Below are 56,464 nucleotides of genomic sequence, written 5' to 3'. Positions count from 1 at the left end.
CATTAAACTTGTTTAAAATGATATATATTTTAATTTGTCTAAATCTATATAAAAATTCAAAACTTCAAGAATAAAAGCCTAATTCATGATTTTAAGTCTTTAAAACAAATTTAATTTTATGTTTGTACATTTTTATGACGTTTTTATAGCTTTAAAGACTTAATCATGATACTTTATGCAAGTTTAAAGGTGTTAATAAGACATCATGTAAGTTTAAAAGACCAACCAGACTTTTTGAACAGTTCAAAGTAGAATATAGGCTTAATACATCATTTGCCCCTGAACTTGTCCAAAAAGCTTGATTGACCTCATGAACTTTCAAAGTATCCCGGTAGCCCCCTCAACTTGCATAAAATATTTAGTTAAGCCACTAAACTTGCATAAAATGTAATAAATTAATACCCGATTGTAAAAAAAAGTAAGTTGCATGCGGAAGGTGTGTTGCACACGCCTTAAAATGTTATTACATAATTCACAAAATAGATTAAAAATGAGGTTTTTATTTGCTCAATTGTAAAACTTGATTTTTCTAATATTAGAACCGCATACCCCGACTTTGGTTGTTTTACTTTTTTTTAAGACACATACAATACATCTTGTCCATTTAGCTTATTTTTTTTTTTTACAATTGAGTGATTAATTAAGTGAATTGCTCAATACCGCTCCCAAATTACCTCTTACCGCCCCATTTGGACTTTTTTTGCTCTTCTCATAATTTTGATAAAAAACTAAAAATTCTTTCTCTAAAATCACAAACTCAAACAATAATAATTGAAATTATGAAAATAATTGATATACGACAATCTGAATCCCGAAAATGGATGACTATGAGTTGGAAACAATAAAATTTACATTTTTTTTTCTCAAAAAAACCATGAACATAATGAGTATTTTTTGTGACGATTAGCATTTTGTGTCACAAAAAATTGGAGAATTTTGTATTTTCCGTCGCTAAAAAGTCTACGATTGTGCCTAAGCCCAATTTTGGTCTAGGTGGATGCCAGATCCGCCCAGCCAATGGGCGGAGCGGATCCAGCACCCGTCCCATAACTGGGACGTGCGGATCTAGAATCCGCCCAGCCAATGGCTTGGGCGAATACACAACCCTCCTAAGCCATTGGCTGAGCGGATTCTGTATTCGCCCGATCCAGTGGTGGGACGGGTGCTGGATCCGCCCAGCCCATTGGCTAGGCGGATCTGGCACCCACCTAGACCAAAATTGGCGTTTTTTTTCTTCAAAAGGGTAAAATTGTCCAAATGGAGGCAGTAAGAGATAATTTGAGGGCGGTAAGTAGCAACACCCTTAATTAATCACATTTTACTAGAGGCGCTCAAAAAAATCTAGAAAACCGAAAAACCAAACTGAAAGTAAGGTTAAACGAAAGCGGTTGACTAGTGTACAATTTTTAATTTTAAAAATAGTGGTTAATGGTTACAGTTACGGTTTTCGTATTCCAAAAACCGCGATTAACCGAAACCGACCGAATGTCAATAAATATTATATATAATCCAACTATACTAATTAGTTACTCTACTTAGTTACACTTGTCTAATTAAGTAGTTATTTAACTATATGCTAAATTTTTTTGAAGTAAGATATAGACAATACATACCTCATGTATCTTTTATTTTGTATATATAAAAGATTATAAAATTTGACTGCAAAGGAGAATTTTTTTTGCTTTTTTTTTCACTCTTGGCTCTCGAAAGACAGAATATTCATTGATTAAATAAAAATAAAATTTAGTTTATATTAAAATTTGTCTATACGAAAAATATAAGTTAGAATATCCGATATTATCCTTATAAATAAAAATAAATACTTTTTATTTATACAATTCATCCACAGATTAATTTTTTATTTCTTTGTTTTGAATTCTTTTATCATTTTTATTTACTAATGGTTAAAAATCGAAATAAAAGGTTAACTGACTGAAAGAATTGGTTAACCGAATTTAGTAGACTAGTGTATGGTTAATGTTTTTAAAAAACCGATCAATAGTTAACCGACCAAATTAATCTTAATGGACTGGTTAGCCGACCATATACACCGCTACATTTTACACAAGTTCAAATGGCCTCACCCAACCTCATGTGATTCGAACTCATGACCTTCCCAATCATATGGAAGTTTTCAACTAACAGACTAAGAGCTTCAAGTTTTTTTTTGGACAAATTCATGGCAAATGATAAATTAAACCTAGAATATATTAAGTCGACTTAATGCATCATGCTCCTGAACTTGTCCAAGAAACTTGATTTACCCCTGAACTTTTAAAATGTCCCGATAGCCCCCTCAACTTACATAAAATGTTCAGTTAACCCTCCGAACTTGCATAAAATGTAATCAATTTATCACTCAGTTGTAAAAAAGTAAGTTAAACGCGGAAGATGTATTGCACACGTTTTAGAATATTAATACATAATTCACAGAATAGATTAAAAATGAAGTTCTTACTTGCTCAACTATAAAACGTGTCTTCTCTAATATTAGAAACGCATATCCTGAACTTAGTCGTTTTATTTTTTTAAGACATGTACGATATATCTTTTGTAACGACTCGGTCTGGAGTTGGTGACGTTGGAGTAGAAGGTTTGAGCAAGGAGCGGCCCTAAGGGATGACGCAGGAATGAACTGAATCCCACATCGGAAACGGAGAGAGAGTAATCTCTCCATTTCCGATGTGGGATTCAGTTCATTCCTACCCCATCGCCATCTTTTAGGGCCCCTCCTTGTGCAAACTTTCTACCCCGACTCTACCCACTTCGAACCGGATCATTACATCTTCTACATTTAATTTATTACAGTTGAATGATTACATAATTATATTTTATGCCAGTTGTAAAGACTATTAAGATACTTTAACAGTTTAGGAGGTCTATCAATCTTTTTTTTTTTTGGACAAGATGAGAAATGAAACAATGTAGCTAAGCCTAATTTTTAACATATTTGTAGGTACCGTACACATACATGGATGGATTGCCAATGAAAATTCCTATCCAAACTCTCATTTTTATAACCACAAAAATAAAATGAATATGAACACCACCACTCCACACCCAAGCTTTTCAAGAGCCTGTGAGTGAACTGAAAGTGTAGGCAAAGTCCATCAATCCACCGCTTCATTAAAAGATGGTATTCTCTGTCTCTCACTCCTTCCTTTCCAATCCCGGCTCTCTCAGTCTCACCTTTCCCTTTCTTCCTTCTCGCTTTCTCTCCTCATCCCCGACCTTAAGCTTTTCCTCCTGTTCCAGGTCCACCTACTTCTAACGTACGCTTTTGTTACATTCATTTCGTTTCTCTATATTTACTGCTACAACTTCCCTCTTTCTTAACCAACTATAATTCTCCATTATTGCAGAATTTTCAAGCTGGCAATGTCCTCCTCGGACTCAGATTCCCTTCCCCCTCTCCCGGAGAATCGCATAGTCGTGAGTTACTCAATTTCACTTCGAATTGCTTCATTCATCTCTTTTATGATTACTGTTGCTCGTCATTTCTGATTTTTTTTTGTTAATGCGAGCAGCTAGGTGTTGGAGGAGCTTCGGTGGATTTCTTGGCGGCGGTGGCGACTTATCCCAAGCCGGATGACAAGATCAGAAGTACAAGCTTAAAGGTTAACTTCTCTTTTCATTGTGATTTCGGATTTTGGTTTTCAAGTGTGCGAATTAGTATTGTAGTGAATTTTTCATTCCTTTGCTCAGGTTCAAGGGGGTGGAAATGCTGGGAATGCTATGACTTGCGTTGCTCGTTTGGGCTTAAACCCAAGGATTATTTCCAAGGTTTGCCTTTAATATTATAATGTACACATTCAGTTTCGTTTATGAAATAATATAATTTAGATGACTTGCCTCCTATTATTTCTTGTTGTAATGTCTTCCGTAAGATCATCACCAAGATAATTGCTAATAGGCTGAGCAGGGTGTTAGACAGACTGGTCAGCAATCAGCTTTTGTGCCTGGAAGGAGAATAGTAGATAATGTTCTACTTGCTCATGAGTTGGTTAGAAATTATCATGAGTTCATTTTCCTAGGAAGTTTATTTCCTAGATAATTGCTTGCATTAGATCTCCATCTTTTTCAGTTGTGGTAAATGGGAGTTTGGAGGGCTTCTTTCCTGGAGCTAAACTTCTGAGACAGGGGATTCCATGTATCCCTTGATTTTTGTTGAGGTTTGAGATAACCTCTGATTTGAATTTCAGAAAAAAAATTGTGGTTCTATGTCCTTGAACCATGTTGCTGATGACCTTTTCCTTTTCTGTAAAGGAAAGGTTGATTTATCTTGGTCTTGGTTGAATGTTTGAAGAGGTTTGAAGGAGTGTCTGGTCTTCAAGTTAATGATAGGAAGAGCAACATCTTTAGGAGTGGGGTGTCTTTAAGTCAAAAACAACTTATCCTTCAACTTGTTTCTTTCATTGAAGGGAGTTTGCCGATTGAGTACCTTGGGGTGCCTATAATCTCCACAAGATTGAAGAAAAGTGAGACTATGGGTTTAATAGAGAAGATTTCTGCTTGGGGAAGCAAGCTTTTATCCTATGCTGGAAGAGTGCAATTAATTGTTTCCATTCATAGGAGTATCCATCTATATTGGTCTTCCATTTTTGTTCTTCTTGTGGCTGTGACAAATGAAATTGATCGGAGATGCATGGATTTTTTTGGAGAGGCAATAGCTCTAGGGGTAAAGGAGTTGTTGTGGCCTGGGCTAAGATTTGTTCTCCTAAAAATGGAGGGTTGGGAATTAGGGATTTGAGCGTGTGGAAAAAAGCTGCTATTGGTAAGTACATTTGGGATTTACTACAGCAAAAGTAGATCCTTTGGGCGTTATGGGTGATTAAAAACAAGATGAAAAGGCTTAGTTTCTGGGGTCTAACTAAGCCTTTTGAGGCTAGTTGGTGTTGGAGGAATATGTAAGCAAAGCCTAACTCAAAGGGAGATGATTGTCTGCCCAAATCATTTGGGGCATGAAGCATATATCAAGGGCAAACCCAACATTGAATACCATGGCTCTGTTACCATGAAGGTGAATTAATTGGGTCAGATTGGTACAATTTGTATCAGAGCCAACTCTACATATGCTGTGTTGATTTGGTGACAAATCAAACAGAAGCTAGTAGGTCTGTAACGACCTGGTTCGGAGTGGGTCGCGCTGGGGTAGAAGGCCTGAGCAAGGAGCGTATGGAAAAAATGAACTGAATTCCACATTGGAAATTGTAATAGCATGGTTCAATACCATGTAGATATTGTCCACTTTGGCTCAAATCCAACACTTTGGGTCTCATGATTTTAAAACGCTTCTTCATGTATTAGAAATTCACCTTACTAATAAGCCTCAATCACCTTACTAATGAAGTGATGGGTTTAGCCTATTATTACCAAAATGGGAGTTCAGTGGGCTAGATGCATAGTTGTCAAATTGTGATTCGACTCTCGAAATTCTCATTTTGTGGCTCGTGAATCGAATCAAATCGTAAGATTCAGTTTAGATTCATAATATTAATATTATAAAAAAGAGCAAGGTATGTGAAAATATAAGGTATCAGAGTTTAAAGGAGATTGATAACAATGGCTTACCTATCTGACTTTAACATTGTATTCTATAGAACAATTAGTTATAGATGACGAATTCAATGAACCATTCAGTTTCTCTTCAAGTCCATAATTCTAATTTTTTATTCTTTCAAAACTCAAGCCTTATTGGTTCAATGGATATAATTTACAATCCGGGACGAAAATCTTCTGTCCCTAACTGCCAGTCCCCTTCCCGGTCCCTAACACAGAAAAGCCTCCATTTTTCTGTGTGGGTCCTCCTGGCCCACACAATATATTATTTTAAATAAATGGGGACCATTTTTTGTGTGAGGGACAGGGAAGGGGACATGTAGTTGGGGACAACAGATTTTCTTCCCCCAGAGTGTATTTGCCGAAGAAATATTAGTAGATGCACATTAAATGGATATAATTAATTCTTTAAATCGGTTTGTGCTTTTATGTAGTACTTTTGGCTTTCCCAAATGAATGAACCATTTAATTGGCAGACTTAACTATGAGTTGAACTTTATTGGTTCCCGAAATATGCATCTATATTGGACTTCTGGTTTTCCCCAAATTAATGAACCATTTAATTTTTTTTTCACCTTTTCCAAGTTTCAGCTTATTTCCAAGACTTGTCTGATTCAGATGACGTCCCTGATTCGTACGAGTCAACACTGATTTGGCCGATTTGGGATCGAGTCTTTACTGAGTTCGATTCTCCCTATAGAGTCGGCTCGAAATCTGGCTGATTCGACTTGTACAAGTTTGATAACAGTGGCTGGATGTGACTTTTAAGTGAGGAAATGGAGACAGAGTGACTGAGAGCCTCTTAGATCAAGTGGTTGAGGGTTGGAAACCCTATTTATTGAGAATTTTTACATATGGTAGGATATGCCTGTATTGTATGCTCTTCAAGCTCAGGGGGTTTGTTAGAGGTAATATTAATAATAAAAACTATTCTTGGGCCTGAACTATCAGCTTAAGCTTTTGGTTCAATTGGTTCCAAGACAAAATATAATTAAGCTCAGGAATGTTTTCATAGACCATTTCATTATGAACTTGGAGATGGTAGGGAGTTTTCTTTTTTGCTATGACCCTTGGTTGGATAGGGTGAGTTCACTGAACCCGTTTCTTTCCATTAATATTCTCGATACTGATGTTGGTAGGTCTGCTAAAGTGGCTGATCTATGGAAAAATGGGCATTGGTGCTTGCCTGATCCATTGAATGATTTTACTGAATCTGCTTGGTAGAAGGTAAGGCAATTTTGTATTGCCGAGAATAGCAGAGATGTTGTGACCCAGAGTGGTAAGACCAGTGGTGTATACACTGTAAGTTCTGTATATAAATCCCTTGGTAATGAAAATGTGATTTGTTGGACTAAGATGGTTTGGGGGAAGTGTTGTGTGCTATGTGGTATGTATGGCTGTATGGTTGATGAATCTATTGAACATCTTTTCTCCACTTGAAGACTTATTTCTGGCATCGCATTGTGAGCTGCTTTTGTAGACATGCAGGTTGCAAGTCTTTGTTGGCTTGTTTGAGAAGAGTAAATTTTGCTGCTACTGCCTATGTTAGTTGGCAGACCCGGAATCACAACCTCTTTCAGGGTTCTTTTGATGTTTCTGGTATAATTGGAGGATTTCCGTGTTTGTTAGGCTCAAATTATATAGTGAGGCTAACAGAAACAAGGTTCAATGGGATATTTGGGTTTAGAGTAGTTTCTCTTGGTTTGCAGAAATTCTTTGTTCTGTTTGTACTGTTGTAGTTTTCCGTGTGTTTTGAAGGTCTGTTTTACACCTTAGTGTTTTGATTGTTTTCTTTGTTTCTGCAGCAATAAAACTGTGATTTTGCTGATAAAAAATAAAATAATAAAATTTACAGCCTTTTAAAGCTTGATTGAGGAAATATTTTTAACTGATATTGTGGTTTTGACTAATTTTTCTTAGATTGCTGATGACGGCCAAGGCAAGAGTGTTTTGGAGGAGTTTCAGTCCGATGGTGTGGATACTTCTTTTCTTGTGGTGAGCTTCAAATGATTAACCTAATATTGTTATTCAAAAATGAATTTGCATGATCTTGGTGTTTTATTGGCATTTGAAAGACTACCTTTCAGTTAGCGGCATTCCAGGCTGCAAATCTTGATTACTTCATGCTTGGCTAGTTTAGTGAAAAAAAAAAAAACTGCGTCAAGCTGATCATCCTGTTTAGATATTGTAATTACGCCTGTATTGCTTACAAATTAATTTTGATTGAGCAAAATATGCAAGAATCTCCTTAGTTAATAAACAATTTTAAACCTTAAATGTAATGCATACATCAGTGATCAGTAGTGAAGTTTAAGACTTGCTCAAGAGTAATGAGCTTAACAAACTGTTATTTTAATTTTTGCCTGTTTAGCAAATGAGCCTCATAGTTATACTTGAGATCATTTGTTTAGATTTACTAATGAGATTAACGAACTCTCGCAGTTTCATGAATGACTATATTTCTTCACAGCCCTACGGCTGTCCTGTGGTCAAAGTGCATGCGTCGTATTTCGAAGGTCAAATGATCATAAATTTGGTGGTTTGCTATATAAAAATCTTACTTATCAAAGTTCTAATGAGAGTTTGGTAGTTTTGTACGCGAGTGTGTTATGAAAATACAATAAGTACTTAGTATTTTTGTGTCTCTATTCAGTGTTTGGTGCCTTTGCAATCTTTTTCTTGTTCATAGGCTCTTCTACTGTAGTTTGTTGATTTCTGGTATGACATTTTCTCCCATTATGGGCTGCAAGGAATGTGATAGCCTGACAAGAGACATCCTTCTCAAGATGCTTTTGTTCTTCTTGCCTCTTGGCCACTTTTACGTGGCCATGCTGACATCTTTTGAAGTCGAAGTGATATATGTGGATCTTTCATTTATCTACTCTGAGTAATCAAACATTGCATGTTTCCTCATTTACCTTGAGAATTCCCAGTAGATCTGTTTTTGTGTCATTAGTACTGTATCCTCGATCTTTATTTGCATTTAGAATGACAGATAGCATTGAATGACTCATGTCTTCCATTGTTTGTTGATAAATGCTGTTTCTTTTTCTAGGTTTCTAAAGATGGCAATTCACCATTCACCTATGTTATTGTTGATAACCAAACGTGAGGCCTCTTGCTTGAATCTCTCATTCTATTCACTTGTGGTGCAGACTTCTTCATTGTTTCAAATATCAAAGTGACATGTTATATATATAAAAAAAAGGGCAGCCCGGTGCACTACGCGTCCCCGCTGAGCGAGGGTCCGGGGAGGGGTCCCACCACAAAGGTGTACTGGGGGCAAGCCTTCCCCTTTCCACAAAGTGACATGTTATATGAATATAAAAATTGATTTACTAATATTTGTGTATTAAAGGTTCACACTCCATCAAGTTTCCTGTTCATTAGATATACATCAGGATTTTGAAGAAAAAGAGGAAAACCGCTTAGGTTTTACCAGTAATCATACTCAAATGTTAATGGAATTTGAATTTTGATTCAACAATTAATTGAGGTATATAACAAGTCAGTTTATAGTTTTTTCACAGAAAATAAGACGTGACAATTTGCTTGCTCCTAACAAGGAATTAAGGAAGTTCTATAAGTTTTGATTTGGGTGGGAATTCTAAATTTGGTTATCAAAAGAATCATACTGAGAGGTGGAAATAAGGATTGGTCACATGGAAGACATATTAATGCGTGCCCTTTATATTTTTAGGTTTCTGCAATCGTTTCCTGATATGAAGTTTATTTGTTCGCTATATTTAACCAGACAACTTTCTTTTTTCAGCAGCTTACTAATAGAGTCGAGTATTTAAATGTTCATGTGATATTTTCAGGAAAACTCGAACATGTATTCATACGCCAGGACATCCTCCCATGATAGTAGATGATTTGCCCCAACCAAGCTTGTTAGCTGCGTTGGATGGAGTAAGAGTTGTCTATTCTGATGGAAGATTACCTGACATCGCTCTAATTGTTGCACAGGAGGTAACAGTTTCATAGTTTCCAATTGGTTTGCTCTCTTATTGTTTGTAAGTTTCTATTCACCAGTACTTCTGGCAGGGATAATATTATGTTAGATGAAATTCCTCTCAATTGATCAGAGTAAATGCTTTGTAATTCTTTTACATTCTTGGAAACTGCATCAAGTTATACAGTTTCATATTTTTCTGGTTACATGTAAGGTATTCTTCTATGTTAGCTTCTGGTAAATAGTTTTACTACATGGTTAGCCGATGCTTAGGGCAAGCATGAAGTTGGTTCAAAAAATTTAAAATATGCAATTATATCCTAATAATTGAACTGAGCTGAATTCTACAAAAACCAAATTGAACTGAATCAAAACAAACTATTATGGCTTGGTTGGTTCTTTGGTTTGAGTTCCTGATTGTCGGCTTGAGAAGTAACTGGACCTTTTAAATTGGGCCATTTAAAATATAATATAAAATGATTAATTATAATATCGATATCAGCTTATGTGATTCTAAATCTAGAAAAATGGATTGAGTCAAGTATTTAATGTTATAACTGGACTATCAGTTCCATAATTCAGTTCAAATGGTATAATGCTCACCCCTAAGCCTTAAAAGCGTACTTTTATTGTTGCAGTTGTACGCTACAAATTGGTAATTTCCTGGGGTGGGATATAATCTAATTTTTCTTTCATGAACGACTAGGACATAACACCAGTACATTTGATTGTTCTCAGTGCAGGCAGCTCGCAAGAACATACCTATTTTGATTGATGCAGAAAGGAAGAGGGAAGGATTGGATGACCTTCTGCAGTTGGCTAATTATGTTGTATGTTCTGCAAAATTTCCGCAGGTAAGTTGTTTATTATTGGTGGTAAATATTTGTCTCTCTCTGCAAGGGATCATTTGAAATTTTAGTGCAGGCGTTCGGGTGGTCAACCCCCCTATTTTCCTGTCCTCATACCAAACTAAGTAATATTCTAGTGGGGGTTTCTGGAGCCATTATTTATCTGCAGTCTACCCCCGTCCCCCAGTATGCATCTGCTTGCTGCCGAAAAGAGCTAGTTTCTCTGATATTCTTTACTGAATAAGTCCTAACTTGGCAGGCTTGGACAGAAGCATCATCTATTCCCAGTGCACTTGTTTCTATGCTTTTGAGATTGCCCAAAATTGAATTTGTGATTGTCACCTTAGGCGAAGATGGATGTCTAATGCTTCAGAGAAGTACAAATGGTGAGTTTGTAGTTTACTACTTCATAATGCTGGGAGGATCTTATGCAGGCTCAATAATTCTCTCTTCTAGTTTGATATTTAAAGTACAGTTTTTTACTTATCAATATGTTTTTTCCCCTGGTAGAGGCTCCTTCATCGGAGGAAGCGGATGTAGATAATTTATTAGAATCGCTAAAGCAGAGAAAGGATGATGCAGTTGCCAGCCCGACATGTTTGTCATCGGTAATTTACTTCAGTTATTTCATCGGTAATGTATACCAAACTGCAGCCTAAATCTAATTCTTTGGCCATTCATTCGACTAATGAAAGCTGCTGAATAAGTTCCTGGCCTAGGAACTGACAGATATTATTATTGAAACAGCTCATAAATGTTGAGTTTTTACATAGGATAATTTAAAGTGAACAAGACAGTGAATTTTTTTCATTTGCTATGGCTATTATATGAGGGCGAGCCTTGGCGCAACGGTAAACGTTGTTGTCGTGTGACTGAGAGGTCACGGGTTCGAGTCTTAGGAGCGGCCTCTTGCCAAAAAAATTGGTAGGGGAAGGCTTGCCCCAGTACACCCTTGTGGTGGGACCCCTCCACGGACCCTCGCTTAAGCGGGGACGCATAGTGCACCGGGCCGCCCTTTTTTTATGGCAATTATATAGTTTTGAATCTTCTCTTTTCAGCCAATGACAAAATTACATGCAAACGGAATAGGAACAGTGAAGGGAAGGTTACATTTAGGAACAGCTGAGAAGATACCTCCGCAAGAACTTATTGATAGCACTGGTGCTGGAGATGCCTTCATTGGAGCAGTTCTCTATGGTATGTATTAACATCACATTGCATGTCATTGTGAGTGGATTTAGCATATTCCTGCATTCTCACATGCATTCCGCATTTATCTATGTTGCACGGAAACTCTTCATTAGCGATTCCGCATTTCATGTCCGTTCCGTTTTCTTTTCTGTTTCCTAGCTAATTTTTCATAGAAATAAGGTTTCACGGTATCCGTTTCATTTCCCGTTTCCATTTCCGTGCAACATAGCTTTTTATATATCTTATCTCCTCATATTAAGATTCCAGATGGCAATTGCTAGTAGCCTCGTATCATATAGTAATAAGGTACAAAATTAGCCCTATGATTATTGGGGGAGAACAGATTTAGAGTCCACATATAAAACTGTGTAATGTCAGCACTAACATTTTGTAGATGGAGTAATTTTAGACTCCCTTAACAAAAGATCTAACAGAAGTCCATTTCTTGTTAATTCGGTTCATGTTTGTTCCACCTAGGCTCCAGTAGCATCCACTTGTAACCAAAGTAGGTGCTAATATTGTACGGTTTTATACGTGAAGTCTAAATACGTTTTCCCTTCAATAAACTGTATGGTAAATTTGTACTTCGGATGGCGCGCGGATATAAAATCAAATTACCGGGAAATTAACCTTTTCTAGATTTGCCGTTAATGGAAGTCTGAAATTGCTTCATCTATAAAAAGTTAGTGCCAACATGACACGGTTCTATACATGGAGTCCAAGAGTCAAAATTTGTTCTCCCTAATAACCATATGGCTAAATTTGTACCTTTATCTCTATAATATATGACAAGAACTGTCTAGTTGCTCAGTAAATTTTTGATGACCCATTATCAGGTTTTGATAGGAGGCTGAAATTTTGAAAATGACTACGAGTTCATTCCCAAGTTTTCAGCTAGCCACAGAACAATATTTTTAAGTTGGTTACCTTGTTGACAGTTAATTCTAAGTGACCACTAGAAATTTGTCATAAGTTGAAATGGATATTTTATTTTCAAGGAGTCATTGGCACCATAGTTAAAAAAAGAGAGGCAGTGTCCTGGAGTCCAGGCGCACGCCTGAGGCGTGCCTTTGATAACCATGCCTGACACTTTCTCCATCATTTCCAAGACTTTTGGTTTGTCCCTTGGGCGAATATGTTTTCAACACTTCCTCTATTGTTAATCCACCTGACTGATAGGCTTTGAAGAGTTGAGAAATGAGAAGTAACTATTGTTAATTGGTGTAGGTATTTGTGCGAGCTTGCCCCCAGAGAAACTGTTGCCATTTGCAGCAAAAGTGGTAAGTTAAGCACATTCCCTTGTAGAGGCAGACTATGTTGCACGGACACTCCTCTTTAGTAGCATTTATGAGTTCGTGTCCATGTTCATTTGCTTTTGAAGGCTATTTTATGAAAGTTATGTGTTAGAAATAGCGTCTCCCGGTGTCCATGTCCGCCTCCGTGCAACATAGGAGGCAGATAATCCAAATCCTTTTGCCCTTGTTAATTTTGTTGGTTTTTACTTGGTTGCAGGCAGCTGCTTGCTGCAGAGCCTTGGGAGCTCGAACTGGTCTTCCACACCGTTCGGAGGTGGCTCCTTTTCTGCACTGAGCCCTATTTATACATTATGTACCATATATCTAGGCAAGAAATTAAAGTTGATTTTTGTTTCTAAGGTAACACTACTCCTACTCGTATTCTATGTGAGCCATATTTTTAGCATGCCTTTTTCCAACAAGTGCGAATAAGTTGGAGTACGGTAAGATTGATTCAATGAGTGTGTTTTAAAGTTCAAACTCAGTTTTATGCCAGCAACTTACACTGGTCTAAATATAATCCCATCAACCCCTTGTGTCGGTAATCAACCCTTTTAGCCCCGCCAGAAAATGGTCGAATTTAAGCTCAGAAACTAAGGGTCCATAAGTACTTACATGGATGTCAACTCTATAATTTCTGAAGGTACTAATGGTCACAAATATGAACTTGGATAAAATGTAAGGTGATTTAGACATAATTGAACTTGTGCGAACTCTCCCCCACATCTAGCTTAACTTATTTCCTTCTAGCTAGGCTAGTAAAGAGCATTTTCTTTGTTGGTTTAAGATCAAAACCTTCGTTATCGTCCCCGGTTCGTATCAGAAAGTGTAAATATCATGCTCATCCTTGTTGCAATGTGTTACAATGCTTGCCTTGGTAAACACCTCTTCTTTAAATCTCCACGAAATTTATTTCATGCATTAACAGTGCTAGTCAAGATCTCGAATATTATCATATTATGGATTTAAACCAGAAAGGAATTACATAAGTTGTTATTCTTCACATATTCTTTTTTGTGCAAAACTCCTTGCTTCACCGCATTTCCAAGTTACTTGAGGCCTTCTATAAGCGCTTCACTTAAAAATATATAAAAAAAACTCAACAATACTCATATTTCCTTCCAGAGATGATATGATGCACGGAAATGTGGAAACGGAAATTTTGAAAAATATAGGAAATGAAAACGTGTAAATATTAAAAATATAGGGCCATATTTATAAATATTAAAAAATATAATAAACATAAAAATAATAATAAATTATAAATACATACAATAATTATTGATAAAACATAAAAAAAAATGTAAAATTTATAATTCCATAATTATAATTAAAATAGTCTAAAATAATTAACATAGTTACTCCACCATTAAAGCTAAATTTTTTATGTTAAAAAAATAAAAGGGAAATATAGTGGAGACTTCTGAAATATTTTTATCTAAAAAAAATTACATTCGTAGCAATATAAAGAGTCCAACCAAACACATTCCAGAAGTCTCCATAGACACACAAAAAAAAAAAGAGAAAAAATTGAAACCGAGACCAGACTCTATTTGAAGAAGAAACGATACTGACTCGAAGAAGAAAAAGAAGAAATCAGAGTTTCATTTCAGTATTAAGAAGAAGATTAACAAATAAACAGAGAGCTTCCCTATACATGCGTTTTTTCTCAAGTCCGAAGATCGTTTTCAATCTCAAGAAAATTACTAATTGGAAAAATTATGTGTGGTAAGTATTCAAAATTTTGGAAACGTATTTCAATGTTTCTGTAATTACAGTAACGTGTCCGAAAACGTTTCCGTTTCCGGACGTTTCGTTTCCCACATCGATGTGGAAACGTTGGATGCTAAAGGTTTCCGTGCTTCATAGCTGAGATGAAACATAATGGGACCATTACTTTCTCCATATCTAATCGCTATTTCAGTCCACAAATTCACTTCTTATGGTTGAGTTTGTTTCAAAGCATAATTTGCCTTTCCTTTAGCATTTAAAGCCATCACCATTAATCTCTTCGAGGACATATAATGCTCTTTCAATTCAAAGGTTTACTTACAAGTGATAATCCTAGATTATCATTGATGGTGACTTTTGATCTCTTTGATTATCTCATTTGGATAAATCCTTCGGTTGTATTTCTTTGATTATGTTCAAGTTCTGCTTTGTTTCAGTATTCTTGCTTTTATGACTTTTGAGTCTGTATTTCTCGTCGATCATTAGATCCATCTAGATTTCCAGATCTAGGACTTTGGCTCCTCGTATGTATTCAAAGACTAAATGTAGCTTCTCCTTGACATTGTGGGTGTAAATAAGAAAAAGATAGGAAAAGAGCATATGAAAGAACAAAATACATAAATGTTTCAAAGAGAATAATTGACACCATGAAAACTCTGATAAATATATGAAAGTTTGGGGAATAATTTTTCCGTCCCTTATTCATTCAATATCGTCAACTATATATACAAACACAATCCTAAACCTAGACCAATTAGGAATACAATCCTAAACCTAGACCAATTAGGAATCCTAGCTTCCCCACACTTCTACACAAAATAGGAAAGCTCTTTAATATAAGTTTTACAAGGTTAACACCCCCCCTCAAGTTGGAGCATGGAAATCACAAATGCCCAACTTGCGCATTAAAAACTCAAACTTAGACTTGCCCAAGGCTTTAGTAAAGATATCTGCAAGTTGAACCTCCGTTGGCACATATGAAGGAGAAATGAGTCCGTCTTGAATAACATCACGAACGAAATGACAATCTGCCTCAATATGCTTTGTACGTTCATGAAACACAGGATTCTTGGCAATATACAAAGCAGACTGACTATCACACAACAACCGCATGCCTTTTGGATGATTAATCCCTAGTTCTCGCAAAAGTTGTTTTAACCACTTCAATTCACACGTAATTGCCGCCATGGATCTATATTCTGCCTCGGCAGAGGACCTTGAGACCGTATGTTGCTTCTTTGTTCTCCACGAAATAGGTGAGTAGCCAAGTAAGACTAACCATCTAGTCAGCGAACGACGAGTAAACGGACAGCTCGTCCAATCTGAATTGCACCATCCTTCCAATTGTAATGCACTATCAGAACGAAGCAAAATTCCCTGTCCAGGATTCTTTTTAAGATAGCGTACCACATGCAAAGCTGCTTCCCAATGCTCAATACGAGGCACTTGCATAAATTGCGACAGTATATGAACCGCATATGCCAAATCCGGTCTTGTGATGGACAAGTAGATGAGTCATCCAATCAAGCGGCGATACCGAGAGACATCTTTCAACAAAGCACCCTTGGCCAAAGCCAACTTGTGATTCTGGTCCATAGGTGATTCGGTCGGCTTCGCTCCAAGCAACCCGGTCTCAGAGATAATTTCAAGTGCGTATTTTCTCTGGCACAGAAAAAATCCCTCTTTACTTCGTGCTACCTCCAAACCCAGGAAGTACTTCAAAGCATCCAAGTCTTTCATGCGGAAACATGTCCCCAAATAGGCCTTAAATGCCTTCAATGCAACTTCATTATTTCCTGCAATAATCATGTCATCAACATAGATCAACACATTTATCCGAACTTCCCCACGAGCAAAAGTAAACAAGGAATAGTCCGAATAAGATTGTGAAAATCCAAATTTCTTCAGTGCCTCCACCAATTTTCCAAACCAGCATCTTGGAGCCTGTCTGAGTCCATACAAAGATTTGCGCAATCTGCACACTAAATTCTCCTTGTGTCCGGCGAATCCTGGCGGTACCCTCATATAAACTTCTTCTTGGAGATCACCATGAATAAAAGCATTATGGACGTCCATCTGATGGACCGACCATCCTTTGACTGTAGCTATAGACAGAAACGTGCGTATAGTCACCATTTTTGCCATCGGAGCAAAAGTTTCATTATAATCAATGCCAGCTTCCTGGTGATTTCCAAAACAAACCAAACGCACTTTATAGCACAAGAGATTGCCATGTTCATCCCGTTTCTCTGTGAACACCCATGTACTCCCAATAGCCTTCTTTCCTTCAGGAAGTTTGACCAACTCCCATGTCTACTGCTCTTCAAGGGCACGTATTTCTGTAGACATCGCATCTCGCCAACTTTGATGTTTCATTGCTTCTTTGAAGTTGCACGGAATTACTGTAGCATTGATTGCTGCAAGATATGCACGATGTTTCGCAGAAAAATTGTCACAATTAACAAAGTGAGTTATAGGATAAGGAGTACCTGAGGAAGATGTTGGAGTTGATGAAGCTTCGAGTGGACTATTTTTCCGAATTGTATGAGTAACAAAGTCACGAAGTTTGGTAGACGGAATTTTTGCTCGTTTCCCCCTCCCTAACTGTTCTTCTGTCGTTTCTGGTGAAGGCCGAACCTCCTCCACCATCGATTCTGCCTCCGGGACATCTGCTATTCCAGTAGGCGGTGGAGTCGAAGCTGCCGGAATTGCAGATGCGCCGGATTCTGGCGTTACAGACATTGGCAGCGTCTGTGCTGCTGCTGCTGCCTGTTCATCGTCAGAAGTCACAGGTTGCTCTAACGTGACTGTCATCGGGTCCGAGCCATCCTTGCCGTGGACAGATTCGGTAAACAAGTCATCTCGAGTTGACAGAGGGAGTATCTCAGGCGATGCTGCTTTCAAATCCGAGGTCCGATATGGAAAAACATCTTCAGAAAATTGCACATCCCGACTTACAAAAAATTCTTTAGTCTCTAAGTCGTACAACTTCCACCCCTTTTTTCCAAACGGATATCCGACAAACACACACTTTCGACTCCGTTTCTCAAACTTATCCCCATGTGCACGTTGATTATGAGCATAACACAAACACCCAAACACACGTAACAAGTGATACATGGGAATTTTATGAAATAGAACCTTATATGGCGTTTTTCCCTTCAAGACTGCTGACGGAGTCCTATTAATAAGATGGGGTAAATTTCATCCATGGTGTACAAACTTTACCCTAAATCACACTTTGGTGTACAGACTTCAATTTGTCACACTAATATATACGTACTTAGGGGTGACCTCCCACTATGGTATATGGCCGGTTAAAATGACCGTTCAAAGCTCAGTCAACGCGCCACCTCAGCTTTGACCGGTCAAAAAGTAAAAAAAATTCAACCACTAATATAAAATTACTATTATACCATTTTCTTCTTCCTTCCCCTTCCCCTTATCCTCTCCCTTTCTCTCACTAACTCTCTCCATCTTATTTCTTTTTTTAAGAAATCTGTAAAAAAACAATTAACATTGGAGCAGTATAAGTGAATCTGGGGCATGAGGTAATAGAAAGAAGAAGCAGAAATAATAATTCACTATTCAAATAATTTTCCTATATAATAATCTATACACAAAAAGAAGAAGAATGAAAAGGCTAATTAAGTTAAGATAGTAGCAATTTTTAATCATATGGAATCTCGTGATTTCCTCCATTAACAAAAAAAGAAGAAACATCAGAGAGAAAAGTAGTAGTGAATCAAAATAATTAGCAGATTCTGTAATACTAACAAGAACATCAACAAATGCTTCAACAATAAACCCATGATTTTTCTTCCCATTAAATACCACTCCAATAATTCCTCCAAACAATCCCAATCTTTAATCCTGTGGGACTCCACCATTTCCTCTATTCATCTTTTGAAATCTCCATAAGGATCCTCCGATTCCATTGACATTACCACACTCGCCTTTCCTACTATCGAACTCGTATCGTCAGGCTTGTAAAACAGACTCTCAGATCTAATGCTTCACACAACAACCTCTAATGGCGCACCCTCGAATTCTTCTGACTCGGTTGAGAAGCTAGTGGTTTCCGATGAGTTTGTGAAAAACGAGTTCGGAGTTTCGACACCGTCGATCAGAAAATGGAGTTTTCTTATCTTGAAAATTTCCTCGTCGGCGGAGGCTCGGAATGAACTAGTCTTGGGTAATTGCAGGAAGGCCATTTCTGCCATGGATGATGATATTTTTTTCAACCGTTCTCGTCGTCGTCTTCTTAGTCTTCCATCGGTCTCTTAGCCCCATGGCCAGACCTAGAGAAAAACCCAAGCCAGCCCAAGTCCCTTTCTTTCTTTTCTCTATCTGTTCTCTCACTCTCTTATACTGCTTTCAATTACTCTCTTAAGAAAAGAAATAAGATGGAGAGAGTTAGTGAGAGAAAGGGAGAGAGGAATGGGAAGGGAAAGGGAAAGGAAGAAGAAAGAAAAAGAGGGTATAATAGTAATTTTATATTAGTGGTTGAATTTTTTTATTTTTTGACCGGTCAAAGCTGAGGTGGCGCGTTGACTGAGCTTTGACCGGTCATTTTAACCGGCTATATACCATAGTGGGAGGTCACCCCTAAGTACGTATATATTAGTGTGACAAATTGAAGTCTGTACACCAAAGTGTGATTTAGGGTAAAGTTTGTACACCATGAGTGAAATTTACCCTAATAAGATGACATGCAACTAGCACACACTCACCCCAAAAATAAACAGGCAAATTTCCTTCAAAACGTAATGCATGTGCAACATTTAGGATATGTCTATGTTTTCTTTCTACCCTACCATTCTGCTGAGGTGTCCCTACACATGAGGTTTCAAACAAAATTCCCTGGGCACTAAAATACTTATTCAGACTAAGAAATTCAGTCCCATTATCACTTCTCACAATTTTAATCTTCTTACCAAACTGGCGATTCACCATGGCAACAAAGTTAAGAAAACAATTTTCAACCTCAAGTTTACTAGATAACAAATAAACCCATACTGCTCTTGAAAAATCATCTACCAGAGTCAAAAAATAAGATGCACCACAAGAGGAACGGGTACGATAAGGCCCCCACAAATCACAATGAACTAACTCAAAAATCGAACTAGTTTTATTCATACTTAAAGGAAAACTACTCCGAGTTTGTTTTGCATCAAAACACACATCACAGGGTTTATTATTATTGCTACTAGGTAAACTAAGATGAGGGAGGTGCTTCACTACTTCTTCCGCTGGATGCTCGAGTCTCTTGTGCCACAGCTCTATCGAATCACCTCTTGCAACTGTCAAAATCTGTGCATGTGGACCTCCACGGAAAAAATATAGTCCATCTCGAAGTTCACCGATTCCAATCACCTTCCTCGTCAGTCGGTCCTGTACAACACATAAATCACTTGTTAATTGTACAATGCAGTTGGAGTCATGAGTTAATTGACTCACAGAAATCAAGCTACAATTTAATTTAGGCACAAATAAAACATTATGTAGCAATAAACCCCCTTTCAATGTCACCACACCTTCTTGTGCAGCATTTGCAGTTTTTCCATCAGGTAGTCCAATTGGACACTTTTCAATTTTTCGGACATTACGTAACTCATCAAGGTTCCCAGTAACATGATGTGTCGCACCTGTGTCAATAATCCACTCAAAGTCATCATTCATACCTTGCAGATGTTCAGTAGTTTTGGCGTGATGCAATAGGTCAATTAATTGTGTCCACTGTGCCGGTGTAATGCTAGAAAGACCTGTTGCCTCGGCATCAGTACCATAATTACCCTGCGCGTTTGCGCCCCCTGGTGTCGCTGCTGCTCGATTCGCTCGGGCCTGCTGCCCATTGCACCCTCCCCTGCCGTGCGCGCTTGCACTGCCTCGCCCGCCTGTGCCTGTGCCACGGCCAGCTCCAGTGCCACGGGGTTTGTCACCCCACCACTCTGGGTATCTAACCAACTGAAAATAGCTTGCTTCATCATGTCAGTCACGATTACAATTTGAACAATGTTTATTAGAATTGTCAGTGGATTTGGATTTGGATTTGCCCCCACGTGCATCTTGCACTTTGAAAGCCATCACTTGCTCACGCTCTTCCTTCATCTCTCCGTTGATTAGTCGTTCTTCTTGAATGACTCGAGCATAGGCTTTATCAATGGCAGGCAAGGGATCAAGACTAAGGATATTCGATCGTACCGTTCCGTACAAAGCCGAATCTAAGCCAATAAGAAAATGGTGCTGCATATCTTCTTCTTGAACTGCAGCAACTTGCTTCTTCATGTCACAGCTACAACCATCACATTTACATACCGGCAATTTGACATAGGTGATCAAGTCATCCCATATCTTAGAAAATCGTCCAAAATAGGTTGCAACTTCTTCCGTTTTTCCTTGCTTACATTCTGCGAGCGAGGACTTCAATTGACAAATTTTTGTGCCATTAACCACACAAAATCTGTTCTTCAAGTACTTCCATAAAGCAATCTGCTTCTTCATAATTCGGCAGGATGGACCGAATTTTAGGTTCGATAGTATTGAGTAACCATGCCACCAACATCGAGTGCATGGACTCCCAATCCTCCAATTGATCCGCATCAGTAGGTTTCAGAATTTTTCCTTCCACAAAACCAAATTTGCGTTTCGCCTTCAACGATGTTTGGATTGCTCTAGCCCATTCATCGTAATTCTCGCCCCTTAATTGCACAGGTGTGATCAAATTTCCGGGATTATCATTAGAACCAAGATAGTATACATCAATCTTCTTGGTTCCGCTTCCTCCGCCACCGGTCTCGGTCTTCTTGCCGTCCGACATAGCGTCAATCAATAATCAAAAGAAAGAGAAAAAAATAGAAGGAAAGAAATCAATTGAAAAAGACAGATTTCAACTGAAGAAGGATCTGTAAGAATTCTGTTTCTTCTTCTTCTTCACTGTCGATTTCTGCCTTTTCCCTTTTTTTTTCTTTCTTCTTTCCGTCGATCGCGTCCTCTTGCGAAAATAATTTAACCCGCTCTTGATACCATGAAAGTTTGGGGAATAATTTTTCCGTCCCTTATCCATTCAATATCATCAACTATATATACAAACACAATCCTAAACCTAGACCAATTAGGAATCCTAGCTTCCCCACACTTCTACACAAAATAGGAAAGCTCTTTAATATAAGTTTTACAAGGTTAACAATATAAGAAAGCTTGAGTGAATATTTGAATTGAAAATTGTGTACACTGTATTTATACAAGCTTATAAAAGCTACCAGATCACAGAAAACATTTACTAAAAACTGCCACATCACTCTACAAAGTAACAAACTTTAACAACTATTAGAGCATTTCCAACAACCTCCTAAGTTAAAATTTGAGGAGGGAGAATAAAAAATCAGCTCCAACAACCTCTTAGTCGCTCCTCAAATCACTAAGAGCCTCTCCATCCTCTCTATTAGTAGAGAGCATCTCTCCACCTCTTAGTGCCTCCTAACTCATTTTTTATTAATAATTTATTATTAAAGATTCTCTGTCCTTTCACTATTGGTAAATATCACAACAATTAATAATTTTAATGATAAAATAATAAATGAGGAGTGAATATAAAAAGTATTGTTGGAGATGATATGTCTTAGTCTCTCTTAAATCACTAATTATTTATATTATTTTTAGGGAGTGCATTAAGAGTCTCTTGGAGATGCTCTTTTTTTTTTGGTAGGAACAGGAAAAGAAAACGAACAAACAAAGAAAACTAACTCGGGATCAGCCTAGGAAGGCTAACCCCAATTCTATCCTCTAAAAGAAGAGACGAAAGAAAGATGGGAGGATCAGAAAGGGTAGAAACACCTAACATTCCCTCATGCCCAGCTGCCGTCAAGCGATCCGCAACCCGGTTCTGTTCCCTGTAAATGTGGCTGAACTTTAAGAACTCAAAGGAAGGGCGAAGCCTTAAAATAGCTTTGATAAGATTTTGGCTGTTAAGACAAATAGCCTGGTTATCTGAAATCCTGTTGATTGCCTCCATGTTATCAGACTCCACAGATAACCTCTTTACACCCAGGCTAATGGCAAGCTTGATACCCGAAAGAATACCCCACAGTTCCGCCGAAAAGGAAGAATCCATCCCCAGGTTCTGGGTAAACCCAGACAGCCAGGCGCCACCCGCATCACGAAGAACTCCTCCGGCAGCAATCTTGTCATTGCTAAGGCAGGAGCCATCCGTATTCAGCTTCACCACCCCTTCTCCTGGCCTGCTCCATCCAACGAGGTGGACCTCTCTTTTCTGGGTAGACCTGGCAAGGGGATCCCCTTTGAAGCTCTCAGTAATAATAGAGAGTTTTTTCGAGAAGAAATCAAGTAAGTCAGGAATAAAGACAGTTTTATCAGCAAAAATCTCCTCGTTCCTCCACTTCCAAATTTGGTGACAGATGATAGCAAAGAAAATGTCACCATGCTCCATGTTAGCCAATAATTTCCCACTAACACCATCAGAGAACCAGTTATACTCAGAGTGGGCCATGAAGGAATGAAGAATGTGGTGAGGGATAATTTTCTTCCACACCTCTTTACTCTTAGAGCAATCCCTCAGAGCATGACACAAAGTTTCATCATGGCCTCTGCATCTACTGCAAGCTCCTGAATCCGCTAAGTGCCGTCTATTGATTAGTTAGAAAAACTCATAATGACTTTAATCCTCTGCTTGCTAATGTAATCATGCTATACGAATAAAAAAAAATATTTTTGAACGATTAAGAATTAAAAAAATCTATCTGTTAACCAAATTTTGTGTTCAAAGTTTGAGTTTTTTTAGCATCAAAAGCTTAATGTATGTAAATAATAATAGACTAGTGCCCCGGTCTAATTGAAATATTAAAGACTTAATTAATAAAAAGCAAAAAACTTATGGGCTTCAAAATGTTTTTTATTAATTTTGTGAAATGATAAGTTGAACTTTGATCCTTGTTTTTCATTTAAAAGGCTAAATACATCGGTTGAAATCTGAATTTGTCCAAAAAACTTGATTCACTCTTTAAATTTGTTTAAAGTATTATGATTAAGTTTCTAAATCTGTAAAAACGCTGTAAAAATGTATGAAATAGAAAGTTAATTTGTTTTAGAGACCTAGAATCAGGAATTAGGTCTTTATTTTTTAAGTTTTGATTTTTTTTTATATATATATATATTTGGATAAATTGAAATTTATACAATTTAAACAGGAATTAGGTCTTTATTTTTTAAGTTTTGATTTTTTTATATATATATATATATTTGGATAAATTGAAATTTATACAATTTAAAACAAGTTCATAGGGTTTAGGCCGCCAGTAGGTCACTTTAAACAAGTTGATGGAACTAACGAGACACTTGCGTAAATTTAGAGAGTCAATCAAACTTTTAAGCTTTTGGAACAAGTCGGATGTATTAAGCCCATTTAAAATGTTTTTGACTTTTTGGTAATGTTTAATGAGGATAATGAAGAGAATGAGAAGAACATAAAAAAAGTAAAGAAAGGTGAAGCAAAGCAAGCCATGCAGCAGCAACAGCAACAGAAACTTTCTTTTTATATGAGTTGTTTACATCATTAGTGTCAGCCTTTTAGGTGTTTTTTGCTGCATATAATTAATCTTATTTCCACAATATCATTTGCTTCAATCTCCATATCATACTCATATATAAAAAAGGAAAGATATAAAAATACTTTAGTGTAATAAAATAGTACACGGTCTAATTTGTACAAGCTGTATAAATCTCAGACCTCACTGAACACACATGTGTTGTTTGTGTATTTTAAATTTTTTTTTTTTCGATTTTAAAATATGTTTAGACCATGGTTATCAAAACCGAACTGGTCAAATAACCGAAAGAAGTAAAGGGTTGAGGGTTTAAGGTTCGATCGGGATTTAACCGGAGTTCGAAAAATCCTATAAAAATTAATATTTTTAGTTTCATTTAATTTCTTAATATAGTAAAATGTTAATAATATAAATAAAAATTATACTATTAATTATAATAATATTTTTAATACAAAAAACAAATTAAAATTAGTTCATAATATAAAAATATTACATTTAATTCAAAAAATGTGAATAGAATATAAATTTTCAAAAAATATTTATATTAAAAATTCTCTCTCAACAATTAAAAGAATATAATGTAAATAATTAATTAATACGGCCTATATGTAAAAAAATGCATAATTCTTTTTAAGATTCATTTTTATTATTCTGAAGAAAGAATCAAACTTTAATTTGTTTGATAAGAGTCCACCAATTAATTTAAGGTCATGCTTACTTTGTTTTTAACAAAGTAAGCATTACTTTGTTTTTACCACCATTGGATGAACTTATTTTGTTAAAGTCCATCATCATTCAATGGTGAAAAAAAAACAAAGTAAACTTTATTTTGTTAAAAACAAAGTAACCATAGAAGGCACCTTGTAATCTGTTGATTATCAAGTTGTAATTAATACAATTTAAATTAATTACTTATAGATTAGTAGTGTCCTCCTCAATTACCAACATTTTACCACCTAGAATGCACAAAAACAATTGATACTAGTAATTAAGTATGAATTAATAACTCTTATTCTGTATTTTTTTTTTTTTTTTGATAAAATATCAAAAGTTTTCCAATTTAGACCATAAAACCCCTGAAACCGTAACCGGGTTTACGGTTCAATGGTTGAACCGTACGGGTCAACGGTTTTTAGGCAGGTTTTAATAGTTATTTTTTTCATACATCTCCGGACCGGTTAGCCTATCGGATCCGGTTGAACCGGGTTGATCCGGTTGGTCCGGTCCGATTTTTATAACCTTGGTTTAGATATAAATTATTTTTTTTAATTTCACATCTAATGCAAACCTAGTCCTAACCTTTATAGGTCCTAAAGGAGATAATAAATTTGTATCCATTACATTCTAAAGTTTTAAACACATAAAACAAAGATGAAATTCAAAAGAAATATGAATTTAAAAAATAAATTTTACTGATTGTTTTAAATCTTGAAAATTAGAGTGGATGAGACCACGTAGAAGTAAAATTTTGCACATCACCTTCAAAATTAGTAATTACTTTCAAATTTTTGAAATAAAAATCCAAATTTACCTCTAATGTAGAAAATGGTAAAATTTTGCTCCCAATATTTTTAAGCTGGATCAATTTTATTCCTACCAGTCTATTTAAATTTTCTATCTAATAAGGGTAAAATTGGCCCTACTTGAGAATATTAGGAGTAAAATTTTATTATTTCATATGTTAAAGGGTAAATTTGTACTTTCTAAAAAGTGATAGAGGTAAATTTGAACATTATCCCCAATCTTTGGTTTGAGAATTTAGGCTCCTTAGTTGAGGAGCCCTGGGCAGTCGCCCCACATTTTACCCCTAATTGAAAATTAGAAAAAATAAAAAAACGAAAAACGAAAAAATGAGAAAAAACGAAAAACCAGAAAAATGAGAAAATAGAAAAATGGTGAAAATGGAAATTAAAAAAATGGTGCAAAATGTTGAAAATGGAAATTAAAAGAAACAGGAAATTTTTTAAAAAATGAAAAAGTGAAAAACGATATACTAATTTATTGATTTCGGTTAATCTAATTTTGTATTTGATTTCGATTCAATTTTTCACATTTTTCGTGATTTTCACGTTTTTCATGTTTTTCGTTCAATTTGATTATATAAATAAAATTTTATGATTATATTTAATTAGAAAAATATGAGTATTATAATGGTAATTACATTCCATCATTTTCTTTTTAATTGTCAACCAAACATGGTAATAGAATGACCATTCCATTCAATTACATTACAACTTTGATTATAGGGACAATTACAAAACTAGCACCTTTTAAGGGGTTAGTTTTCTTTTCTAACTCCTTTTGAAAAACTCACCAAAACTAACACATTTCATTAACTAAATTCCAACCTTACCCTCATCTCTAACCTTATTATAACGTTGTCTTTCCCCCATTGTTTCTCTTTTTCCTGCGCTCTCTCTCTCTCTCTCTCTCAAAAGAACAAATCAATTTACAGACTACGAACAACAATCAATCCAACCCACAGTTTGTGCTTCAAGATTTTATACAATCATGTAAGTTTTTCATTTTGTTCTGTGTTCCATTTAAGCTTCGTCAATTCATTGGATAAGATGTAGCATTTTGTTTCTCTAAAACCCAGTATATATTGTTTCTGTTGCCTTTTCATGTTATTCCTGGTCTTGCGAAACTTAAAAACAGTGACATTGTTGTAGGAAGATGCATTTTGGTTTGGAACATCACTCTGCGATTTTTTTGCCAGAAAGTGTCGATATACGTCGATATCTTATGAATATCGACAGACATATCTGCGTCGATAGCTGATGAATATCGACATATATCGACCACGTTTAAACGGATTTTCTATGTTAAATTATAAGAATCAAACACAAAGCCTGTAAAACACAGTTACAAACAATATTTAATATTTATATATTAAAACAAAAAAAAAGTACATAAAACATAAAAAAAATGAACAAAAACACAAGACAAACACAAAACACATAAACAAAACACTAAACACATAATAACAAAACAACATAAACATTAAAAAGAAAAAAAAACTAAACATTCAGATATTCAGGGCCCAAAAGGGCGTCAGCATAGTCCATCTTGGCCTTCGCCAACTGCCTTTCGAGGCGCCTGATTTTCCGCTTCAGCCGCCTGTTTTTTTCATTGGCTGACTCCATATGGTCAGTCATTGCAGTCGCAGCGAAAGACATGGTGTGTGCCATGCCCTGAATGAAACGGACTATTTCGTCCGTGTCCCCCTCGCGGAATGAATCTCTGAACAAATTTATGAGTTCTTCGAACTCAGGAAGAGGTGGTGGTGGAGGTGGCGCTTCCATGTTTTCCTATAGAGAGTTGAAGAGTCTACTAGAGTGAATGAATAAAATAAGAACAGACAAAGGGTATATTTATAGGAGAAAGAACCGAGTGAAAGTCAAAGTGATCATTAACTGCATTTAATGCTCATTAACCGATCATTCTAGAAAAATGTCTATTGATCTTCCATCGATATGTGATCAATATCGGCATCTATCACGAGAGTGCATCATAGATATATGTCAGATATCGACGGAAGAGTTCGTCTTATGTGTCGATATGTGCCGGTAGGTGTCGATATATATGTTATATCGACATATATCGACGTAGGATTATAGTTCGAAATGTGTATATCATGATATGTTTCGGTAGCTTTCTTCGTTAATTTACAAATAATATATAATTTACTTATGTTTTTATGATAATGCAGAAATATGTCAACCCCGAATACTTGTCTGTGTATGCTTTCGTGGGATGGAGAATGGAAAAAAGAGGGGCCCATGGACACAATGATATATGTTGGTGGTCAATCGAATGTGCTCCATTTTTCAATGCCAACTGATTATCCAACTTTGAGAGATAGGATTCACGCTTCGTTGAACGTTGATTCAACCTGTTTTTACATACAAATGACAATGCACACAACATACGGTCCAAATAAACTTTTTGGAAGATTAGCAGACATAGTGGATGACAGTGATATTACTGGATTCGTTGAATTTTGTCGATGGAATAAACCAGATGTGATGTCATTATATGTTTCTATGACTCCTCGAACAAGTGTTGCGGAAGTAAGGCGACCAATTGTTGCTGAAGTACGGCGACCAAATGTTGCGGAAATAAGACGACCAAGTGTTGCCGAAGTAAGACGATCAATTGTTGCTGAAGTAAGACGACCAAGTGTTGCTGAAGTAGAGGCAACCAGAATAAGTTCTTGTGTTCCCAACATAGCAATTAAGACTCGTGATCCGGCAAAACATGTCATGAATCCATATACCCAATCTCCTCTTGGGTAGACGATATTACATTGGATCACAATTGTGGGTATGAGAATGTAGTGAACGGGGATGAGCAAGGATATGGTAATGGCTGTGATAATGATGATCATGGTATGTTCTATCGGCAATTAGGCTGTATATATCTATGTATTATCTGCAATTAGGTTACCGATAGAACATACATATCGACTCATTTCAACCAAACCGAATGACTTCCTAACACCAGACGAACCCAGATAAAGCCTAACACCAGAAGAAGTAAACGAAATGAAACGAAAAATTCCTTCTAAAACCCAACAAATGTACATACAATACAAGAGAGAATCGCAAATGTAAAGTCAAGTTATTTACCCTCTTTTTCGTCCTTCCTTCTGAAATCGATTCGTTGTCTGAGCTTCGTGTTCTCGCCATGTCCACTCGAAGTAATAGAGATTCGCCGGATGAAATGTACAGAATCGGGCAATGAATCACCGGAAAGTTAGAGAGAGGAATACCGGGATGTTAGGTTAGAGAGATGAAAGTTCGAATGTTAAAGAGCGGGGAGCGGAGTGTTAGAGATGAGGGTAAGGTTGGAATTTAGTTAATGAAATGTGTTAGTTTTGGTGAGTTTTTCAAAAGGAGTTAGAAAAGAAAACTAACCCCTTAAAAGGTGCTAGTTTTGTAATTGTCCTTTGATTATATTACGTCATTTTTACATTGTCTTACGGCATACCAACGGACCCTAAGGCCCCGTTTAGTATATCGTAATGAATGTTATAATGGAATGCCCATTACAATGGAGACTCATTACTATGTTTGGATTAGTCATATTATTTTGTTGTAATGGAATCATGAATACGTCATTCAATTTTTCTATACAAATTCATGTAATGAGCATTACATAAAGAATATACACGAATCTTCATTATGACTAACTCTTATATTTTTTTTATCATTAATAGCACTATTTTTATTAAATAATAAAACAAAAAAAAACTACAAACATGAAAAATGGAAAAAAAAAACATGAAAAATGAAAAATCCGAAAAACGCAAAAACACGAATAATGAAAAAACACATAAAAAAACAGAGCTGGCAATAGACTAAGACACAATCCAATCTAATAAAGGCATAAACAAAAATTAAATTAATAACTTTCTTTACTTCCACAAACATTATAAATATACACTCTTTGAATTGTTACTGCATGTAGAAATTTACCGTTTTTATAGAAGTTGCAAAGGTAAGCAAAAATCAATTTAATATCTACACAATTATACGCAAAATCAAATTAATAACCACATTCTTTACCATTAACAAAAATCAAATTAATAGTCCATTGAATTGTAAATATTGTTCTAAAATTTATATGAAATGGCGAAAGTTTACATCTGAAATTCAAAAAAAATCATATCATAATAATGAAATTGATATTCAAACAAATATTTACATCTACCAAGAGCATAACTATTATCAACAAACTAAAAAACATTTCGTACGATTGGAAAGAAATTCGTAATTTCTATTCTCATCCTTCAATTTAACGCGGGTTTTTTTTGTTTTTCGTGCTTTTTTGTCGCATTTTTTCATGTTTTTTTTTCTTTTTTCACGTTTTCGTATTTTTTGTTAATTTTAATTGTATAAATATAATTTTATGATTATATTTAACTAAGCAAATATAAATATTATAAAGATAATTACATTTCATCATTTTTTTAATTTATCAACCAAAATGTGGTATAATGTAATCACTATTCCCTTCAATTACAACTTTGATTATATTACGACTTTGATTACATTAAATTGCATTACGACATACGAAACAGACCCTAATTTATTGTATGAAAATTGTTCATAATCCTATTAATAAATATAAATATTTATCAATTTGCACAAAATTATATTTGTCAATTAGCAAATCACCATTAAATATGAGTTATTAAAGAAGAAAATAAAAATCATAAAAAAAACAATGTCTTTATTTATCATTTTATATAAACACCTATTATTAATAAGCTAAATTTTACCAAATAGGTATAATCAAATCACTTGTCAAATCAGCTAACTCTATTTGATAAACATTGTCATTATTTAATAAGCATAAAGAGCAAATTCAAGAGACTACCAATCCATTCTTAAAAAATAGGGTAAATTCCAAAAACAACCCCTGTGGTTTGATGTTGTTCCAAAAAAATCCTTGTGGTTTGTTATTACAAAAAAAAGGACTGTGGTTTGCGCCGTTAACCAAAAAACGGAAAATGACTTAACGGTGTTAAAATGCTGACGTGGCACATGAATAAGGTTGGAAATTCGATTTTTTTTATTTTTCTTTTTTCTTTTTCTTTTTCTTTTTCTTTTTCTTTTTCTCCCTTCTTCTTCTTCTTCTTCTTCTTCTTCTTCTTCTTCTTCTTCTCTTCTTCTTCTTTTTTTTAAATTTCTGAAATTTTATTTTTTTTATTTTTTCTTTTTATTTTTTCTTTTTATTTTTTCTTTTTCTTTTTCTTTTTCTTTTTCTTTTCCTTCTTCTTCTTCTTCTTCTTCTTCTTCTTCTTCTTCTTCTTCTTCTTCTTCTTCTTCTTCTCCTCCTCCTCCTCCTCTTTCTTCCCTTCTTCTTCTTCTTCTTCTTCTTCTTCTTCCTTCTTCTGCCCTCCTCCATTCTTCTTCTTCTTCTTCTTCATCCCTCTTCTTCTTCCTTTATTTTTTTCTTTTTTTTTAAGTTTCGGAAATTTCCAGATTTCCGTATGAAATCTGGAAAATTCCAGATTTCTGACGGAAATCTGGAAATTTTTCAGATTTCCGAAGAAATCTTCCAGATTTCTGGAAATTCCAGATTTCGGGAAAATTCCAGATTTCTTCGAGTAAGAGAATTTAAAAAAAAAAAAGAAAAAAAGAAGAAGAAGAAGGAGGAAGAAGAAAGAAGAAGAAGGAGGAGAGAAGGACGAAGGAGGAGGAGAGAAGGAAGAAGAAGGGAAAGGAAAAGAAGAAAAAGAAAAAGAAAAATTAAAAAAAATAAAATTTCAGAAATTTAAAAAAAGAAGAAGAAGAAGAGAAGAAGAAGACGAAGAAGAAGAAGAAGAGAAGGAAGAAGGAGGAGGAGAGAAGGAAGAAGAAGGGAGAAGGGAAGAAAAAGAAAAAGAAAAAAAAAATCGAATTTCCAACCTTACCCCTGTGCCACGTCAGCATTTTAACACCGTTAAGTCATTTTCCGTTTTTTGGTTAACGTCGCAAACCACAGTCCATTTTTTTTGTAATAACAAACCACAATGGTTTTTTTGGAACAACATCAAACCACAATAGTTGCTTTTGGAATTTATCCTAAAAAATAATATAAAATTTTGACTTTTAGTGATTTGAGAAGTGAATAATACTCTTCGCACTTCCTTCTTAATTATTTTTATCATTAAAATTAATAATTTATTATTATATTTACCAAAAGTAGAACGAAAGAATATACTCAGTAATAAATTATTAATAAAAAAATATTTGAGTTACTAAGAGTGAAGAGAGACTCTTCAATAATTAGGAGGGAATGGATGGTCGTAGTGATTTGAGTACGAGGTTGTTGGAGTTGATTTTTAACTATCACTCCTCAAATTTTAATTTAAGCGCTGAACAAAAGAATCTCTTGGAGATATTATAAGGCCATATTTATTTGTCGAAAAATATTATACAGGAAAATAAGTCAAAGAACAATTTTATGTTAGTCGATAGAAAAATTTATAATGAAAGCAAGCAAAATGTTTTACACTTTTGAAAATAGTAAAATATTTTCATAAAGTTTTGAAACCTTACTCCATTCATTCTTACATTCATAAATCACTTTTTTTTTTCAATTTTTTTGGTGGACATCACTTTTTTCAAATTTTGGGTGTTATTGCCAAACATTGTAAAATATTTATTTTCAAATATAATATTTTTCGACAAACAAACATGACCTAATGACTCAAATTTTATTGTTTTATATATCGAGATTAAATTAACTATTTCTCAAATTTTGATATCTTATCCCTATTAGGCATCAACATAAGGATATTTATTGAATTAAGAGTCAAAATGGTCTCTTAAGTTATAAACAATATCTATTTAGTTCAAATCAAAAATTTAGATAACATTGCAAATTAGTCCAAATTTGATACTCCCTCCATTTCATTATGTAAGTCATTCTAGGGTATTTTACACAAATTAAAAAATATACTGGTTAACTAAAAAAAATTCTCTCACATGTCACTATTGGAGAATAAACATTGGAATATTAAAAAACACATGTACCAATTCAAAAAAAATTAATATTTGGACCAAAAAATTAAACTAAAAGTTTTTAAAATCATAAAATGACTTATATTTAGAGAAAAAACTAATTTGCTAGAATGACCTATATAATGGAATGGATGGAGTAATTTTGTAAATAATGCAACTTATATATTTGAATTAATTTGTTAAATATTATCATCTTTAAAAGTGAATTAATACATAAACTTCAATTTAAGTTAAACCAATTCAGGAAACTTCAAAAAGACTGTTTTAACCCTTAAGTTGATATTTATTCTTTTTATATAAAAATTGGGTATGTTTTAAGATAAAAACTAGTTTTTGGCCCGTGCGATGCACGGATTCATCTTAATATATAAATATTAATAAAAATACAATCTAATAATTACAATTAATGACATAAATGTGTTATATAAATTAAATATTATTATTTGATTTTCACATTTACTTTAAATAATCTTTTTATAGATAAATATAATAATAAAATAAAAACTAATATATTATATATTATATTATATTTTTTATCAGTAAAAAAGGAGGAAGTGACACCTCAGTTCCATCGTTACTGTTTTATATTATATATAGATATGTAGAGAATTAGAGAGATTTTAGGGATTAATTTAAATTTTGTACTACTCTTAGATATATGGGATAAAATAATCTTTTTATAGATAAATATACATAATAAAATTAAAATTAATATATTAAATTTTTTATCACTAAAAAAGGAGGAAGTGACACCTCAATTCCATCGTTACTGTTTTATATTATATTATATATATATATATATATATATATATATATATATATATATATATAGATGTTGTTGGCATATTTTATGTACCTTTATGACTACATAAAAATGTAACCCAACAATGTTCATAAAAGAACAAACATAAAGAGACAAAAGTAAGGAATAAACCCAATATCACAAAGAGATTCCAAAAGGACAAGACATCCTAAACACATTAACTAATAAAGCAGACACAACACAACACAACTACTACTTAAATCCCTAAAAATCTACAACAAACTGTCTGCTCTAGCAGGCAACCTCCTAAAGAAATTTAGAGGCATACAAGGCAACTTGTTCCTAAACCTCGGCGGCCTCATCATATACAACCCAGCCAATCCCACTATAAGCCTCACAGGCACCGCATAGAATCCTACTGCTGCACACAAACACATTAACACAAACAAAAATGTAGCCCTTGGATCCCTCCAACTTACCAACGCCTGAAACCGCTCGCCTTGTGTCGCCATATCGCCTACCACTGTCTGAATCCTCCCCGCCACGCTCCTTAGTCTATCGTATCTCATTCGTACTACCTCAGCACTTCGACTCGTGGGGAATGAGTCGAATTCCTCATCTAGTTCGTCGGGGAAAACGTTTTCAGCGTGAGAGAGTCTTGTGTCCATGTGAGGTGGATGTCGCGGTCTTGATCTGTATCTCCAGAGTCCCACGAATGCTAAATGAAGTAACACGCATGGGATTATCATCTCGGGGAATGTGACTGCCGCGAGGAAGATTAGGAGGAAGAGTGTTGAGTAGACCGGTTTATGCCAGTTTCGCATCAACTCGACTAACCGGATGATTGAAGCTAGGCCGGAGAGGACGTTTATGAGTCTAGCGAAGTTAGCTTTGCTTCTTCTCATACTCCACATGTGAGAGTCATGATCAAGCATGTATTCAACTACTTCTCGGCCTAGCGGTGGCTCTGCCCGACTTAGCCTTGACGCGACGACATTCATAGCCTGAAACCGGAGTAACTCCAATTGATTCACACTCAAGGGTTGGACGTAATGCACCTTTGGTAGCAATGGGAGTGTGTACATGTGAAACATGTTAGCCATATTAGCACACGAAAACCGGACTGCTAAGTGAAGCTCCCCCATCTTCTTGACCCCGGTAGGATGCAGCATAAGTAGCGGATACGAGTGAGTGTAAACTCTGTCTGATTCGAGTGTCGATAACCGGATTCTGATCTTCCCAATCCGGTAATCGCGACCACCGGCATTGTTAGTAGCAGTTTTATCAACTCTGCAATTATCAAACACACCAATTGTGATAACTGTGCAAGGATCAAACACTTCCCAAGTGTACTGCTCGTTCCATTTAGGCGATAAAGAATCAACAACTGTCCGAGTCCTCACCCATTTCTGACCGTACTTAGCGACACAATAAGCATCAGTAGTTTCTCTTTTACCTTCCTTGAGTTTCGTCGGTAAAAGTCCCGAAGCGCCTAGGATACCAATCTCAAGGACACCAATCTGAGGCTTCCATAGCTGTTTTGCAGTTGGTTTAACATCACTGCTATACATTGTGGTTTCATCAAGCACATGATAACCCCCATCAAGAGACATTCTAAGGTGAATTCGAGACCCGAATCGCCCTACCATTTTCGATTCAGCTGCATTACCAAAATGATTATCAAGATTGAACCACCTAGAAACAACTTGTTTCTCATCTAACCGCCTCTCAATTGCAGTCATTGGAAGCAAAATCCGGCATACAGACTCCTCTCTGCCCGGTCCAACACGATCTTCAATAGAAACTACTAAGTAATCCTCAAATGGCTCAGCAACTACAAACATCAAATCTTCATTCCAGTAAGGATTAGACATGCTCCTGTTCGCATTAGGCCCTGCAATTTTAGTCCTCAAAACCTGATTCCCCACAAGAACTTTGGCGAAAAGCTCAGGAAACCTCATCATCATAGGCCCTTTATCCCCAAGAATGATATCTTGAGCTTCAATTACAGAAATCCTCAAATACCAAAGCTTAGGTGAAAGATAAACTTTAGATTTGATAGAGCAAAGTCCATCAAAATGCACATTTGCTGCCTTGGAATGCCAAGCCTCAGCAAAGGCTTCATCTGCTTGAGTACCAAACCATATTGAAACCATAACTTCTCCACATTTGGATTTATCCCCTTTCTTATCCTCCATTCTATACCATTGGGGGGCTAATTGACTATCCGGAGGAACCCTTCTAGGGACCTCATTCAAATCGAAGAAAACTCTCCCCAAGTAATCATCTTTATTCCCTTCTTTCACAAATATCTCCACCATTGATGACTGAATGCAATCTTTAGAAAAAGCAAAAACTTGATCCCATTCCATATTGCTTGAAACTACTACCCTCTTTGTTATCCCTCTATAGTTACCTAATTTCACCTCCACAACCATCTCCCCACCTCCAGTGAAAACCATAAAGTCCTTGGCTTTTACTACTTTTACATAAAGATACTGCATTTGCTCAACTAGATCATAAGTTGCACTAGTTTTATCCTTGTTTAAAGGACCACCACCAAGGTGAGGACTTGTTTCTTTAAGAGAGTACTCACCTGAACCACCATGAGGATAGAAACCCAAACCCATCCCACCTCCACCCCCACCACCACCTCCGCCGCCGCCGCCGCCATAAACAGCCGGACCAGGAGCACCAGTAGTGATAACAATAGGCTTCATCTCACCCGGATTTTGCTCCACATGAGGCTTAGCATTGTTTTGGGCTTGCTGTTGTGTTTGCTGCTTGTTGTTCTCTTGCTGCTGCTGAACCATAGCCGGAATCTGCTGCTGCTGTAACTTTTTGTGCTTCTTTGAGCCAGAAGCAGAAGTAACAACAACTTGTTTAACATCTTCTGTATTAGAAACATAAAGCTTCAAACTTATCTCTCCTCTAATATGAGAAAACAAACTCCTCTTATCAAGAGTGTGCAATTGCACCATTTCCTCACCTTGTTTAGCAATGCAAGCACCAGAGATTCTAACTTTACCCAGAAAGTTTTTACTATTCCCACCGGACCCCTTTTCATTGAAAACACTAACCTCAATACTTCTATAAGGAAGATCAGCCACATCTTTGATGTTGAAAACAAGTTTCTCATTCCAAATAGGGTTTAAATCCTTGTACTTAGGTTGAGTTCTTAGTTTCTGATTCTCAAACTCAACCTCAACAAAAGGGGAAGAAGAACCTTCCCCATCTTTAGGCATCAGATTATGAGCTGCAACTATCTCCACCACAAGCTTCTCCTTTCCGCCGGCTGAGTCCTCCATAGCAAAAAAAGCTCGAGTCTTTAGAGAGAGAGGGGGAGAGAGAGAATGGGGACAAATTGGGAGGCTCAAGGGAAGCTAAAGAATCGAGGAGTGAATCAGAAGAGCGTGCAGGTGCAGTGCAGATACAGAGAGAGAGAGACAGAGTGTGCAAAGGGAGAGATTTTAAAGAGAGAGAAAGAGAGAAAGGTGGTGACTTGTTAGAGAGAGGAGAGAGAGTGTTTGAATGTAAAGCGTGCAATATACGGACCAATCAAAGTCAAGAAACAGGAGAGTGGATACGGTGGGGTCTACACTAACAAAAACATTCTCAACGTTAAGATTAAATTAAAAACTAAATTTAAACATTGCCTTCCTTGCCCCATGTTTTGTTGTTGTTGTTGTGGAATCGAGGGGTCAACTGGATTTCGTAGTTGGGTCGGGTCCACCCGTGACGTTTTTTTTACATATGGGATAAGGTCAAAATTCATCCTTCCGATAAATTTGTAATACTAACATTTACTAGTATAGTATGTGTTAAGTTTGAAATTGTAAGTAGAATGTTTTATTCAAATATTTAATATAACGGAAAAAAAATTAATTTTTATCATAGTTATTCAATTTTTTAAGTTTTTATGTTTTTTACGTTTTATATTTTTATTGTTTTGACGTTTTAACCGTTTTTACGTTTTTCGTGAAACCACTTTTTTAAGTTTTTACGTTTTTCACATCTTTATCGTTTTCACGTTTTAACTGTGTTCTTTTTTTTTTGCGTTTTTTACGTTTTATAAATTTTTGCATTTTTTTTACCGATTTTCAAGTTTTTATATTTTTTCCGTTTTTCATATTTTTACTTTTTTTTTTAATGTATAGCAAATTAGCAATAGATATGAGATAGTTAATTTTGAAATAAAAAAAAAAGTGTGTGACGAAATACTTATTCCTAGATTTAAAGGGTGTTTGGTAACCTGTTTTTCTCTTCTTATTTTGTCTTATCACTTTTAAAAGTGAAAGTTTTAGGTGTTTGACTAGACAACTCATGTTTATTTTTTATAGTTAAAAATTAGTTTTTTTTTACAAAAACAAATAATTACTATTTTTTGAAAAGCTTCTTTTTTTTCAATAGTAAATTGTAACAATATACAGCAAGAAAACTAAACAAGCCCCACCAAATACATGTGGGATACAAATTTCATGAAAAATAGCGAATCAAGAATAAATATTCTGTTTCAAAAAAAAAAAAAAATATTCATAGTTATTATATAATATTTAGAGGCGATCAAATAATAAAACGATGGCCAATAATTATTGATTTGTTGACGCAGCAAAACGTGCATCAATCTGGGAAAATTTGGAAAGATGAGGTACATTTCATTCTCTACATATTATTTAATATTTAGGTACTTATAATTTATTAATTAGATACTTTAATTGATTTTCTCCATATTTATTAACTACTATTCTCTGAAATTTTTCCGGTTTTCTGTCTGTTCATAATGTCTTGTTTTTCTACTCCGATGGTAATGAGTTTACACACGGTTTGAGTCCGCTTGCGTAATCTTTTATATCCTGGGAGACGATCGTCAATAACGACATCTGTTTTAAGGAAACTACTAATAGATGTCTCAGATTTGTCTAACTCTTTCCTTAAAATTTATAATTTTATTGTTCATATGTTTTTCTGTGTTCAATTTGTTTACTGTAAAAGAAACTTTGTATTTTACAACTTTAGAAAAAAAAAAGAGTTATCTTAACAAATAATCCTAATATAAGCACGGGTTTAAGGCTTATCTCTTATAGAGTAGAACCCACTGAGTGGATAAACGATAGAAGAATAGAATTATGTATTCTCTGGAATCAATTCTGATTTTTATCAGGGTTAAGTTTGCTATCTATTTATAGTATAGATCTAGCTTATAAATCCTTAACACTAATCCTCAATCTTTTTTAGATGGGTTTGACCGCTTCCATTTTGTGCCAGTTATTTATTCGGTCCATAACCCAAACAAATCCTAACAACTAATGATGTTAATTTTTTATGCAGAATATATTGATTTTAATAACGTGGTATATTGATGGTTAATTGGATGGTGTGATCAAATGAATTACTGACGCATGTTAATTTGACATGTTAGACTTTTTTTTAATAGTTTATTCGATTTTTTGGTTCAAGTATCACTCACCGGAAACTTTTAAATATATATTTTTTCAATTAAAACTTTATGCGTACACACATGTTAGACTTAATGACCTTGCAAATTGTTTTTTTTAGGGTAAATTCCAAAAAAAAACCCTGTGGTTTGGCCGATTTCTAAAAAAAACCCTTGTGGGTTGTTAATATATAAAAAAAGGACTGTGGTTTGCGCCGTTACCCCGAAAAACGGAAAATGGCTTAACGGTGTTAAAGTGATGACGTGGCACATGGGTAAAATTGGAAATTCGATTTTTTTTTATTTTTTTTCCCTCTCTCTCATCTTCTTCTTCTTCATTCTTCTTCTTCCTCCTTCTTCCTCCTTCTTCTTCTCCTTCCTCCTTCTTCTTTCAAAACCATTGACAAAACACAACACATTGAGTCCTTCAACATAACAAAGCCTCCAACCCAACGATTGTTTCTTTTCAAAATAACTGAAGATGCTAATTCAAAATTGGAAATCATTGCTAGAGAAGAAACCAACAGTTTGGGTTCAAAAACTTTTTTTGTTAGATGAATATGATTAATCTGTTTGAAGTGGATCAAGTGACCTTTAAGTAGCCTCTCTTCCCATTAACGTTTGCTAGCTACACTAAGAATCGAACTTGAGAGGGCTTTTCTGGTCAAGCCAAACTTAAATTGTAATGCCTCTTCTTTTTCCTGTTGCTCCCTCAATTGATGTCGCGTCATATCATGAGTACTTGGGGTCGAATCCCTGGTCAAACACACAAAATTAAGCAGAAAGCAACGAAGAATAAAGAAGAATTTTTTTTTTAACAAAGGGCATTGATGAGAGAAACGAACAGGCTAATAGGTAGGTTAGGCTCAGAATGGTGGAGGGAGAAGAGACGGTCAGCCTCCTCGGCTTGTTCGACAACAACATCAATATCGGTGACTTCAGTGACGGAATCGAGAACTTTCTTGTTATGAGATTTGTAGAAATGGCCTTTCTCTTTGGATTGTTGGATCATCTGTTCCAGATTTCTGGAAAATTTTCGGAAATCTGGAAAATTTTCGGAAATCTGGAATCGGAAATCTGGAAATCAGAAAAAAAAGAATAGAAGAAAAAAAGAACAAGAAGGAGGAGGAAGGAGAAGGAGAGAAGAAGAAGAAGAAGAAAAAGTAAGAAGAAGAAGTAGGAGGAAGAAGAAGAAGAAGAAGAAGTAAGAAGAAGAAGTAGGAGGAAGAAGAAGAAGCGGGAGGAGAAGAGAGGGAAAAAAAATAAATAAAAAATCAAATTTCCAACCTTACCTCTTGCCACATCATCACTTTTAACACCGTCAAGTCATTTTCCGTTTTTCGGGGTAACGGCGCAAACCACAATCATTTTTTTTGTATTAACAAACCACAAGGGTTTTTTTGGAAATCGGCCAAACCACATGAGTTTTTTTTGGAATTTACCCATTTTTTTAATTACTTTATTATCAGATATGTACTTCACATGCCTTTTTAAGATAAGATACAAAAATATCATTGAAATTGACAGTCAATATAATTTTACCTTAATATCATAAATGATATAATTATACTTTTATTTGTAAGTTTGGTTATTTTACCTCCGTTGTTTGAAAGTTGACCAATTTCTTGTTATTTACTCTACGTAATTATGAATTTCGTTATCTACACTTTATATGTGTGTCACATTATCACTTGTCAATAACAGAATAAAGATCTGTGTATACACATGAAAAAAATTAAAAAAGTTTTAAGAAATTATCTCGTATTCTGCCCAAGATCAAAAACACTTGTACACATAATATTATTATTATTTTAACTTTGTAATTATTATTTTCACGTATGTATTAATCTGCTACTAATGAGTGATATCATGACATATGAGTGAAAGAACTAACAAGTAGTGTGTAAAGTATAAATATAATTAGAACATCTCCAATAGAAATTGGTTCAAAGAGTATCAAAACTTAACCCATTGTATTAAAATATAATATTTTATTAATTTAATAATCCACATCATTCTTGGTAATTTTTGAACACCCTCTATTCAAAGAGTACGAAAACTTAACACATCGTACTAAAATATAATATTTTATTAATCTAATAATTCACATTACTTCTGACAATTTTTTAGTACCCTCCATTAGAGATGATTTTAGAGATGCTGGATAAAAGTTAATACCGACGACGCGACGGACGGTGCACCAGGTATCGCCGGAGCTGGTGGGATTTTTAGAAATTCTCGTAGGTTTGTTATTGGCTGCTATGCTATTAACCTCTCTAGTTCCTATGCGCATATTGCCGAGCTGTCTGCCATTATTTTCGCAGTAGAATCTGCCTGGGAACAGAGGTGGCACAATCTTTGGATTGAATCAGACTCTGCATATGCGGTGGATATGCTAAATGGAAAGATTTCTATGGCCCCCTGGAAAATTAGACATGACTAGTTTCAGTGTTTATCTAAAGTCTCGAATATGAATTGCAGAATCACTCATATCTATCGAGAGGGCAATCAGGCGGCGGATCAGCTTGCCTGTTTTGGCAAAACTGCTTCAGCTATTACATGGTGGCATTCGGCTCCTTATTTTTGTCAATCGTCTGTTTTTGATGACCTTTGTAATGTTGCTCATGTTCGGTTTCTTTAATTTCTCTGTTTTGAACTTTTTTTTTTTCTTTTTTTTCTCCCTTTGTAATTTTTCTTTTTTTTATTAATAATATTTCGGGTTGATTTGGTGTGTTAGGGGTGCCAACTAAACTAGGATGTCTAACTACTTAATCGCGTCCCAATCTTTCACGGAAAAAAAATCACATATGAATGAGTGATGTGCTATTGCTTGTAGCTTGAGTTTTTTTATTTTTTATTTTTTTCAAAATAAAAAGGTGACATAAAAAAAGATAGTGAAAGGGAGAAAAAAAGAAGAGAGGATGGAGCGTGGAGGGGAGAGGGGAGAGGAAGGCTTTTGGTCAAATTCAATTTCAAAGTAAAGAATCTTAGACAGAGATTCCCGTCCCATCTTCAATCTACAAATCCCATTTAAATAAAATTACAATTGTGGGCCTCTTTCTCTTGTTTTGTTTTTTCTTGAGAATGTTTTTTCTTTTTGTCTCATCGTCTTCTTAATCTTTTCGACTTCCCTTTTACACGCTCCGTGTAACACTGTTTCTTTTTCCACTGTCTATCCTTTCCAAGTTTGGAGAAATTTTAATATCTACTATCTATCAATCTATTATCTAAGTCTTTGTTTGGAAGTTTGGAGGTTAACGGAGGGAGAGTTAAAAGAGATAATGAAAAGGGAAGGAAAGTGATGAAAATAAAAGTTAAAAATTAACCTTATTTGGGAGTTTATAGGATGTAGATGAGGTTAAATGTTTAACGTCGTTTGAGAGTTTAAATATGGAGGGGAATGAAGGTAAGAAATTTAAAAAAAAAAATTATGTTACTCCCATTAACCCCAAATTTGGAGGTTAGAGGAAGTAAACATTTAACCCCATTAACCTCCATTTACTCTCAAAAAATAACTCCCAAACAAGGTTAACTTAATACTTAGGCCCTGTTTGGGAATTAGCTGTTAGCTGTTAGCTGATTACATTAGCTGATTTGATTAGCTGTTTGTGTAGACCTGTTTGGTAAAAACTAGCTGATTGATAATAGTGGTTTGTGCAAAAAGACGAATAAGGGCATTAATTTTGGCGCAGGAGAAGATTGAGTCTACCTATTAGGGTTAAAGAAGTCCATTAATTTTAATATTGCAAAACCCTAATTGAAAAAGCTCCTTTTAAGAGCTTTTTCTAAATTAGCGTTTTCATCCCAAAACTCTCTCCCAAACCTCTCTCCACCAAACACTCCAATTAGCGGTTTTAGTGGTCAAACTTCTAAAGTTGGTCAAAATCGCTCTTTTTATCCCAAAACGCTCTTTACCAAACAAAGCCTTAACCTTCCATTACTCCCATTTACTCACATTAACCTCCTCTCAAACAGGGGCTAAATGAAAGGTCGAAGAAAATTGATATGTCAAAATATAAGAGTTTTTTTTTTTTTTTTACTAATAATACCATTTTTATTAAGAATTTGTAACAAGAATATCTTTAATCAACAAAGGCCGGATAATATCCGGGATCTGAAAAAAAAGAAGACAAGCTAGCATAAGAAAGAGACACTCAAGCCAAAGCATGAGTAATATTGTTCGCTTGCATATAAACAAAAGAGAAACTAGCAACTTCAATCTGTTGGACTAATTCTTTACACTGCGAAATAACTAAATCAAACTCAGTGAATGACTCAACTTTCTTCAACATGCCATCAACCACAATCCTCGAATCACATAAGAGTTAAAATGAATAAGCATCCAAGAAAGTACTTCTTTCAGGCTTGATGTGTCCATATTTATGTACATTTTTATATCTTAATTCTCTTTAGTTTAGTGCTAGTTTTACTTTATTAGTGTTTGTTTACCTTGTTTTGTGTTTTATAGGTGATTTTGGAGATACAATTCAAATTGAGGATTAAAATGCTGATTCTATAGAGCCTAAAGTGAAACCAGAGAAAGCAGTCAAGTCCTAAGGCATGCCATGGCTTAGGCCATGTTGAAGAAGGAAATTATGCACTAAAAAACTGATTCGTCCTAACCCGTGCCCATGGGTAAGGACCGGTACGAATTTGGGAGTTGGGTTTTGCTTAGAAGACTTCTATTTTAAGATTTTTACTCTTTGTAATTTTGATTATTAGTTTTAAATATGTTAAGACATTATTATAAGATTTAATTCTATTAGGATTTTATAATATAGAATCCTAGTAGGAGTTTAATTCTATATAGGATTTTATTATTAGATTTTTATAGGTAGTTATTTAGTTTTCTCCTGAGAGAAAAACGTGGAAGATGGAAAGGTGGGAAGAGTGGGAAAAGTGGGAAGATACGTTCTAAAAGACAAACAGAGAATCAGGGATCATCATCTTTTTCATCATCGACCTTTTTGCTCCCAGAAACATTGATTCTTCTTCAAGCTTCTTCATCTTTCTTGTGTATTCTCTCTTCCATGATGAACTAGACTCCAATTTCTAGCTAGAGGATTTAAGTCTTGAACAATGGAATTGTGAGATCATTATGTACTTCATCTTTTTCATCTATTTCAAGTAATTGATTTCCATTCTGTTCTTATTCGTATTGCGTGATTTAATTGAATCCTTGATTTAATTATTTACTTGCAATCGTTTTGCTAATTAGATGTTTAAATACGTAATCGTTTAAATCATCTGATACAAGTAGCAAATAACATAGTTGATTGTGGACAAACTTTTAACATATGTTGTGAATTGAGATTGATATGCTTTAAATAATCCCGCTTGTGTGATTGTTGAGTAGAATTAGCATCTCTTTTGTATTTAATGCTTTCAATCAAATTAAATTCTAAAGCTTGTTTATAATTGTTTGATTGAATAGAGGTAATTAGTGAACGTTTCCTGATTATCTAAACTGTAAGAAGAAATTAGTTGTTAATGCTTTTTAATAACTAGCTAATTTATTTGAATGGCTGAAACATATCTTTTCTGTGATCGATGATCAATTTGTTCAATTCAAGACTCGAACCTAACCTCTGGCTAGAATCTTTCTCATACATATTTCTCATTTATTTAATTATTACTTGTTATTTTATATTCAATTCATTCCACAAACCAACCTCCCCCCTTTACTTTTAATTGTTACTTTCAAAAAGTTATAATTCGACCAGTCTATGTGGATTCAACCCTGCTCCACATTTACTACAGTTTTCTAGTTCTAAGAGTAGGTATTTTATTTTTGGTGAATTCGACACTCATCAAGGCTCAAAGCTGCATAGGACTAACAGTACTGATCGTCGTGTTCATCAAACACCATACAAATGTTCTCTGGAAATCCCGTGCGACAACTCCCATACGAATCTGGTGTGACTCAGTGAACACAACAGCATCAATATTAACCTTAGTGTATCCCGGCGGAGGGGGCTACCACGTCAAAACACGACTGGTGCTGTGTGGAGTCGCCGAATAAACAACAAAATATATGAGCTTAGCTCCTGGTTATTTGCATTTTTTATATATTTTTATATTTATTTTATTAAAATTAAAATTATTTTCTTCAAAATTGAAAAATCGTCCCGATCTTTTCTAATTAATCCATTGCCTCTAGACGATTTTTAGTTATTTGGGCTCAGTCTAAGCCGTCTCGATGCCGCCTAAACGACGATGAATAAAAACATTTCAATAATATTGTTGTTGAAATGTTGATGTTTACACATTTTTAAATATATATGTTACAATTTACAAATATACATATTTTTTTATATTAAATAATTGTTATATTATTAATTTTAGATAATATAATATATATTTTAATTGAATTTATATAATAATTTGTTGATTAACAAATAAAAATACAAGAATACAAATATGTGTTAGTAGTCTTCCTTTCTGATGGATTTCTTTGTTTGGAATGTTAGAGGTGCGGCGAGCAAGGCAACCCGCATTCATGTTAATGATCTTATTAAACAGTTTAACCCCTCCTGTTTTGTTCTTCTAGAGACCAAGGTCAGTGGAGCCAAAGCAGACGAGGTGGTTAGAAAGTTTAAGAATTGGAATTGTGTCAGATCGGAGGCTACTGGCCGGGCTGGGGGGATTTGGCTCTTTTGGAAGCCAGGTCTTGTTAATATTGATATTGTTAGTATGGACTGTCAGTTCATTCATAGTAAGGTGTGCTACCCTGGTAATAAACATTTCTTTGTTACCTTTGTTTATGTCGATCCTGTTCTTTCTAATCGTACAAGGTTGTGGGAGATCCTTCATTCTATTAGCTCTAACATGGTGGAGGCTTGGTTGGTGGCCGGGGATTTTAATGATATTTCCCTTTTAAGTGATCAGAGAGGAGGGGGTAATCATTATGTGAACCGGTGCCTTAACCACAAGCGTAGTATGGATCTGTGTGGGCTTTCAGACCTAGGTGCTGCTGGCCACAAATTTACCTGGAAAAGAAATAGCTTGTTTGTGAGGTTGGATAAGGTGTATGCTAATGTTGCGGCTATCTGTAGGTTTCCTGAGGTCAAGGTGTTGAATCTCCCCTTCCGTCACTCTGACCATTACCCTATCCTCATTAATTTGGTCAAAGGTAACCGGCTGAAAGGTAACAGACCCTTTAGATATCTTGTGGCTTGGGATTCTCATCCCGACTTTAGGAATTTCGTGAAAACCAATTGGCATCCCCACTCTGATGTTCTCCTCGCTGCTGAGGAATTCAGAAGGAAGGTGGTTGTTTGGAATAAAGACATCTTTGGCCATATTATCAGGAGGAAGAATAAACTCTTGAGGAGGATGGAAGGCGTTCAGCGTTGCTTGGAGGCTCGTTTCGACCATAGCTTAAATGGTCACCTTAGAGCTCTCCAGAACGAGTTGGAAGCTGTGCTTAGACAGGAAGAGCTTTTTTGGTTCCAGAAGTCTAGGAAGGCCTGGATTCAAGACGGGGATCGGAATACCAGGTTTTTTCATCTCTCTACGATCATTAGGAGACAGAGGAATAGGATTGATGCTATCAAGGACGCTAGTGGCGAGTGGATTTTTGAGGAGGAAGACATTCGTCGCTCAGCCCTTGATTTCTACAAGGACCTGTTTAGAGAGGAAGTTGTGGACCTGGAGAGTGCCCACTCTGGTATTTCCTTTCCTCGTTTGGGGGAGGAGGCTATTAAAGATGCTTTCCATCCTATTGACCTTAAAGAGATTGATCTGGCCTTCTCTAGCATAGGGTCCACTAAGGCTCCTGGGATTGATGGTATCCCCGCTAGTTTCTATCATAAACACTGGGATACTGTTAAGGAGGGCATATACAGTTTTGTGTTAGGTGTTTTTGGTGGCTCTAACGATATCAGGTCGGTTAATAAAACCCTCATTGTCTTGATTCCTAAGGTTGTTAAGCCTTCCTCCTTCCTCCAGATGAGACCCATCAGTCTTTGTAATGTTTTGTATAAAGCTATTACTAAGATTGTGGCTAATAGAATCCGGAAGATCCTTCCGGATATAATTAGCCAGAACCAAGGGAGCTTTGTTCCTGGTAGACAATTGATGGATAACGTTGTTATTGCCCAGGAGGTTGTCCATTCTATGAAGATTAAGAAAGGTAAGAAAGGGATTGTGGCCCTCAAACTGGATCTGGAGAAAGCCTATGATAGATTGAACTGGAGCTTTCTTCTGGATAGTTTAGCCAAAGCTGGCATCCCGGAGAACTGGAGGATTTTGATTGAGAAGTGGATCTCCTCTCCTGTTTTCCAGGTCATGATCAATGGGGACATGTCAGATGAGTTTTCTCCCTCCAGAGGAATTCGTCAAGGAGATCCTATAAGTCCCTTCCTCTTTGTTATTGCCATGGAAAGACTGTCTCACCTGATCCAAGAGGCGGTGTGCAAAGGGACTCTCCACCCTGTTTCTATCAACAGACATTGCCCCCCTATTACCCATTTACTCTTTGCTGATGACATCATGGATATCCTTGATTGTTTTTGCGAGGCTTCTAGCCAGAAGGTTAACATCCAAAAGTCCCGTATGCTTTGTTCCAAAAATATGGACAATAGCTTGTGCAGAAGACTGAGTGAGCTCTCTGGCATACCTCTGACGAACTCTTTGGGGAAGTATCTTGGGGTTCCTCTTCACAGTGACAGGGTTTCCAAAGCCTCTTTCAAGGATATTTTGGACAAAATTAATGGTTTGTGTGCTAGCTGGAAAGCTAATTCTCTTTCCCTTGCAGGTCGCCTTACCTTGATCCAGTCAGTTAACTGCGCTGCTCCGAACCACATCATGCAGGCCTGTAAGCTTCCTGAGCCTGTCCTTAGTGACCTGGATAAGATAAATCGGCGTTTCCTGTGGGGTGAGTCTGGAGATGGGAGAAAGGTTCACCTGGTCCCGTGGAAGGAAGCTTGCCAGCCTAAAAACAGGGGGGGTCTTGGTATTAGGCAGGCAAAGGACAATAATAAAGTCCTGTTAATGAAACTTCTTTGGAGAATGTGGCAATGCCCCTCCTCTCTTTGGGTCCGTCTCTTGTGCGGGAAGTATCGGAAAGATAGAATCTTTGGTGGCCCGAAGGAGAGGGTTGTTAGCTGTTCCTTCCTCTGGAAAGGGCTCAGTGCCGTGTTTGCTGAATTCTGTACGGGGATTGGCCTGGAGGTGGGTAATGGTAGATCTATTAGCTTCTGGTATGACACCTGGATTGGTGATAAACTGCTGATTGATGTGTGTAATGCCCCTCCATCGGCTGATCTCCTTTCCTGGAAAATTGCTGATGTGGTGGACTCGGAGGGAGACTGGATCTGGTCAAAGTTCGACTCTTTCTTTAGTCTGGAGACCCTTCTTAACATTAGAGGAGTGAAGATTAGCAATCAAGAGGAGGATAAGGATAGACATTGTTGGGCCTTGACGAATAATGGTACTTATTCTTGTAAATCGGCCTATGAAGCTTTTACCCCTAATAGGGCTGATCCTCCCTTGGAGATTTGGAAGTCCATATGGTCCCTCAAGATATCTTACCGTATCAGGAGCTTCCTTTGGCTGGGTATCAAAGACAGGCTCCTTACGAATGCGGATAGGCACAGAAGGCACTTGACTGAGTCTAGTGCCTGTAGTAGATGCAGAGGCAATGTGGAAACCTTATGCCATGCCTTGAGGGATTGCCCAAATAGTAAGAAGATCTGGGAAGGGATCCTCCCTCATCACATCCTCCCTTCCTTCATGGCCTTTTCTGAAGGGGACTGGTTCTCTCAAGGAGCCAAGGGGAACTTGCTGGCCAACATGGAGCACGGTGCCATCCTCTTTGCTATTACTTGTCACCAAATCTGGAAGTGGAGGAATGAAGAATTATTTGCGGGTAAGGCTGTCCTTATTCCTGATTTACTGTTTTTCTTCTCGAAGAAGCTCTTTGTTATTACTAAAAGCTTTGAAAGAGATTCCCTTGTTCGCCCCTCCCCGGATAAAGAGATCCTGCTAGTTGGCTGGAGTAAGCCTAGAGAAGGGTTTGCTAAGTTGAATACTGATGGCTCCTGCCTTAGCAATGGCAGAATTGCTGCTGGAGGAGTTCTTCGGGATGCTGGTGGCAATTGGATGGCGGGGTTTACCCATAACTTGGGGACGGGCTCCTCCTTTTCTGCGGAGCTCTGGGGTATCTTGTCAGATATTAAACTCGCCATTCGCATGGGTGTTAAAAAGCTCTCGGTGGAATCTGATAATCTGGAGGCTATTAACAGGATTTCAGATAACCAGGCTGTTTGTCTGAAGAGCCAGAATCTCATCAAAGCTATTTTGAGGCTTCGTCCTGCCTTTGAGTATCTTAATTTCTCCCATATTTTTAGGGAGCAAAACCGCGTGGCGGATCGCTTAGCAGCTGCTGGGCATGGGAGAATGTTAGGTGTTTCTACCCTATCTGTTCCTCCTTCTTTTCTTTTGCCTTCTCTCCTAGAGGATAGGATTGGAGTCAGCCTTCCTAGACTGATCCCGGTGTAGGTTTTTTGTTGGTTTTGTTTTTTTCCTTTCCTTTCTTACCAAAAAAAAAAAAAAAAGATAAATCCTCAACTATTTTTTTGATTAATCCTTGAGAGTTTTGTCCGTCCGATTAGCACTTAACAGTTTTTACAACCTCACTTTCTAATAACTCAATTCTTCCTTAAATCAATCAAATCACAGTCATTTGTCTATTCACAGCACATTTAAAACAATCGTTTGACTTAGCATTAAATTATGAATGAGACTTCCTACCCTCCATCTCTCTCTTCATTTGTTTCTTTCTTTCAAAGCCTTTTATAACTAAAGTCTTGCCTCCAAAACCTCATAGTCGTTTTCCCGCTTGAGAAACTCTCTGCAGTGAAACTCTAGCCTCTCACTCTCTCCTTAGAGTAGTTTGTTGTTTTAACTAAAGTTTTGGTGATTCTTTCTTCTCCTTCTACGTTCTTTTGTTTTTTTGGTAGCTTTTGTTATAGATATGTAGGTTTGATGTTTTTCATTGGAAGATCGATTTTGATCGTTGTGGATTTAACTTTGAATACATTGCACGTTTACACCATAATTGGGAGCGATATGGATTTAGAATTGGAAGGAGACCCTAAAACACAAAGTGATGCCAAAATTTGATTATTTTGATTTGAGAAATCAAAAGGTGAAATTGATTTTATCCAATTGAAGTGTCACCTTTAACCTTGATTTCCTCATGTTCTTGATCATTTCCAAAATGTCTCCGCCATTTTGAGTCTGATCTTTAAGTTCGGGGACAGATCCAAGATTTTTAACTAGTGGAGCAAACAATGTATGTAAACTAATAAATTTATAAAAAAAAATAAAAGGGTTAAGGTGCAAAAATACCTCTAACGTTTTGGGTCAGGAGCAATTTTATCCATAACATCTAAAATGGTGCGATTTTACCCTTAACGTTGGAAGTCAAAAGCAATTTTACCCATAACATTGATAAATTGGGTCAATTTCAGACACTATTATAAAACACAAATATTTTTGTTCTTTATTTTGCACCAATTGCATAACAATTCGTTCTAAAAAATGATTTCATGTTTTTTATAATTTAATAATAGAATTGGAGATTAATATTTATAAATTCGGTGAATTTTTTGAATTTTTTTTGTCTAATTCGTACAAAAAAACAGTATATTTTTTATTGTTTTTTTATTTTTTTACACATCCCAACAAATATTTGTGATTTGTTACTGATAAAATGACGCATGTGTGAAGTGTAGATGAAAATATTTATGACCGAGAAGACAGTTTGATGAATTATTTTTCAAATTGACCTAATTTATCAACGTTAGGGGTAAAATTGCTCTTGGCTTCCAACGTTAGGGGTAAAATTGCATCATTTTAGACGTTAGGGGTAAAATTGCTCTTGATCCAAAACGTTAGGAGTATTTTTGCACCTTAATCCAAAATAAAATAATTAAAAACAATGTAATAAACTGTTTCAATTATGACATATCAAAATAAATTGTATAACTTAATATTTTTCATAATTTGTCATTTATACTGAAAGCCTTGAAATATTATCAAATATTTCTCCCTCAAATATATATATGTAACAAAACAAAAAAATTTAAATTGATCCCAAAACAATCCATTATAATAAAGTATTAGCTAAAAAATATATAAAAAGGCACAAAAAGAAAAATAAGTAGGAACTAATTAATTAACAAATAAAAAGTATAGCATTAAATTACAAATGCAAATTAGCTCAAAACTTGTGTAACTGTTTGGTTTTTTTTTTTTTTTTTATATGGTTTGTTTTATACTCTATAGGCAAAATAAAATTATAATTCAGGATGATTTTGATTCAAAATGATTTTGATTTGATTTAAAATTGGAAACAGAAACAAAGGTAAGATCCAAGTGGATTTTTTTTTTTTATGTTTCATTAAACAAAACGATACACGGTCCTACTTAAGTGGAATGGCATCGTTCTGTTTAAGAAAACAGTAAAAATAAATAAATCCTTTCTTCAACTTCCTCCATCTCTCATGCGAACCAGAATTCCACTTCTCCGCCGGCGGCAAATCAATGGGGGCAAACAAACCTTCAAAGTTTCAAACCATATTAGAGGGGTAAATTACATACGTGGTGTACAACTTTTATTCTAAATCACATTTTGGTGTACAACCAAAATTTTGTCACACTAAACTGTACAAACTTCAGGTGACCTCCCACTAAAGTGTACAACAGGTAATTTTGACCGGTCAACGTCTGGTCAACGCATCACCTCATCACTTTTAACCTCCTAATAAATAAAAATGGATCCTTGCTAATACTAAATGACTAATTTACCCTTAATTATATTTTCTTTTATATTAATTCTTTTTTCTCTCCTAATTTCTCTCCCCTGTCTCTCTCTCTCCTGCCTCGGTCTCTTCTTCTTCTTCTTCGATGAATAAAAAAAAAAATTTCAGTAACAGAATCGTAGATGGCAGCAATCAATCCGAAATCAGAAACTACAGTACCAAAGCCAACTAATTGGGCGTCGGACGGAGATACAAGTGGCAGAGGTATCAATGTCCGCAATAGATCTCGAAACCCCAGCAATGGACGGTCTCCTTCTTTAGCTTCACGCTCCTTATCATTAACAACTACATCCCGGAAATTGCAGAGGGAGACGAGAATAGAGCTGTGAGAGAGAGCAACACGAAGCTTTTTCAAATGGATTTATGAGGGATGGGTTTGTGGATATGAAAACGGGTATTTCGATTTTAAATTCGACACAAAGATAGCATATCACAGAATTCCAATAAAAGCCCACTTCCAAATCTCCATTTTTAACTTTATCCCCTTAAATCAGAAACAAATGGAAATAAAACTATGGAAGAAGTGAGTTCAGAAGAACCCAGGTGAGAAGGGCAGCAGAGTTCCGAGGAAATGAAAATTCCACCTGGGTTCATTTTTGAACCATCATCAACCTTTTTTATTATTATATATAAATTAAATTTACAATTTATTGAGTAAAAGTTTATTTTTGTTTAATGGGAGATAGAGGACTGAGAGAGGGAAATAGTATAGAGAGAGATTGAAGGAAGAAGATAAGGGATAAAACTATTTTAGTATTTCTATAAAAAGTGAGCTTCATTCTTTTAATGTTATAATAAAAAATGATGATGTGGCAGCTTTGATCAGCGTTGGCCTGTTAACAGGCTGTACACTTTAGTGAAGGTGACTTGAAGTTGTACGGTTTAGTGTGACACGTATGTACGGGAAAACCTTCAAAGTTCACCTGCAGAATGTCTCCGCCCCTCCTTCCTACTGATGTTCATCTTGATATTTAAACCTTCTAAGTTTGTGACACTTTGGCAATTCAGACTCGAGTTTGTATTCCCTGTTCTAGGGATGCTTCCGCTGCTCCACCTAATATGTGAATTAAAATTTAAATTCACATTTTCCTGTTTGATTCTTGCTACGGTTAGTTTTTCATTTATGCAGGTAGACTTCTGAGACAGGGGGTTGCTTCTTGGCTATGACTGGAATCGTCTCTTCAATTTCAAATTCTCCTCTTCTTGTTCTTCTGCAGAAATGCAAAACTATGGTCGAGCTGAAGCAACTTCACGCCCACATAATCACCAATGGCTTATCCCGTTTCTCCTTTATAACTAGCAAAATTTTAGCATTTTGTGCACTATCACAACATGGAGACATAAATTATGGGCAAATCGTTTTCGATGAAATTCAAGCACCGAATTTGTATGATTTCAATTGCATGATGTTAGGTTTCTCTCAAAATTCAGAATCTGCAAAGGGATTTTCATTATTTGCGCGTATGCTTGGTTTAGGGATCGAACCAAATTCCCACTCTTTTACTAGTTTGATCAAGTGTTGCTCTTGCTGTTCCTTACTTGATCAAGTTCATGTTCTAATATTAAAATTTGGGCGAAACTCCGATGTGTATATAACCAGTTCTCTTATTAATTCGTACTCAAAGTTTGGGGCAATGGAACTTGCTCGTCGAGTTTTTGATGAAAGTCCTAATTCAAATGTGGTTTGTTGGACTAGTCTTATTAATGGGTACTGCTATAATAGATTAATGAATGAAGCACGCAAGTTGTTTGATGAAATGCCAGAGAGAAATGCAGTTTCTTATAGTGCAATTGTTTCTGGGTATGTTCGGAATGGGTTTTTCAGTGAGGCAATTGAGTTGTTTCGAGAATTGAAAACTAATGATGTGAGTTTCAATGGGTCTCTTTTAGTTACTGTTCTTAATGCTTGTGCAGCCATAGGTGCATTTGAAGATGGGAAATGGATCGATTCATATTTAGACACAAACCGTTTTGATTATGAGCTTGAGATAGGCACTGCCCTGATAGATTTATACGCCAAATGTGGATACATAAACAATGCGGTTGAAATATTCAACAAGTTGCAATACAAAGACGTTACAACTTGGAGTGCTATGATCTTGGGTTTGGCTATCAATGGAGAGAATCAAAGAGCAATCCATCTTTTCTCAGAGATGGAGAAGAGCGGACCGAAACCGAATCCTGTAACTTTCATAGGAGTGCTTAGTTCTTGTAACAAAACTCTAATAACCAAAGCTTGGACATTCTTTGGACGTATGGCTAAAGTGTATGGCTATGAACCAGCAATTGAGCATTATGGGTGTATGGTTGATCTTTTGGCTCGAGCTGGGCGGATTAGAGATGCAGAAGTATTGATAAATTGTATGGCAATGAAGCCAGATGGAGCTATTTGGAGTTCTTTGCTTAATGGGTGTATGATGTATGGCCATGTTGAATTGGGGGAAAAGGTAGGGAAACTTCTTATCCAATTAGAGCCTAAACAGAGTGGAAGATATGTCCTTTTGGCAAACATGTATGCCAGTAAGGGGAGATGGGAGGAGGTGATTAGGTTAAGGAAAATGATGAAAGAGAAGGGAGTAGTTACTGTTTCTGCCTGGAGTTTCATTGAGATTGATGGCATTGTTCATAAGTTTATTGTTGATGATAAGGCTCATTGTAATTATAGAGGCATTTATAATTTTCTGAATCAACTGAATGAGCAAGTTGATTGTAATTATGTTCCAGATGATCCATCCTTATGTTATAGATAATGATGTTGGATTGGAAGATACAGGATGGTCTCCCTGTGATTAAACCACGCCCTAGAATGGACACGCACTATAGGCTCTTGGCGGCCCTATAGTGTCCATAGTGTTAGAAAATGACTTTGTTGTGTTGAATGAAAAATGGCTTTGAAAGTGTGGGGTATATTTGTCTTTAACCACTTTGCTCTCAAGAGCACTTTTACAATCCCACACGGGAAACTTATAACCCTTTGAGCGGGTATATATAGAATTGGGCTTTAGAAGCCTTTAAATTGTGTTAAGTGGTTTTTAGCAAATATACCACACGCGCGCGCTCGCTCGTTCGCGCGACGCCCGTCCCGACCGGACTGGGCCCGAATTTTATTTTATTTTTTATCCGTTTCAACTTCTTTGAATTTTTCTTCAGCATTTTAATTAGTAAAAAACGGAACCTTATTTATCTCCTGGTCTCACTCCACGTTCTAACGTGTATATGAACGTTCTAAATGGGTGATACATCAAATGGATGTAAAGACGGCTTTTCTAAATGGGGATTTAGAAGAGGAGATCTATGTATAGCAACCAGAAGGACACGTCATACCTGGACACGAGGACAAAGTGTGCAAATTGAAAAAATCACTCTATGGGTTGAAACAAGCACCCAAGCAATGGTATGAAAAATTTAACAGTGTTTTACTTTCCAATGGGTATGTGGTTAATGGATCGGATACATGTGTCTATTCTAAGTCTTGTGATTCGAATTATGTGATTATATGCCTATATGTGGATGACATGCTTATCTTAGGGACAAGCCTAGATATGGTTAATGACACAAAATCCTTTCTCTCTTCTCACTTTGACATGAAAGACATGGGAGAAGCAGATGTAATTCTTGGCATCAAAATAACTAAGACAGAAAATGGATTCTCATTAGGACAGTCACATTATGTTGAAAAGCTGTTGAAAAAATTTAACAGTTTTGATGTAGTTCCAGCTAGAACTCCTTATGATCCTAGTGTAAATTTAACAAGTAATAAGGGAGGAAATAGTGTCTCCCAAGAGGAATACGCTAAGATCATAGGCAGTGTAATGTTCCTAATGAACCATACTAGACCTGACATAGCCTATGCTGTTAGTAGATTGAGTAGATATACTCACTGTCCAAGTAATGAACATTGGACTGCACTTTATCGCTTATTGAAATACTTAAGAGGTACCATGAATTATTGTTTGCACTTTACTAAATTTCCTGCTGTTTTAGAAGGATATACTGATGCAAATTGGGTATCTAACAATGATAAGGTGAGTTCCACCAGTGGCTATGTTTTTGTTCTAGGTGGTGGTGCAGTGTCTTGGAAATCATCCAAGCAAACCTGTATTGCTCGATCAACCATGGAATCTGAATTTATAGCTCTTGAACTGACTAGTCAAGAAGCAGAATGGTTGAGAGCTCTAGTAGCAGATGTTCCATTGTGGGGGAATTCTTCTGCACCCATTTCAATGCATTGTGATTCACAGGCAGCTATCGGTACAGCAAAGAATAGTGTCTACAATGGAAAGAGAAGACCTATTCGCATTAGACATGGAATTTTGAAACAACTCTTGAAGAATGGAGTAATTGCCTTAGACTATGTGAGGTCGGAAAAGAATCTAGCAGATCCTTTTACCAAAGGGTTACCTAGAAGAGTTGTACTTGAGTCGTCGAGGGGAATGGGACTAAAGCCTGTTGAGTAAAGGAAATATGGTGGACACCATTCGTGGTCAAACGAAACCATATTTTCCTTGTTATGCACTATACTACTCCCATTCCTATGGCAAATAATAGTGCGTGTGTAATCCATAGCCCGATTAAGTGGTGGTTCATGATAATGGACCTGATGGATGTGTTTTGAAGGTTGAGTTATGAGAAACTCTTAATGATCTCATTTTGAGATCACCTACTTGAGTGTGGAGGTGGGCCGCCTTCTATGAAAGACTCAGGCAGTCTTTCTAGAGCACTCATGAGACCCAAGGTGTACGCATGGCCTTCAAAAGCATTGTAATGTATTATCGCGGA

The 56,464-nt window shown here is 36.0% G+C and overlaps 3 protein-coding genes across 4 annotated transcripts; 2 read left to right on the top strand and 1 right to left on the bottom strand.

Moving 5' to 3' along the window:
* The first annotated feature begins 3,024 nt into the window (after positions 1-3,024).
* Positions 3,025-13,289, top strand: LOC136229256 (uncharacterized). 2 transcript variants are annotated; one of them, XM_066017908.1, is made up of 13 exons: positions 3,025-3,255; positions 3,363-3,432; positions 3,528-3,617; positions 3,706-3,783; positions 7,480-7,554; positions 8,615-8,667; positions 9,381-9,531; positions 10,258-10,368; positions 10,622-10,748; positions 10,873-10,970; positions 11,421-11,559; positions 12,781-12,833; positions 13,066-13,289. In XM_066017908.1, the coding sequence occupies exons 1-13, from the start codon at positions 3,134-3,136 to the stop codon at positions 13,141-13,143; spliced, it is 1,245 nt and encodes a 414-aa protein (XP_065873980.1). In that variant the 5' UTR covers positions 3,025-3,133; the 3' UTR covers positions 13,144-13,289. The 2 variants fall into 2 exon arrangements, with proteins under 2 accessions (XP_065873980.1, XP_065873981.1); XM_066017909.1 differs by having other exon boundaries at positions 3,140-3,272.
* A 20,303-nt stretch (positions 13,290-33,592) lies between these two features.
* On the bottom strand, positions 33,593-36,866 carry LOC136230107 (multiple C2 domain and transmembrane region protein 10). Its single transcript, XM_066019046.1, has one exon. It carries the CDS (start codon positions 36,727-36,729, stop codon positions 33,694-33,696), a length of 3,036 nt encoding a protein of 1,011 aa, XP_065875118.1. The 5' UTR covers positions 36,730-36,866; the 3' UTR covers positions 33,593-33,693.
* Positions 36,867-52,453: 15,587 nt separating this feature from the next.
* Positions 52,454-54,435, top strand: LOC136229722 (pentatricopeptide repeat-containing protein At5g66520-like). Its single transcript, XM_066018627.1, has one exon. It carries the CDS (start codon positions 52,849-52,851, stop codon positions 54,433-54,435), a length of 1,587 nt encoding a protein of 528 aa, XP_065874699.1. The 5' UTR covers positions 52,454-52,848.
* The last annotated feature ends 2,029 nt before the right edge of the window (positions 54,436-56,464 follow it).

The sequence above is a fragment of the Euphorbia lathyris genome, chromosome 5 (assembly GCF_963576675.1).
Source record: "Euphorbia lathyris chromosome 5, ddEupLath1.1, whole genome shotgun sequence".
Classification (NCBI taxonomy): domain Eukaryota; kingdom Viridiplantae; phylum Streptophyta; class Magnoliopsida; order Malpighiales; family Euphorbiaceae; genus Euphorbia; species Euphorbia lathyris.
The sequence above is the reverse complement of the archived record's forward strand: the minus strand, read 5'-3'. Positions and strand labels throughout refer to the sequence as shown.

Coding starts and splice junctions, on each gene's coding strand:
- LOC136229256 (XM_066017908.1), top strand. CDS start 3,134: ATGGTATTCTCTGTCTCTCACTCCTTCCTTTCCAATCCCGGCTCTCTC. Junction 3,433..3,527: donor TCCCGGAGAATCGCATAGTC/GTGAGTTACTCA, acceptor TAATGCGAGCAG/CTAGGTGTTGGAGGAGCTTC. Junction 11,560..12,780: donor CATTGGAGCAGTTCTCTATG/GTATGTATTAAC, acceptor TAATTGGTGTAG/GTATTTGTGCGAGCTTGCCC.
- LOC136230107 (XM_066019046.1), bottom strand. CDS start 36,729: ATGGAGGACTCAGCCGGCGGAAAGGAGAAGCTTGTGGTGGAGATAGTT.
- LOC136229722 (XM_066018627.1), top strand. CDS start 52,849: ATGACTGGAATCGTCTCTTCAATTTCAAATTCTCCTCTTCTTGTTCTT.